The 72089-nt window shown below is 33.3% G+C and overlaps 1 protein-coding gene and 1 long non-coding RNA gene across 2 annotated transcripts; both read left to right on the forward strand.

Moving 5' to 3' along the window:
- Positions 1 to 25203: 25203 nt before the first annotated feature.
- On the forward strand, positions 25204 to 27689 carry LOC124451017. The gene is made up of 2 exons (XR_006950313.1): positions 25204 to 25393; positions 27429 to 27689. It is a non-coding gene; the product is annotated as an uncharacterized LOC124451017 (long non-coding RNA).
- Positions 27690 to 29575: 1886 nt separating this feature from the next.
- On the forward strand, positions 29576 to 31349 carry LOC124450905. Its single transcript, XM_047001558.1, has one exon. It carries the CDS (start codon positions 29576 to 29578, stop codon positions 31166 to 31168), a length of 1593 nt encoding a protein of 530 aa, XP_046857514.1. The 3' UTR covers positions 31169 to 31349.
- Positions 31350 to 72089: the final 40740 nt, after the last annotated feature.

The following is a 72089-nucleotide window of genomic DNA, read 5'->3' on the forward strand; positions in this document are numbered from 1 at the left end:
TCATTTGCCGAGCTGCAGAGGAAGTGTTGTCGATGCATTTGTCCCTTTTTATTAAACTGTGCAATGAGCAACTAATGGCAGAGGTGAATTAGGATTGAGTGGGAAGTTTAATATTCTCTAATTACAATTCATTAATTTGTCAGTTAGATGAATTATTTACTGAACTGCCTACGTTGATTTGCAATTTCTCACGCTCATTTTGAATTTCACTATATCTTCATGTAATGCTTTTTTCCTTTTCATAATCCCTGTGTATTATTAATAATGTCTTTGATATATTGGAACAACCATGTGTGTGTTGGTGTTGAATCGTTAGGGTTTTTTAAATCTGCAAAGAAACTGTACTTCATCGTATTGCTGATCTACGCTCAGTCGATTCATTCCTCATAATTTCCATGTAGTGGTTGGTTGAACATAGCAAAAATACTGGAGGAGATAGTCGGTATTTCCTTATCTATTTGTTCACTTTTTGCTGCAGATGTACCAAGAGTGAGATCTAACATCGAGACTTCACCCGAAAATACGAATTTCGAATTCAGAGATGCTCGTGTAACTTATATCAACAAAGAATACGACGACGACAATTATGAAATATCAAGCGAACATTATTTCTACGATAGCTCAAGGCCTTATCTAACAAGCTATGATAATAGTCGAAACAGAAGAGAACTTTGGAACTCGTTTTGGAAATGTTTGTGGATGAATTTAAATGTAATTTTGAGTATTATAATTCCAATTGCATTTTGCATAGCGATTTTTTACGTATCAATGAACACCACCTACAGCTGTCTGGAATGGCAGAATCACAACAACACATTACCGTTATCTGTAAAACGTGCTCATGTCTTTGGTGAATGCGTGCAGACGATAGTGATTTTTATAAGGTTTCCATTGACAATAATGATATTATTTGGATGGAAAGAGTTTAAATCAAAGTACTCATCAACGCTTTATATTGATGTCACATTTTGCCAGTTGGTCGTCGTTTATCACTTGATTATATTTCAATTCAATGTTTTTCGTCCTAATTATAACTTCTACCAATACCCACATATGGTCTTATTTTGTGTCTCGTTATTATGTTGCACTTTTGTGATACTTCACAACATTCGAACTAGGCAACCTTTCGTTTCTTATTCCAACTGTCACATTACAGCGCTAATACTTATGGAAATTACCTTTGGTACTTATTGGCATATTTATACACGTTTTTAATTATCCCTGGGTTCATTTGAGATCGACAAAATTGATTTAAATTCCTAATTTCAACCTCTTCACCACTAATAGCGCTTATTCCTACAGTGCTGTGTGGGCATATGGCGTTGGGAAGAAGTTCTGAGGTCGTTCATCCAGGTCGTAGTTTTATTATGGTCTCTATGATCCGAGGTAGCTTTTTATTCCTTTATAGAACGATGCAGACAAACTTAAAAAATATTTGGCTTTTCAATGGTCTGTCATTGTTTTCGTTGGTTTTTAATTTCTTGAAAAGAGCAACCAACAAATTCGCTCTCAAAATGTGGAAACGAATAATTTTGGCTTTAAACAATTTACGTTGTTTTCAAGGACTACAAGTTTTACCATGGAATACTGCACAGGGTTAAGAGCTGACTTAGAAATTCAAGATATACTTTTTGATTACAACACCCTTGTTTTTAGTCAGGCCTACTTCATTTCATATCAGATTCAAAGTTTTGACGTCGACAACATCATTTTGCAAATTTTGTTGTAATATGAAGATCTTCATCGGTGGTCACTGTAGTTAAAATTTGACCATTATTGTCATTTATATCCCTGTCGTGTCGTATTCTTTGTTAATATGTTATAGAAACTATTTGTTTTCAAGTTATTTGAAAGTAAAACTCATCTTTTTACGTCTTTGAGAGAAAGACTTAGTGTTATCTAAAATTATTACATGAACAAAGAATTAGTTCCGTGTGACAGTGTTGTAAATTGCTTGCTATGGAATAATTGTTGAGTCATGACTTATTAAATTACTTTTGTATTTAATCTAATGTTACGCAATGATATTAAAAATCGATGAGCAAGACTAGAATCGTTGTCTTTAAATGCATAGAAGTGAATGAATCTAGAAATATTTTATTTGATTCTTTCATTCATTCAAATGTTACACAATGATGTATCATATGTCTTAGTATCTGTCAGACTATTGTTTGTTTATTATATGTCAAACTTTTAACTCACATTATGTATTTTGTATTGTTCTGATATTCTACAATAGCTGGCGTTGATAATTTTAGAATAGCATGTTTGAAATGCATGAATAAATTTTTACTTACTGTCTACCTGAATTTTTTCGTTAAGTTAATAAATTGTGTTTTATATATTAGGTTTCATTTTCCATGATATCAAGCAGTGCTACAGAACTGAATTTACCCGAAGAAAGAATCCACGAAGGTAAAGAAATTAAATCGTAATTATCATGTGGGTTTTTACTGTATAAGTAGTCAAATTATTTGGAACAATGCCAGCGCCAAAATGTCAACTTTGGAAGTAGAAGAGCCTGAAGAGGGGCTCAAGTCCTACTCATCTCCTTTTATTTGAAGGAGATTTGTGAGAGCTTTGCCGCTTACCATGAAGTTTGAAACATAAAAAATTTCAGCCATGCCGATAACCCTTTCTATTTGCATTAATATAAATAATTGTCTTTATTAACACGATGATCATTCATGAGTACAAAGGGGAATATTTATTATTCGTCGTTTTCATTGTTCACCGGTTAAAATAAATAAAAATGCTGGAGGAGATAATCGGACTTGCCTTGTCGATTTGTTCGCTTTTTGCCGCGGACATACCCAAAGTGAGTTCTCGCAACGAAACTTTATCCGATTATACAAATTTCGAGCACAGAGAATCTGAGAATGACGCACAAGAAAATTATATAAACAAAGAGTTTGACGACGATAATTATAATGATGAATTATCAAGAGAAGATCTTGTCGTCAATTTTTCAAGCCAGAATACAACATGCTATGATGATAATTTGAAAGAAAGTGGAAAAGTTTGGAAGACATTATGGAAATGTTTGTGGACAAATTTAAATATCATTGTGGCCTCCATCATTCCTGTTGCATTTTGTATAACGCTTGTTTACGTGGCAATGAATACCGCCTATAGTTGTCTGGAATGGAAGAATCATAACAACAACAAGACATTACCGTTATCTGTAAAACGTGCTCACGTCTTTGGTGTCTGCGTGGAGGCGATCGTGATATATTTATGGTTTCCATTTATAATGATGATATTATTTGGATGGAAAGAATTTAAAGAAAAATTTTTATCCGCGGTTTATGTTGGTGTCATATTCGGAGAGTTGGTCATAATTTATCACTTGATTTCATTTCAATTCAATGTTTACTATTCACATAGTTTCTACAGATATCCTACAAGTGTGTTATTTTGTGTTTCGTCATTATGCTACACGTTCGTGATTCTTAACAACATCCGTATTGGTAAACCATTCATCCCTTATTCCAATTGTCACATTGCGGCGCTTGTTCTTGTGGAATTGACTTTTTGTACTTTATTTTCTTATCTCTACACCTATGCAATTATCCCTGGGTTTAATAGAGTTCGTCAAAATTTATATAAATTCCTGATTGCAACCTCCTCACCTCTGGTAGCGTTTATTCCTACTGCACTGTGTAGGCATATGGCGTTGAGAAGAAGTTCCGAAGTTGTTCATCCAGGTCGTAGTTTTATTATGGTCTCTCTGTTACGAGGTGGCGTTATATTCGTTTATAGAACAATGCAGACAGACTTTAAAAATATTTGGATTTTTATTGGTCTTTCATTGTTTTCATCGGTTTTAAACTTTTTAAAAAAGGCAACAAAACAAATTCGTTTCAAAATGTGGAAACGAATAGTTTCAGCTTTGAACAAATTACAATGTTGTCAAAGACTACAAATTTTACCTAGAGGTACACCCCATTCCAGACGATTAAGAGCTGACCTAGAAATTCAAGATATACTTTTTGAATACAACACTCTTGTTTTAAGTCAGGCGTACTTCATTTCATATCAGCTTCAAAGTTTTGACATCTCCACGGAACCATTGCTGTATGAGTTCCTGAAAAGAATTGCGATTGGGATTTTAATAGATTTCATCTTTAACTGTCTGACCAACTTTGTGCAAATGTATTATTACAACATTCCCATTAGCCGCGTGTGGAAGAAGTACTGGAAACGACATTTGTCTGCCAACATAGTTACAATTTTTGTATTAATTGCTTATTTTGGCCGAGGTTTAGAATCCGTGTTTCGCTCACGTTTTGAAGAAACTGGAGAGAGTTCTGTAAAATACGTGATTAGGAACTGTTCGTTGTTTTAGTTTAGATTATACCACGTCATACATGCGTCATTTAATACGTAATGTTTTGGTAATATTATACACCTGTTTTTTGTCGACTTGTACAAATTGGATTTGAGGTAAACATGATTCATGCTACTGTTGCGCTCTTATGATGAAATATTTGCTAGTCTTTTTATTTCCTAATGGTTTTGCCTTTCCCATCCTACACGTTTTGACACTGGCACATTTCATTGTTGTTGCGACTGTTTCCATTTCTGGAGCTATTGTTAATTTTTGTATTGCTCTATGCTCTGCAGTTAATTACAGGCTGCGCAAATTGCATCTCTTTATTCTTTATTAGTGAAAGCATGACTAAGGACTGTCTGCCTTGTTGGTTGATATTTTGTTTGTTTTTGATATCTTCTTTGATATGTTTGTTGTTTTACTTGTCTTTCGTCTTTCTTAAATTCCATGCTAAACCACCAACACCTCGTTCCAAACGTAATTTTTAGAATGTTTTTCCATCTTTCTCATCAGTCTCCATGCCCACTTTAATGAAAACTAAATAATCTACTTCTATTTATAATGAATAAATTATAAGACATGAAAGGATAACGTCATCTCCAAACGAGTAGGTGACATTTAAAACAGGGATAACATGAGTTATGACATCCTTATGAAAGGAGATCACCGTAACTCCAATAATGAGCGACATTTTGGCCCAATGATTTAGAACCCAGTCTTCAAGATGTGTAAATACCGCGTCAAGGTGAGGCAAGGAAGCAATCTTGAAAGGTGGCAAAAAGCAAAACGCAAGATGAAAAGTGAGTTAAAACAAAGTTCAAAAAACCTATACTATCAAACATTTTAATAATTAAACCTAGACTATCAACTTGCAATTCTGTATCAACTCAGCAAAAACAGATATTAGTCGTAAATATCATCAGTTTTGCCAACTTTCAAGATAGCGGCTTGCCTCACTCGTATTCATACAATATTGGTGGAGTCAGATATCTAGTAGATTGGGTTCTAGGTCATTGCTCAGGCATATAGCGTTGAGAAGAAGTTCCGAGGTCGTTCATCCCGGTCGTAGTTTTATTCTGGTGTGTATTATCCGAGGTGGCGTTATATTTGTTTACCGAACAATACAGACAAACTTCAAAAACATTGGCTTTTATTGGCCTTTCAAATTTGTTATCAGATTTAAATTTTTAAAAGGGCCACAAAAATTCTTTTCAAATTGTGGAAACAAATAATTTCAGCTTGAACAATTTACGTTGTATTCAAGGACTGCATGTCTTACCATGGAACACTGCACCTGCAAGACGGTTAAGAGCTGACCTTGAAATTCAAGATATACTTTTTGAATACAATACTCTTGTTTTAAGTCGAACCTACTTCATCTCTTATCAGCTACAAAGCTTTAACATCGCCATCAAACCTTTGTTGTATGAGTTCATGAAATGAACCGCTATTGGCGTTTTAATAGATTTCGTCTTCAACTGTATGTCCAACTTCGTGCAAATATATTTTTACAACATTCCCATTGGTCGCGTGTGGAGGAAGTATTGGAAACGTTATTTGTAAGCCAATGTAATGGCCATGTTGGTGATTATTGCTAATTTCAACCGAAGTTTCTAATCTGTGTTTCGATCGCATTTTGATGATTCTGGAGCGAGCTTTGCAAAGTTCTTTAGGAGAAGTTGTTTGTTGTTTTAGTTAAGGATTATACTGCAATTTTACTGTTTGATATGTGAATGAATCTAGAAAGGCAACCTCGCCGCCATCTTTTCTTAATATTGAAAGTAGTTTTGTAAGATTTTAAAATTCATTTTAACAACGATATACGTACAGTAGTGTAGCACAAATCGCCATGATAGGTTTTACAACTCAGTTCTTCTGGTTATAAGAACCAGGTAACCTGCGAGCACAAATCGCCATGATAGGTTTTACCACTCGGTTTTTCTGGTTATAAGAACAACGTAACCTGCGAAACTTCACGGGTTACTAGTCGTTTCTTGAATGTATGCCACTCTAGATTAAAGAAATGCCATTTTTCAGGCACAAAAATTATGGCAGCAACGAAAACAATCAAAACACGGCTGTTCATTTTATATCGGGATACTTGAAATTCACTTAAAATAGATTAATAGAGTAAAAAAAAACAGCTAATAATTCCTTTTGTCAAACACAACAAAACAAAAAAAAATCATCCCTTCGCCCAAGTGTTTAGCAAAATGATTACGGAGTCCGGACCACAGTCACTGAGGTGTCGTAAAATTCCACCCTCAGCTACAGAATTCACTGAAGAACTTCACTGAAGTTTACGTAACCACGTAAACTTCAAAAGACGACAACTTGGCAACAAACAACAGTAGACTGTTGAAATAATTTCGCCATTGTAGACATCTGTAAATAATGTTGATGTTTAAGATCAGAGCCATGTCCATAACAGTTAAAAGAATGACCTCTAGGAGGTTGTGAATCGTCATGCACGTTTTTTGGAAGAAATATGCAAATGTTTCTAGCATTTTGCAAGTTTGCTGTGTTCTGAAGTCCTTCATTCGTGATCTCCGAAGTTAAAATTTGATCATTGTATTCATTTATATCCATGTCATCGTCGTATTCTTTGTTAATATAGCTACGATGTAAATAATTTATTTGCGAGTTCTTTGAATTCAAAATCCGTCTATTCATGTCTTCAACTTTTGGGATTGACAAAGTCAATAATCTTTAGCAGGAGTTTCTAGAAGGACTTCTGACGTACTTTTGTTAATTGGTAAAAAGTTTTGGCTGCATGTACAAAATATTAACAAAACACAAAATAAAAAATTTCCGCGAAAAATATTATTCTAAATTATGAATCCCAGATAAAACAGCACAACAGTAATGAGACTTGCATAGTGATTAGTAACTTTACGATAAGAAGAATGAGGTCACTCTTACTTTAGACTGAATGGGCGCATCGTCTTTTGAACTTTTTTTTAAATACTAGTAAAGAGAAGTCTATATAGTCAATGCCTACGAACAAGTGCTAATTCAGATAGGCGAACCACGTTTAAATAGGAAATTTATAATTTTAATTAACTTATTGCAGCGTTGAATAGAATATAAACTGAACATTATATGTTTAATTGTACTTGTTCCCATGATTTCTGCCTTATCTGTCACAAATCAACGAGTCACATTAATTGTGCGTAAAACATAACAATTATTGAGAAAAATCTATTAGATATTGCTACAACCATGTACGAAGTGCTTAGTTCACCCTTCAAATAACCCTCAGGGAACGAGGAGGCCATATCTTTTTCTCCAGTGTTGCCAAACAAAGTACCTGAACTGGTGAACCGCATCAATAAACAATGGGTTAATTCATCTCAATTTCAATTTAGTCATCACTTGAACAAATTTAAAATGCTTGAGGAGATAATCGCGTTTTCCTTGTCGCTTTGCTCGCTTTTTACTGCAGATTCACCAAGAGTTAGTTCTAACCGTGAATCTGCACTCGAAAACGTGAATTTCGAATTTGAAAGAATTGAAAATGATACACCAAACACTTTCATCAACAAAGAATACGACGACGATATTCGTGATGAAATATTTACGCAAAATTTCGCTTGTCTCTCAAATCAACATGTGATAAGTTTTGAGGACTGTGGAAATAAAGGAAAAGTTTGGAAGACTTTATGGAAATGTTTGTGGACGTGCTTAAATATCATTGCAGCCTCCTTCATTCCTATTGTATTCTTCATAACGCTTGTATACGTGTCAATGAATACCGCCTACACTTGTTTGGAATGGCAAAGTCACAACAACAACACATTACCGTTATCTGTAAAACGTGCTCACGTTTTTGGTCGTTGCGTGGAGTCGTTTGTATTATATTTATGGTTTCCATTGACAATGATTATATTATTTGGATGGAAAGAATTCAAAACAAAGTTTTTATCAGCGGTTTATGTTGGTGTCATATTCGGAGTTGGTCGTGATTTATCACTTGATTTCATTTCAGTTCAATGTTTACGATGCACATAGTTACTACAGAATACCTCCAAGTGCAATATTTTGTCTCTCGATATTATGCTGCGCACTGGTAGTCATTTACCACATCCGAGTTAGAGCACCTTCCATTTCATATTCTAAAGGTCACGTTATTGCGCTTGTTCTGATTGAATTTATCTTTGGTACAATACTTACTTATCTTTACATTTTTTTAATCATCCCTGCATTCAATAAAGTTCGTCTAAACTTATATAAATTTTGATTGCCACCTCGTCACCATTCTTAGCGCTCATTCCTACAGTGTTGTGTGGGCATATGGCGTTGAGAAGAAGTTCAGAAGTCGTCAATCCTGGTCGTAGCTTTGTCCTGGTGTACATGATCCGAGGTGGTGTTATATTCCTTTATAGAACGATGCAGACAAACTTTAAAAGTATTTGGCTTTTTTTTGGTCTCTCATTGTTCTCAGCCGTTCTCAATTTCTTAAAAAGGGCAACCCAACAACTTCGTTATAAAATATGGAAACGAATAATTTCAGCTTTAAATAATTTACGTTGTTTTCAAAGACTGCAAGTTTTACCATGGAATACTGCACATGCGAGACGGTTAAGAGCTGACTTAGAAATTCAAGATATACTTTTTGAATACAACACCCTTGTTTTGAGTCAGGCCTACTTCATTTCATATCAGATTCAAAGTTTTGACGTCGCCTTTGAACCATTGTTGTATGAGTTTCTGAAAAGAATTGGAATTGGTGTTTTAATAGATTTCATTTTCAACTGTTTGTCGAATTTCGTGCAAATGTATTATTACAACATTCCAATTAGCCGCGTGTGGAAGAAGTACTGGAAACGACATTTATTGGCTAATATATTTGTTGTGTTCATCATTATTGCTGAATTTAGTAGAGAACTGGAGTCCGTGTTTCGATCACATATTAAACAGTCTGAGGAGAGTTCTGTAAAGTTTGTTGTCAAGAACTGTTCGTTCTTTTAGTCAAAGTTGAATATACCTGTTTATTGTGTCTATATTTTTAACTTTTTAATTTGTTGTCAGATGACCAATCATTAAAGATTGAAGCCTTTAAGTCCACGTTTCTTGTCAAAAAAATCGTGATCTGATATTTATCAATTCTGGCAGATATAGAAAACTATGGGTCCCCCCCTAATAGGGACACACATTTATCCAAGTGCCCTGCGCCGCTGCGCGAGTCCCTGAGTATTGTACATTCATTGGGTCGCACAGCCTAAACGTTCTGTTGTGCGGGATGCTGGATCACGATTCAAGACACGATGGAACTGTTTTTAATTTGAATATTGAGAAAGATGCTTCTCTTGTTTTTATTGTTTATCTTCTCATACACTATTTTATACTGACAATTTTTACATCCCCTATATTATTATTGACATCACACAAACACATATCACGAACAAACATTTCATTTCACAACAGATTGCGAATGACAACAAACTTTGCAGGTTGAATAAGTATACCTTTTTATTCAATACTTCCCGTTCTCAATTGCTCGTACAAAATTAAATTGATAAGGTTTCGAAAGACGCTAAATCAACAAAGAAATTCTTTCAAAAAAATTTACATCAAAATGGATCCTTGCATGATTAACACTTCAAAGACGATTTCCGTGAGAACATTTGCACAAGAGTACAGTACTAGAGGGACATTAAAGCACAAAGTAAAGCGTTGCTGCATTCCTGCATTAATTCGACTCGCTTTAAATAGTAAAGTTTTCTGATTTCATAATTCTTCTTATTCACGTTCGATCGTTATCGCTATGCTAGAGGAAATAATTGGGTTTAGTTTATCGATTTTTTCACTTTTCGTAACCGAAACGCCAAGAGTGTCTTTACCTGCCCAACATGAGCAAGAGAACGCGGGTACTGATGGTAATATACATTTTAGACTAATGGAAAATGATTCCAGAAGTAGATATATAAACAAAGAATATGACCAGTCAGATTTGAACGACGAAAGTGAAATCTTCATGGCTGATGGAAGTCAACTTGAAACATGCTGCAGTAACATGCAACATTCCAGAAACTTTACATCATCTTTGTGGAAAAGTTTATCAACAAGTATCAATCTCACGTTTGCTACCATCTTGCCAACTCTTTTTTGCTTTGACATTGGTGTATATTGACACGAATACCACCTACAGCTGCTTGGCATGGCGAAATCACAAAAAACAAGACATTATCATTATCTGTGAAACGTGTTCACGTCTTTGGTGATTGCGTGCAGTCGTTTGTGTTATATTTCTGGTTTCCATTATCAATGATGATGTTATTTGGATGGAAAGAATTTAAAGAAAAGTTCACATCTGCGCTTTATGTTTGTGTCATATTCGGAGAGCTGGTCGTTATTTATCACTTGATTTCATTTCAGTTTAATGTTTACGATGCACATAGCTACTACAGAATCCCTCCAAGTATTTTATTTTGTGTCTCTTTATTTTGTTCCGGCTTTGTGATCCTTTACAATATTCGTGCTTGTGATCGCCACGTCACTTACTCTAATTGTCATATTACAGCGCTTCTTCTGATGGAATATGTATTTTGTGCTTTTATTTCTTACGCTAACCGGTACAAACTTATTCCTGCATTTAATGGCTTTCGAAAAAAGCTGTATAAATTTCTCGTGGCGTTAACCTCTCCAGCACTCACTATTATTCCTGCGATTTTATGTAAGCATATGGCGTTGCGAAGAAGTGACGAAATCGTTCATCCAGGTCGTAGTTTCATTTTGGTATATGTTTTACGAGGAGCTGCCATATTTATCTTCAGAACAATGCAGTCCAACTTCAAAAGTATTTCGCTTTTTATTAGTCTTTCATTGTTTTCAGCGGTTTTGAATTTTTTGAAAAAAGCCACTCAGCAAATCCGCTACAACGTCTGGAAACGAATAATTCTAAAGTTGCAGGGTTTAGGCTGTTTTCAACGACTACAAGTTTTACCATGGAACACTGCACCTGAAAGACGGTTAAGAGCTGACCTTGAAATTCAAGATATACTTTTTGAATACAATACTATTGTTTTGAGCCAAGCCTATCTGATCTTTTACCAGCTTGAAAGTTTCGAAATCAATGTAAGACCTTTGTTATTGGAGTTTGTTAAAAGAATTGCAATTGGCCTTGGGATAGAATTCATCTTTAACTGTCTGTCTAACTTTGTGCAAATGCATTATTACAACATTCCTATTGGCCGCGTGTGGAAGAAATACTGGAAACGACATTTGTTTGCTAATGTAGTTGTTACTTTGACTATTATCGCATACTTCAGCCAAGATTTTAATTCCGTATTTGAAGCACGTTTTCACGAGATTAGAGAAGATTCTGTGAAATACCTAATCAGAAATTGTTCATTTTTTTAACAACTCAGCGAATAGTCATCGTCAAATACTATCAAGCAATAAAACTTTGGCATTTGTACGATTGCATCTTTGTAAATATGAACATATTTGCATGTTATTTATGTATCGAAAGTGTTGAAAGTTTCTTCTCATTGTTAATTCCTATAGTTGTGTTCTTAATTCATTGTACTCGACGCAACATGACGTCCATCAGCATTTACCCACGCAAATATAATTGATTTAATTTCACAGATCTTTATCAGATAGTCTTAAGCCTAGGCCACACTATCGTCCATATCGACGAAAATCAGAACGAAAACTGCCGCAACGAAAATCGTGAACGAAAACTCCACGAAAATTTCGTATACGTGCATATTAGAAGAGTTGAACTTTTGACCTTTTTCGTCAACGAAAAGGCATACTATTGGCTAATAATATTAGACTTTGTACTCAAACATGGCGGAGTGGCAAGAGGTTTTGATATATCAGGGCTAATAGACTTTCTAAGATGTGTGCCAACTTTAGTGATGTGAGGTCTAATTAAATCCAAAATGTAGTCAAAATTTGTCGTCGTCATTCGCAAGTATTTTATGTGTCTATTTTCATTGTTCAGCTCTCGTAATTCTTTAATCAAGTTGTTAAATAGTCCAAGACGATAACGTCGTTTATTAATTGGATGAATCCAGTATCGACGTTTGCTGTTGCTTGTTTTCAACTTTAAAAGCAGTAACTTTTCTTAAGAAGAAGTAATCTTTTCTTTTAGAGATCGCCATTTTTTCTAATCCGTGGAAAATGCCGCTTGCTTATTGGCCAAAAAAGTTTTGGCTTTGCAAACATGCTTGTAATTTCTCGTCGTGTCTGGCATGCATTTCGTGCACGAATTTTCGTTTCGTTTTTGTTTTCGTCAATATAGACGATAGTGTGGCTCATGCTTAACTCCTTTTAGTTTCTTATCAATACTCGAAATAATATTATAAACAAAGCCGTTTTAAAAATAAACAAAAATGTTATAGATTGAATATAAAAAACAAACTTTTTTATTACAGACATGTTTCGGCAAACTTATGCCATCATCAGTGCAAATGAATATGTCACAGAATGTGATACTTAAATATATAAATAGCGTTAAACGACTTACAGTTAATGGAGATGAGGACAGAATTACAAATATTAACAATATATTTACATATGGAAGTTAGACGGTGATAATGTACTTCCATACAATCTGTTTAATGTACTTCCATATGTTAATTAATTGTAAATATTTTTAATACTTAACCACGCTTCGAGCTAGCAACATCAATCAAATCAGGGCGAAACTAGCACCATTTTAATGGGGCTCAGGGCTCGGGATGAAATTGCCCTGCAAGGACATAAGATGCCCTGCAGATCATATGGAACAGTACTTACACTATATATTTTGTAATACATGTTGTATTTTTGTGGCAGAACGCACTTTAGCGTACTATTAAATCTTTAATGGCAGTTTTCGCATCTTTGCAGTTGCCCAATTTTTAAAATAATATTTAAGTCAACATTGTCCGTAAGATCTTTTTCACATGCAAGAACGATAAAGTCATTTAATCGCGTATCTTTCATTGTGGATCTCAGGCAGTTTTTGACAATCTTAATCTTGCTGAAACACCTTTCATCTTTTGCCACGGACACTGGAGCGGTCAGCAATAGTTGATACGCCTTGCACACCGTTGGAAAGACGTTTTTGTGTTTGAAAGCAAATAACGCAACGTCTTGAAGGGATTTACGTTCTGATTTAAGTTGTGATGACACAATATTATTGAAAATTTCCAACTCAGACAGCAGTATTTCTGCATGAAAATCTTTTAACGCCGGTGGAAAAAGACTACACATTTCATTAACTGTTTCAGCCATCGGCCTTTCTAGCGGCAGCTGTAAGCTCTCTCCAAGAGGTTTTATTTTGTCGATGCAATCTTTAATGTTATCGGTATACTCGGTAATAAGTGAGTCTAGAACCAAGTTCATTTCCTTTCGGTACAAATCTTTAAATGATGTTTCTGTTGTTATTTCGGAATGCTCGCCAATTCGTTTGGGTGGCTTTAATACCGATCACAATAAATACCAATCACATTTACACATTTGTTAGTTTCGGTTTTTTTGTTTAAATTTATCTTAGTGTTTGTGTTTACTGATGTAAAAATATAGTATGGTGTTTCCACTTAAGATACAAAAACTTCAATAATTTTACTTACGAACACTTCGATGATGATGCATATCTGCTTTTAAAATGTCCGCCAAAACAAGAGGAAATTTATAAGCGGAAAGTTTCCTTGATGCGTACCGTTTACCGTTTACCGTTTACCGTTTTATGTTCTTACCCATGAAGTGCAAATCCAGCTTAAATTAAAACTGAACTATATTTTCAAATTATGTGGATAACTGTTCGCACGTATCCTAGTGTTTAGTTTTGTAATTAGCCCTGCAAATTCAATCGTTGCCCTGCAACGTTAACATTTTTGGGGGGTTAGTCCCCCCCCCATACCCCCCCTTAAATTTCGCCCCTGAATCAAATAAGTGTTACGTGAAAATGACTTTGAATGAGCTTCAATATGTTAACCCCCCCCTTTTTTCCAGCTCTCGCCGCCACAACATCATATTCCCGTGACGTGTATTAAACTGCAAATTTCGGTTGTTAGATATTTGTTTATTTTTGTTCTCTTTCCTTTTTAGAATAATATTCTTTCGTTGGATAAACATGTTTGGTACTTCATGTGGACATAGTTCTATGAAAGTGTTCAGTAAATTGTAAAGATTGAAATCTTTGTCGTGACATGTCGTGACAAGGTAAGCACGTGCTATCCAAGGTTCATGTTTACATTAAGTTGAGTCACGTGTGTTATGAAGACCAATGAAATAGCGTTAGAATGCTGTCGTGATATGTTAAGAAGTTCGTGATTTTATTATCATGAGATTTGCATATGCTGACGGGCTTTTGTTGTTTTCATGCTAAGAACTACGGAAAGCTTCGCAAAACATTAAATTGCGTATGTCTACCTCAGTGCTGTATAACTAAATTTATCAGATTGGGGGCTCTCTTGACGAAGCTGAACCCATAACATTATGACAAATTACCCATTTCAAAGGTAGAAGGGGGGCTCCTCCATCAAGCGCTCCGCCCCCACTTCTACAGCACTGGACTCTACCTGGTTTATGTATCTACATGCTGTTTATTAATCGTCCTTTTTTATATGCGGAATATGTGAAAAAGGCTTTATTCGATCGTCATTTCAATGCTAGAAGAGATAGTTACATTTGTTTTATTTGTGTTTTCACTCTTCAAAACACCTCAAGTGTCTTTTGATGAAGAAACCGAAAATCTAAAAACCACTGATGTGGACTTTGAGTGTGATAATGCTCAAAATTGGTACATGAACAAAGAAAATACGTACCTCGGTGTTGAAGACAACTATAGTGAAACAAGTGTTCTATTGTCCAGTTTAAGATCTCATAATGCAACCGTCGTCGATATCATGCAAATGACTCGCAGAAAATTCTGTGATTCATTTCGGAATAGTATAATGACAACATTAAATATCACTTTGGCGAGCATCGTACAGACATCTGTTGCCATGGTATTTCTCTACGTCAACATGAATACAACCTACAGTTGTTGGGAATGGCAGAAACGCGGCAACAACAACAACACGCTACCATCATCTGTAAAGCGCGTCCGCGTTTTGAGAGATTGCGTAGAATCATTTGAAATTTATATATGGGTTCCACTTACTCTGATGATACTACTTGGTTTGAAGGAGTTTACGACAAAGTTTTTCTCCATTGTTTATATATATCTTATATCTGGAGAATTACTTGTTATATATCAACTGATTTGTTTTCAATTCAATGTTAAAGATGGTCCAAAACATTACTACAGAATCCCCACATACATCTTGTACTTTGCTTCGTTATTTTATGCGTGCTCAGTGTTGCTTAGAACTTTAGATCCAGTTTCTTCATGCCATGTTTGTTTGGGTGGTCTAAATAAACATACTCGTTATTCACCCTGGATATTTTCTGTGAAAAGCATCTTGGCAAGCAACATTGTTTTATGCGTGCTCAGTGTTGCTTAGAACTTTAGAACCAGTTTCATGCCATGTTTGTTTGGGTGGTCTAAATAAACATACTCGTTATTCACCCTGGATATTTTCTGTGAAAAGCATCTTGGCAAGCAACATTGTTTTATGCGTGCTCAGTGTTGCTTAGAACTTTAGAACCAGTTGCATGCCATGCTTCTTTGGGTGGTCTAAATAAACACACTCGTTATTCACCCTGGATATTTTCTGTGGACAAGCATCTTGGGCAAGCAACGCCAGACACTTTTTGACTGAAGCACTTCGTGGTAACACCCCCTGCTTTGTCAGTCGAAACTCGCTTGAGTTTTTCTACCCAGAAGAATTTGGCCAAATTTAGGCAGCGTGTCAACATCCTTCAGGCTTGCATTTTACCAATATGCTCCAATTTTAAATTTCATGAACTCATGTTGAATTGAATGTGATATTTTATTCAAATGACGTTTGTATTTAAATCGCTGTTTTAAATTGAGCTTGCCTTTGGCTGCCTGGAAGAATCCCTTAAAATTTCTGGAGAGCTGTTCCAAAGAAAAGCTCCACTATGACTAAAAGTTACACACAATGATAACAGGGATAAATAAATTAGCCAAACTCTCTCTGCCAAAATTGTGCCCAAACCTGCGCAATGGGAACGTTGAAGTAAATGAATACGGATATTGTATTGAAAACAAGCTCTACGGATAGTTCAATTGTGAGTCATTTGGTCAGTTGTTTTTGAATATTCCACTGAGATATTTGGAAACTGTTTATCGTGTATAGAATAAAGTATGCTTGACATTAAGGGAAGTCAGTTGACGCAAGTTTGCACTGCATCTTTTCCGCAATATATTAGTAACGAATGCTCAAAACTTGTTGCGCACATACTGCGTTGATACTCTGAATACGATAGCTGAAGATGAAAAGTAACCACAAATTGATAAAAATCAACTTGCATCTTGTTAACAAAAGAAGCAATTACTTTCTTCGACCCTTAGGTTATTTTACGGAAGCGAAACCACTTGATTATCCATATTTAGTTCACAGAACTAAGTCACAGTGTGCGAAGTGAAAGAGATATACGGCCACTCAATTACATATAGAAGAGAACCATGACGGGGGAAGTAGATTTGGCTTTATAGAGACGTTGTTTCGGGGAATAGTTGTGTCAATAAGTAATGTAAATGCGTCAAGTGCTTAACTAAAGTTACAGGTCAGTCTCAAGGTGAAGTCAAAAGAATAACATTTATGAACTTGAATTAGCTAACCAGTCGTAGAATAAAGGTGCCATAGACGTAAGTTTGTTAATGATAAAGTTTATTGTTTTGTTGTATTATGTGATCTAAATTGGTAATTGTATGAGATTTAGATCAAATAAATACGGATTATACAATACACCCAATTCTACGTCATTATTATTGATCACTCGCTGTCTCACAGTGCTCCGGACGTGTATATTTGCGTTGCATGTAAAGGATTCTCGGAAGGCAAGTTTGTGAAGTTAATAGGAAGTACTTTCACACAATTATATTTCACCTTTGAAACCTGTTTGAGGTAATTATTGCATTTCTTTCGTCACGGTTTTCAGCGTTTACTGCAGACATTCCTAGCGTTTTACGAGAATGACAATATTAATAAAAAAATTCGTATGTGGGTGATAAGACTTGAGCATCATAACAGAACTCAAGACGACTGAAAGCCGATATTGAAATACAAAATATTCTTTTGAGAACAAATCTTAATCATCAGTCAAGCATACTTGATTTTATACACGATGACAAGTTTCCAAGTATCTGAGTGGAATATTTTGGAAGAATCGATTAAAAGACTCGCCATTGGACTATCCATAGAGTTTGTTTTCAATACAATATCCCTATTTATTTTTCTACATTGGTTCAACGTTCCCATTGCGCAGATTTGAGCCCCAATGCTGGCGCAGGCACGTTCTAGGCAATTCATTTACCTTGCTTTCGTTGTGTGTTACTTCACTCAGGCACTTATTACTGTTTTTCTAGTTCGCCGTTTACAGGAAACATTCGTGGTGTACGTTCTAAGAATCTGTTCACTACTTTTTTAAACACGTCAGTTAATAATTGTTGCGGTAAGAGTAAATTGTATTTTGTTATGAATTGACAATGGGTGTCAAATGACTGTAAATCAACAGAACAGAAAATTTACATCTTAAAAGGATTTCCTTTCAGTGAAAGAGTTCATATCTCAAAGACGTTCATATTTTAAACAATAAAGTTTTCTGATTTTATGATTTTTCTTATTCACGTTCGATCTTTATCGCTATGCTAGAGGAGATAATTGGGTTTAGTTTATCGATTTTTTCACTTTTCGTAACCGAAACGCCGAGAGTGTCTTTACCTGCCCAACATGAGCAAGAGAACGCGAGTACTGATGGAAATATACATTTTAGACTAATGGAAAATGATTCCAGAAGTAGATATATAAACAAAGAATATGACCAGTCTGATTTGAACGACGAAAGTGAAATCTTCATGGCTGATGGAAATCAACTTGAAACATACTGCAATAACATGCAACATTCCTGGAACTTTAAATCATCTTTGTGCAAAGTTTATCGACAAGTATCAATCTCACGTTTGCTACCATCTTGCCAAATCTTTTGCTTTGACATTGGTGTATGTTGACACGAATACCACCTACAGCTGTTTGGCATGGCGGAATTACAAAACAAGACATTACCGTTATCTGTGAAACGTGTTCACGTCTTTGGTGATTGCGTGGAGTCGTTTGTGTTATATTTATGGTTTCCATTGTCAATGATGATGTTATTTGGATGGAAAGAGTTTAAAGAAAAGTTCACATCTGCGCTTTATGTTTGTGTCATATTCGGGGAAATGGTCGTTATTTATCACTTGATTTCATTTCAGTTCAACTTTTACGATATACATAGTTACTACAGAATTCCTCCAAGTATTTTTTTTTGTGTCTCTTTATTTTGTTCCGGCTTTGTGATCCTTTACAATATTCGTGCTTGTGATCAGCAGGTCACTTACTCTAATTGTCATATCATAGCGCTTCTTCTGATGGAATTTATATTTTGCGCTTTCATCTCTTACGCTAACCGGTACGAACTTATTCCTGCGTTTAATGGCTTTCGCAAAGAGCTATATAAATTTCTCGTGGCGATAACCTCTCCAGCACTCACTATTATTCCTGCGATTTTATGTAAGCATATGGCTTTGAGAAGAAGTGATGAAATCGTTCATCCAGGTCGTAGTTTCATTTTGGTATATGTTATACGAGGAGCTGCCATATTTATCTTCAGAACAATGCAGTCCGACTTCAAAAGTATTTCGCTTTTTATTGGTCTTTCATTGTTTTCAGCGGTTTTGAATTTTTTGAAAAAAGCCACTCAGCAAATCCGCTACAACGTTTGGAAACAAATAATTCTAAAATTGCAGGGTTTAGGCTGTTTTCAACGACTACAAGTTTTACCATGGAACACTGCACCTACAAGACGGTTAAGAGCTGACCTTGAAATTCAAGATATAATTTTTGAATACAACACTATTGTTTTAAGCCAAGCCTATCTGATCTTTTACCAGCTTCAAAGTTTCGAAATCAATGTAAGACCTTTGTTATTTGAGTTTGTTGAAAGAATTGCGATTGGCCTTGGGATAGAATTCATCTTTAACTGTCTGTCTAACTTTGTTCAAATGCATTATTACAACATTCCTATTGGCCGCGTGTGGAAGAAATACTGGAAACGACATTTGTTTGCTAATGTAGTTGTTACTTTGACTATTATCGCATACTTCAGCCAAGATTTTAATTCCGTATTTGAAGCACGTTTTCACGAGATTAGAGAAGATTCTGTGAAATACCTAATTAGAAATTGTTCATTTTTCTAACAACTCAGCGAATAGTCATCGTCAAATACTATCAAGCAATAAAACTTTGGCATTTGTACGATTGCATCTCTGTAAATATGAACATATTTGCATGTTATTTATGTATCGAAAGTTTTGAAAGTTTCTTCTCATTGTTAATTCCTATAGTTGTGTTCTTAATTCATTGTACTCGACGCAACATGACGTCCATCAGCATTTACCCACGCAAATATAATTGATTTAATTTCACAGATCTTTATCAGATAGTCTTACTCCTTTTAGTTTCTTATCAATACTCGAAATAATATTATAAACAAGGCCGTTTTACAAATAAACAAAAATGTTATAGATTGAACATATAAAACAAACTTTTTTATTACAGACATGTTTCGGCAAGCTCATGCCATCATCAGTGTAAATGAATATGTTACAGAATGTGATACTTAAATATATAAATAGGGATAAACGACTTACAGTTAATGGAGACGAGGACAGAATTACAAATATTTGCAATATATTTACATATGGAAGTTAGACGATGATAATGCACTTCCATACAATCTGTTAAATGTGTTTCCATATGTTATATAAATGTAAATATTTTTAATACTTAACCACGCTTGGAGCTAGCAGCATCAATCAAATAAGTGTTACGTGAAAATGACTTTGAATGAGCTTTAATATGTTAACCCCCCCTTTTTTTTCCAGCTCTCGCCGCCACAACATCATATTCCCGTGACGTATATTAAACTGCAAATTTCGATTGTTAGATATTTGTTTCTTTTTGTTCTCTTTCCTTTTTAGAGTAATATTCTTTCGCTGGATAAACATGTTTGGTACTTCATGTGGACATAGTTGTATGAAAGTGTTCAGTAAATTGTAAAGATTGAAATCTTTGTCGTGACATGTCGTGACAAGGTAAGCACGTGCTATCCAAGGTTCATGTTTACATTAAGTTGAGTCACGTGTGTTATGAAGACCAATGAAATAGCGTTAGAATGCTGTCGTGATATGTTAAGAAGTTCGTGATTTTATTATCATGAGATTTGCATATGCTGACGGGCTTTTGTTGTTTTCATGCTAAGAACTACGGGAAAGCTTCGCAAAACATTAAATTGCGTATGTCTACCTCAGTGCTGTATAACTAAATTTATCAGATTGGGGGCTCTCTTGACGAAGCTGAACCCATAACATTATGACAAATTACCCATTTCAAAGGTAGAAGGGGGGCTCCTCCATCAAGCGCTCCGCCCCCACTTCTACAGCACTGGACTCTACCTGGTTTATGTATCTACATGCTGTTTATTAATCGTCCTTTTTTATATGCGGAATATGTGAAAAAGGCTTTATTCGATCGTCATTTCAATGCTAGAAGAGATAGTTACATTTGTTTTATTTGTGTTTTCACTCTTCAAAACACCTCAAGTGTCTTTTGATGAAGAAACCGAAAATCTAAAAACCACTGATGTGGACTTTGAGTCTGATAATGCTCAAAATTGGTACATGAACAAAGAATATAGTACCTCGGTGTTGAAGACAACTATAGTGAAACAAGTGTTCTATTGTCCAGTTTAAGATCTCATAATGCAACCGTCGTCGATATCATGCAAATGACTCGCAGAAAATTCTGTGATTCATTTCGGAATAGTATAATGACAACATTAAATATCACTTTGGCGAGCATCGTACAGACATCTGTTGCCATGGTATTTCTCTACGTCAACATGAATACAACCTACAGTTGTTGGGAATGGCAGAAACGCGGCAACAACAACAACACGCTACCATCATCTGTAAAGCGCGTCCGCGTTTTGAGAGATTGCGTAGAATCATTTGAAATTTATATATGGGTTCCACTTACTCTGATGATACTACTTGGTTTGAAGGAGTTTACGACAAAGTTTTTCTCCATTGTTTATATATATCTTATATCTGGAGAATTACTTGTTATATATCAACTGATTTGTTTTCAATTCAATGTTAAAGATGGTCCAAAACATTACTACAGAATCCCCACATACATCTTGTACTTTGCTTCGTTATTTTATGCGTGCTCAGTGTTGCTTAGAACTTTAGATCCAGTTTCTTCATGCCATGTTTGTTTGGGTGGTCTAAATAAACATACTCGTTATTCACCCTGGATATTTTCTGTGAAAAGCATCTTGGCAAGCAACATTGTTTTATGCGTGCTCAGTGTTGCTTAGAACTTTAGAACCAGTTTCATGCCATGTTTGTTTGGGTGGTCTAAATAAACATACTCGTTATTCACCCTGGATATTTTCTGTGAAAAGCATCTTGGCAAGCAACATTGTTTTATGCGTGCTCAGTGTTGCTTAGAACTTTAGAACCAGTTGCATGCCATGCTTCTTTGGGTGGTCTAAATAAACACACTCGTTATTCACCCTGGATATTTTCTGTGGACAAGCATCTTGGGCAAGCAACGCCAGACACTTTTTGACTGAAGCACTTCGTGGTAACACCCCCTGCTTTGTCAGTCGAAACTCGCTTGAGTTTTTCTACCCAGAAGAATTTGGCCAAATTTAGGCAGCGTGTCAACATCCTTCAGGCTTGCATTTTACCAATATGCTCCAATTTTAAATTTCATGAACTCATTTTTATTCAAATGACGTTTGTATTTAAATCGCTGTTTTAAATTGAGCTTGCCTTTTGCTGCCTGGAAGAATCCCTTAAAAATTCTGGAGAGCTGTTCCAAAGAAAAGCTCCACTATGACTAAAAGTTACACACAATGATAACAGGGATAAATGAATTAGCCAAACTCTCTCTTCCAACATTTTGCCCAAACCTGCGCAATGGGAACGTTGAAGAAAATGAATACGGATATTGTATTGAAAACAAGCTCTATGGATAGTTCAATTGTGAGTCATTTGGTCAGTTGTTTCTGAATATTCCACTGAGATATTTGGAAACGCTTTATCGTGTATAGAATAAAGTATGCTTGACATTAAGGGAAGTCAGTTGACGTAAGTTTGCACTGCATCTTTTCCGCAATATATTAGTAACAAATGCTCAAAACTTGTCGTGGAAATACTGCGTTAATACTCTGAATACGATAGCTGAAGATGAAAAGTAACCACAAATTGATAAAAATCAACTTGCATCTTGTTAACAAAAGAAGCAATTACTTTCTTCGACCCTTCGGTTATTTTACGAAAGCGAAACCACTTGATTATCCATATTTAGTTCACAGAACTAAATCACAGTGTGCGAAGTGAAAGAGATATACGACCACTCAATTACATATAGAAGAGAACCATGACGGGGGAAGTAGATTTGGTTTTATAGAGACGTTGTTTCGGGGAATAGTTGTGTCAATAAGTAATGTAAATGCGTCAAGTGCTTAACTAAAGTTACAGGTCAGTCTCAAGGTGAAATCAAGGTCGTAGAATAAAGGTGCCATAGACGTAAGTTTGTTAATGTTAAAGTTTATTGTTTTTTTTATTATGTGATCTAAATTGGTAATTGTATGAGATTTAGATCAAATAAATACGGATTATACAATACACTCAATTCTACGTCATTATTATTGATCACTCGCTTTCTCACAGTGCTCCGGACGTGTATAATTGCGTTGCATGTAAAGGATTCTCGGAAGGCAAGTTTGTGAAGTTAATACGAAGTACTTTCACACAATTATATTTCACCTTTGAAAACTGTTTGAGGTAATTATTGCATTTCTTTCGTCACGGTTTTCAGCGTTTACTGCAGACATTCCTAGCGTTTTACGAGAATAACAATATTAATAAAAAAATTCGTATGTGGGTGATAAGACTTGAGTATCATAACAGAACTCAAGACGACTGAAAGCCGATATTGAAATACAAAATATTCTTTTTGAGAACAAATCCTTAATCATCAGTCAAGCATACTTGATTTTATACACGATGACAAGTTTCCAAGTATTAAAAGACTCGCCATTGGACTATCCATAGAGTTTGTTTTCAATACAATATCCCTATTTATTTTTCTACATTGGTTCAACGTTCCCATTGCGCAGATTTGAGCCCCAATGTTGACTCAGGCACGTTCTGGGCAATTCATTTACCTTGCTTTCGTTGTGTGTCGAAAAAATTTACATCTTAAAACGATTTCCTTTTAGTAAAAGAGTTCATATTTCAAAGACGTTTATATTTAAACAGTAAAGTTTTCTGATTTTATGAATTTTTCTCATTCACGTTCGATCGTTATCGCTATGCTAGAGGAAATAATTGGGTTTAGTTTATCGATTTTTTCACTTTTCGTAACCGAAACGCCGAGAGTGTCTTCATCTGCCCAACATGAGCAGGAGGACGCGATTACTGATGGAAATATACATTGTAGGCCAATGAAAAAATGATTCCAGAAGTAGATATATAAACAAAGAATATGACCAGTCTGATTTGAACGACGAGAGTGAAGTCTTCATGGCTGATGGAAATCAACTTGAAACAAACTGCAGAAACATGCAACATTCCAGAAACTTTAAATTATCTTTGTGGAGAAGTTTATCGACAAGTATCAATCTCACGTTTGCTACCATCTGGCCAACTCTTTTTGCTTTGACATTGGTGTATGTTGACACGAATACCACCTACAGTTGTCTGGAATGGCGGAATTACAAAAACAAGACATTACCATTATCTGTAAAATGTGTTCACGTCTTTGGTGATTGTGTGGAGTCGTTTGTGTTATATTTATGGTTTCCATTTGCAATAATTATATTATTTGGATGGAAAGAATGCGAAACAAAGTTTTTATCAACGGCTTATGTTGGTGTCATATTCGGAGAGTTGGTCGTGATTTATCACTTGATTTCATTGCAGTTCAATGTTTACGATGCACATAGCTACTACCGAATACCTCCAAGTGCAATATTCTGTGTCTCAATATTTTGCTCGACCTTTGTGATACTTGACAACATCCGTATTGGTAAGCCTTTCATCCCTTATTCCAATTGTCACGTTGCGTCGCTCGTTCTTGTGGAATTTATCTTTAGTGCTTTTTTGGCATATCTCAACGTGTCTCTAATTAATAGAGCTCGTCAAAATTTATATAAATTTTTGATCGCAACCTCTTCCCCACTAATAGCGCTCATTCCTAGTGTTTTGTGCGGGCATATGGCGTTGAGAAGGAGTTCCGAGGTCGTTCATCCCGGTCGTAGTTTTATCATGGTCTCTATGATCCGAGGTGGCGTTATATTCCTTTATAGAACGATGCAGACTAACTTCAAAAGTATTTGGCTTTTCATTGGCCTATCATTGTTTTCAGCGGTTATAAATTTTTTGAAAAAGGCAACTCAACAAATACGTTTCAAAATGTGGAAACGAATTGTTTCAGCTTTGAACAAGTTACAATGTTTTCAAAGACTAGAAGTTTTACCATGGAACACTGCTCATGCAAGACGGTTTAGAGCTGATCTAGAAATTCAAGATATACTTTTTGAATACAACACCCTTGTTTTGAGCCAAGCTTACTTCATTTCATATCAGCTTCAAAGTTTTAACATCGCCATTAAACCATTGTTCTTAGAGTTCCTCAAAAGAAGTGCGATTGGGATTTTAATAGATTTAATCTTCAATTGTTTGTCCAACTTTGTGCAAATGTATTATTACAACATTCCTATTAGCCGCGTGTGGAAAAAGTACTGGAAACGACATTTGTTGGCCAACATAGTTATCGTGTTGGTAGTCATCTCTTATTTTAGCCGAGGTTTTAAATCCGTGTTTCGCTCACATTTTAAAGAAACTGGAGAGAGTTCTGTAAAGTACGTGATTAGGTACTGTTCGTTGTTTTAAATTAGATTATACTTCATCATATACATGCGTCATTTAATGTGTCATGTTTTGGTAATATTATACACCTCTTTTTTGTCGACTAGAATGACTTGAATCTGACATCAACGTGCATTTCATTTATGCAGCTGTTGTAGTGAAATATTTGCTAGTAGATTTTGCCTTTGCCGTCGCACAGTTTTTATACAAGAACGTTTCATCGTCTGTGTTAATGTTCACATTTCGTGATGCTATTGCTAATTGTTATTTTAGTCACTGCTGTAGTGTTATGTAAAGGTTATATACATATTTGTATGTATTTATATATCTATATGAGTAACAGCATGAATGAGGACTGGGCTGACTTGTTGGGCTTGCTACGTTTGAACTTCTAGCGTTGTTAGTTGATAGTTCTTTTTATATCCATTTAATAGCAGCTTTACTATATCCGTTTTGTTGTAGCCATCTTTCGTCTTTTCTTTGTGTCCTGTCAAAATCATTTCTTAACGAAATCTTCAATGTTCGTTATCCTGTGCAAACGTAATAAGCCTGATAATAAGATTTTATTCGTAGAGAGTCATGTTGCAGTGTTTTCTTTTGTGGTTCTTGTATATTCAGGAAACTCTCCACCCTTGAATTATGTGCAAAGTTTTGCATTACAAATATTGACTATTCACTATAAGATCACTCACTTTTATAACACATGCACGTCAATAAACACCTCGATAATTCTCAGTCCAGTCTTCCAAATCAACAGGCCAACAAGGTTTTTCCATGGATGGTAAGCTTTACAGTGCTTCTAATCAACTGAGTGATCTAGAAATTTCCTTACATAGTCATTGAATAATTGAACCCTTGTTTGCTACATTATGAAAGGCTGGAACATGTGAGGGTCATGTCCATCTTACTTTTCAAAATCAATGATTTCATATAAAAAACTATTAAAGTAAATAGTTTTAACCTGGAGTATCGTTACATGTTTGTAAATGTAGATCGTCCAGGTTGGCATAGTCCTGAAGGACTATTTTGTTAGTTGACTGACGTTTCGACAACCTTAACGGTAGTCATCTTCAGAGTCAAATGAAGATGCATGGATGGGTCGATGCATTCACTCTGAATATGACTACCGCTAAGGTTGTCAAAACGTCAGTCAACAATAATCTAGTCCTTCTCTATACCCTGGACGATCTACATTTACAAACATGTAAAAAAACTATTATTACACCCTGAGATATCTAGCCCACCCACTTTTCCAAGCATATTTGCGCCTTTCCCTTCAACAACAAACCTCCCATCCGTTCCTTATTACTCAACTGGTAATTCAAATACTTTAAGAAAGATGCTATATTTATTGTATTTATCATCATTTGCCGAGCTGCAGAGGAAGTGTTGTCGATGCATTTGTCCCTTTTTATTAAACTGTGCATTGAGCAACTAATGGCAGAGGTGAATTAGGATTGAGTGGGAAGTTTAATATTCTCTAATTACAATTCATTAATTTGTCAGTTAGATGAATTATTTACTGAACTGCCTACGTTGATTTGCACTTTCTCACGAATTTCACTATATCTTCATGTAATGCTTTTTTCCTTTTCATAATCCCTGTGTATTATTAATAATGTCTTTGATATATTGGAACAACCATGTGTGTGTTGGTGTTGAATCGTTAGGGTTTTTTAAATCTGCAAAGAAACTGTACTTCATCGTATTGCTGATCTACGCTCAGTCGATTCATTCCTCATAATTTCCATGTAGTGATTGGTTGAACATAGCAAAAATGCTGGAGGAGATAGTCGGTATTTCCTTATCTATTTAAAATTGTAGCGAGAGACTTGCCGAGCGGAAATCGAATACGTGTGATAAAAATCAATGCCCAACATAAAGTTCTGATTAGAGCCATAGAAATAGACAAGAAAAAAACAAATTGTCACAATAAATTTAAATTTCACAATTTGTTTTTTTTTGGTCTATTTCTATGGCTCTAATCAGAACTTTATGTTGGGCATTGATTCTTATCTATTTGTTCACTTTTTGCTGCAGATGTACCAAGAGTGAGATCTAACATCGAGACTTCACCCGAAAATACGAATTTCGAATTCAGAGATGCTCGTGTAACTTATATCAACAAAGAATACGACGACGACAATTATGAAATATCAAGCGAACATTATTTCTACGATAGCTCAAGGCCTTATCTAACAAGCTATGATAATAGTCGAAACAGAAGAGAACTTTGGAACTCGTTTTGGAAATGTTTGTGGATGAATTTAAATGTAATTTTGAGTATTATAATTCCAATTGGATTTTGCATAGCGATTTTTTACGTATCAATGAACACCACCTACAGCTGTCTGGAATGGCAGAATCACAACAACACATTACCGTTATCTGTAAAACGTGCTCATGTCTTTGGTGAATGCGTGCAGACGATAGTGATTTTTATAAGGTTTCCATTGACAATAATGATATTATTTGGATGGAAAGAGTTTAAATCAAAGTTCTCGTCAACGCTTTATATTGGTGTCATATTTTGCCAGTTGGTCGTCGTTTGTCACTTGACTTCATTTCAATTCAATCTTTTTCGTCCTAATTATAACTTCTACCAATACCCACATCAGGTCTTATTCTGTGTCTCGTTATTATGCTGCACTTTTGTGATACTTCACAACATTCAAACTAAACAACCTTTCGTTTCAAGCTCAGGCTTACTTAATTTCATATCAGATTAAAAGTTTTGACGTCGCCTTTGAAACATTGTTGTATAAGTCCCTGAAACGAATTGTGATTGGTGTTTTAATAGATTTCATCTTTAACTGTATGTGCAACTTTGTGCAAAATGTATTACTACAACATTCCCATTGGCCGCGTTTGGAAAAAGTATGGGAAACAACATTTATTGATCAACATAGTCCTTGTGTTTACAATTATTGCTTATTTTATGCTATTTCGATCGCATTTTAAAAAGTCTGGAGAAAGTTCTGTAAAGTATACGATTAGGAACTGTTCTTTCTTTAGTCAAAGATTATACCACATGTATCCATCAATTAATACGTCATGTTTTGGTAATATTGTACATATCTTACAAACAATGGTGGACTGGCTTTGATCTTCATCCATGTAGTTTTCAGAAGAGATTCGCAAATGTTTCATCATTTTGGAAATGTTGTTGTAATCTTTATCGGTGGTCGCTGTAGTTAAAATTTGACCATTATTGTCATTTATATCCATGTCGTGTCGTATTCTTTGTTAATATGTTATAGAAACTATTTGTTTTCAAGTTATTTGAAAGTAAAACTCATCTTTTTACGTCTTTGAGAGAAAAACCTCGTGTTATCTAAAATTATTACATGAATAAAGAATTAGTTCCGTGTGACAGTGTTGTAAATTGCTTGCTATGGAATAATTGTTGAGTCATGACTTATTAAATTACATTTGTATTTAATCTAATGTTACGCAATGATATTTACAATCGATGAGCAAGACTGGAATCGTTGTCTTTAAATGCATAAAAGTGAACGAATCTAGAAATATTTTATTTGATTCTTTCATTCATTCAAATGTTACACAATGATGTATCATTTGTCTTAGTATCTGTCAGACTATTGTTTGTTTATTATATGTCAAACTTTTAACCCAGATTATGCATTTTGTATTGTTCCGATATTCTGCAATAGCTGGCGTTGATAATTTTAGAGTAGCATGTTTAAAATGCATGAATAAATTTTTACTTACTGTTCATCTGAATTTTTCGTTAGTTTAATATATTGTGTTTTATATATTAGGTTTCATTTTCCATGATATCAAGAAGTGCTACAGAACTGAATTTACCCGAAGAAAGAATCCACGAAGGTAAAGAAATTAAATCGTATATATCATGTGGGTTTTTACTGTATGAGTAGTCAAATTATTTGGAAAAACGCCAGCGCCAAAATGTCAACTTTGGAAGTAGAAGAGCCTGAAGAGGGGCTCAAGTCCTACTCATCTCCTTTTATTTGAAGGAGATTTGTGAGAGCTTTGCCGCTTACCATGAAGTTTGAAACATAACAAATTTGAGCCATGCCGATAACCCTTTCTATTTGCAATAATATATAATTGTCTTTATTAACACGATGATCATTCATGAGTACAAAGGCAGGGAATATTTATTATTCGTGGTTTTCATTGTTCACTGGTTAAAATAAATAAAAATGCTGGAGGAGGTAATCGGACTTACCTTGTCGATTTGTTCACTTTTTGCCGCGGACATACCCAAAGTGAGTTCTCGCAACGAAACTTTACCCGATTATACAAATTTCGAACACAGAGAACTTGAGAATGATGCACAAGAAAATTTTATAAACAAAGAGTTTGACGACGATAATTATAATGATGAATTATCAAGAGAAGATCTTGTCGTCAATTTTTCAAGCCAGAATACAACATGCTATGATGATAATTTGAAAGAAAGTGGAAAAGTTTGGAAGACATTATGGAAATGTTTGTGGACAAATTTAAATATCATTGTGGCCTCCATCATTCCTGTTGCATTTTGTATAACGCTTGTTTACGTGGCAATGAATACCGCCTACAGCTGTCTGGAATGGCAGAATCATAACAACAAGACATTACCGTTATCTGTAAAACGTGCTGAAGTCTTTGGTGTCTGCGTGGAGGCGATCGTGTTATATTTATGGTTTCCATTCACAATGATGATATTATTTGGATGGAGGGAATTCAAAGCAAAGTTTTTATCAACGGCTTATGTTGGTGTCATATTCGGAGAGTTGGCCGTCATGTATCACTTGATTTCATTTCAGTTCAATGTTTACTATTCACATAGTTTCTACAGATATCCTACAAGTGTCTTATTTTGTGTTTCGTCATTATGCTGCACGTTCGTGATTCTTAGCAACATCCGTATTGGTAAACCTTTCATCCCTTATTCCAATTGTCACATTGCAGCGCTTGTTCTTGTGGAATTTATCTTTTGTGCTTTACTGGCATATCTCAACATGTCTCTAATTATCCCTGGGTTTAATAGAGTTCGTCAAAATTTATATAAATTCCTGATTGCAACCTCCTCACCTCTGGTAGCGTTTATTCCTACTGCACTGTGTAGGCATATGGCGTTGAGAAGAAGTTCCGAAGTTGTTCATCCAGGGCGTAGTTTTATCATGGTTTCTATGATCCGAGGTGGCGTTATATTCGTTTATAGAACAATGCAGACAGACTTTAAAAATATTTGGATTTTTATTGGTCTTTCATTGTTTTCATCGGTTTTGAACTTTTTGAAAAAGGCAACAAAACAAATTCGTTTCAAAATGTGGAAACGAATTGTTTCAGCTTTGAACAAATTACAATGTTGTCAAAGACTACAAATTTTACCTAGAGGTACACCCCATTCCAGACGATTAAGAGCTGACCTAGAAATTCAAGATATACTTTTTGAATACAACACTCTTGTTTTGAGTCAGGCGTACATTGTTTCATATCAGCTTCAAAGTTTTGACATCTCCACAGAACCATTACTCTACGAGTTCCTGAAAAGAATTGCGATTGGGATTTTAATAGATTTCATCTTTAACTGTCTAACCAACTTTGTGCAAATGTGTTATTACAACATTCCCATTGGTCGCGTGTGGAAGAAGTACTGGAAACGACATTTGTTGGCAAATTTAATTATCGTGTTGGTAGTTATCGCTTATTTTGGTCGAGGTTTAGAATCCGTGTTTCGCTCACGTTTTGAAGAAACTGGAGAGAGTTCTGTAAAGTACGTGATTAGGAACTGTTCGTTGTTTTAGTTTTTGTCGACTTGTACTAATTGGATTTGAGGTAAACGTGATTCATGCTACTGTTGCGTTCTTATGATGAAATGTTTGCTAGTCTTTGTATTTCATAATGGTTTTTGCCGTTTCCATTTCTGGAGCTATTGTTAATTTTTGTATTGCTCTATGCTCTGCAGTTTGTTACAGGCTGCACAAATTGCGTCTCTTTATTCTTTATTAGTGACAGCATGAATGAGGACTGTCTGCGTTGTTGGTTGATATTTTGTTTGTTTTTGATATCGCTTTTGATATGTTTGTTGTTCTAGTTGTCTTTCGTCTTTTCTTAAATTCCAGGCTAAACCACAAAAAACTCTTCCCAAACGTAATTTTTAGAATGTTTTTCCATCCTTCTCATTAGGCTCCATGCCCACTTTAATGAAAACTAAATCTACTTCTATTTGTAATGAATAAATTATAAGACATGAAAGGATAACGTCATTTCCAAACGAGTAGGTGACATTTAAAACAGGGATAACATAAGTTATGACATCCTTATGAAAGCAGATCACCGTAACTGCAATAATGAGCGACATTTTGGCCCAATGATTTAGAACCCAATCTTCTAGATGTGTAACTATCGCGTCAAGGTGAGGCGAGGACGCAATCTTGAAAGGTGGCAAAAAGCAAAACGCACGATGAAAAGTGAGTTAAAACAAAGTTTAAAAAACCTATACTATCAAACATTTTAATAATTAAACCTAGACTATCAACTTTGCAATTCTGTATCAACTCAGCAAAAACAGATATTAGTCGTAAATATCATCAGTTTTGCCAACTTTCAAGATGGCGGCTTGCCTCACTCGTATTCATACAATATTGGTGGAGTCAGATATGTAGTAGATTGGGTTCTAGGTCATTGCTCAGGCATATGGCAGTGGAAGAAGTTCAGAGGTCGTTTATCCCGGTCGCAGTTTTATCCTGGTGTACATTATCCTAGGTGGCGTTATATTTGTTTACCGAACAATGCAGACAAACTTCAAAAACATTGGCTTTTTATTGGCCTTTCAAATTTGTTATCAGATTTAAATTTTTTAAGAAGGGCCACCCAAAAAATTCATTTCAAATTATGGAAACGAATAATTTCAGCTTTGAAAAGTTTACGTTGTTTTCAAGGACAACAAGTCTTACCATGTAACACAGCTCATGTAAGACGGTTAAGAGCTGACCTTGAAATTCAAGACATGCTTATTGAATACAATACTCTTGTTTTAAGTCAAACCTACTTCATCTCTTATCAGCTACAAAGCTTTAACATCGCCACTGAACCATTGTTGTATGAGTTTCTGAAAAGAACTGTGATTGGCGTTTTAATAGAGTTCATCTTTAACAATTTGTACAACTTCGTGCAAATATATTATTACAACATTCCCATTGGCAGCGTGTGGAAAAAATACTGGAAACGACATTTTTTAGCCAATGTAATGGCCATGTTGGTGATTATTGCTAATTTCAACCGAAGTTTCGAATCTGTGTTTCGATCGCATTTTGAAGTGTCTTGAGCGAGCTCTGCAAAGTTCTTAAGAAGAAATTGTTCGTTATTTTAGTTAAGGATTATACTGCAATTTTACTATTTGATAAGTGAATGGATCTTGAAAGGTAACCTCGCCGCCATCTTTTCTTCAAATTTAAAGTAGTTTTTGCAAGATTTTAAAAATTCCATTATGTTATTTTAACAACGATATACATACAGTAGTGTAGCACAAATCACCATGATAGGTTTTACCATTGGGTTTTTCTGGTTATAAGAACCACGTAACCTGCAAGATACTTGCGAGACTGAAGTCTTGTGCATTATAGAGTTATATCAACACGGTTTTTCGAGCATTGACCAACCAGCACCCGTGTTTTCAAAAGGTTATTTTATAATAGGTTAATTTATCATTTATCAACCATGCAGGCAGTGTTTACTTCACCGTTTATACATCCAAATTGATTGTTGTCATACAAAGCTTGCGAGAAGCCGTGCGGAAAACCAATTCATTTATCACACTTTCTTTTAATTCATCGTCGCTTGAACAGATTTAAAATGCTTGAGGAGAAAATAAATCGGGTTTGCCTTGTCGATTTGTTCACTTTTTGCTGGAGATACACCGAGAGTGAGTTCAAAGACAGAAAATTTAATCGAAAGTACAAATTTCGAATTTAGAGAAATTGAGAATAATACACCAAACACTTTTATCGGCAAAGAATACGGACGACGATCATCGTAGTGAAGTATTTAGCCAAAATTTCGCCAGTCGCTCAAATCAACATGTAGCAAGTTTTGAGGACTGTAAAAGTAATGGAAACGTTTTGAAGACATTGTGTAAATGTTTGTGGACGAGCTTAAATATCATTTTGGCCTCAATCATTCCTATTGTATTTTTTACAACGATTGCTTATGAGGTAAGGAATACCACCTACATCAAAACAGCAAGACATTACCATTATCTGTGATACGTAGTCACGTCTTTGGTGATTGTGTACAGACAATTATGACATATTTATGGTTTCCATTCACATTCATAATACTATTCGGTTGGAAAAGTTTTAAAGCAAAATTTTCATCCACCGTCTTTGTATGTGTAATATTCGTCGAGTTGATGTCTGTTTATTATTTGATTTTAGTTCAGTTTGATGTTTACGATGCGAATAGGTAATACAGTTTGTTGTCAGCGGTTTTATTCTGGGCTTCGCTGCTACGCTGTTTATTTGTATTATTCAACTTTGAAGGTTGAATAAGTATCCCTATTTATTCAATACTTTCCGTTCTAAATTGCTCATGCAAAATTAAATTGATAACGGAGTGTCGAAAGACGCTAAATCAACAAAGAAAGTCTTTCAGAAAAATTTACATCAAAATGGTCCTTCATTAACATTTCAAAGACGATTCGCGTGAGAACATTTGCACAAAAGTGCAGTACTAGAGGGACATTAAAGCACAAAGTAAAGCGTTGCTGCATCCTGTATTAATTCGAGTCGCTTTAAATAATAAAGTTTTCTGATTTCATAATTCTTCTTATTCACGTCGATCGTTATCGCCATGCTAGAGGAAATAATTGGGTTTAGTTTATCGATTTTTTCACTTTTCGTAAACGAAACACCGAGAGTGTCTTTACCTGCCCAACATGAGCAAGAGAACGCGAGTACTGGTGGAAATATACATTTTAGACGAATGGAAAATGATTCCAGAAGTAGATATATAAGCAAAGAATATGAGAAATCTGATTTGAACGACGAAAGTGAAATCTTCATGGCTGATGGAAGTCAACTTGAAACATACTGCAGTAACATGCAACATTCCAGAAACTTTAAATCATCTTTGTGGAAAAGTTTATCGAAAAGTATCAATCTCACGTTTGCTACCATCTTGCCAACTCTTTCTGCTTTGACATTGGTGTATATTGACACGAATACCACCTACAGTTGTTTGGCATGGCGGAATTACAAAAACAAGACATTATCATTATCTGTGAAACGTATTCACGTCTTTGGTGATTGCGTGGAGTCGTTTGTGTTATATTTATGGTTTCCATTGTCAATGATGATGTTATTTGGGTGGAAAGAGTTTAAAGAAAAGTTCACATCTGCGCTTTATGTTTGTGTCATATTCGGGGAAATGGTCGTTTCGTTCATCCAGGTCGTAGTTTCATTTTGGTATATGTTATACGAGGAGCTGCCATATTTATCTTTAGAACAATGCAGTCCAACTTCAAAAGTATTTCGCTTTTTATTGGTCTTTCAATGTTTTCAGCGGTTTTGAATTTTGTGAAAAAAGCCACTCAGCAAATCCGCTACAACGTTTGGAAAAAAATGATTCTAAAATTGCAGGGTTTAGGCTGTTTTCAACGACTACAAGTTTTACCATGGAACACTGCACCTACAAGACGGTTAAGAGCTGACCTTGAAATTCAAGATATACTTTTTGAATATAATACTATTGTTTTAAGCCAAGCCTATCTGATCTTTTACCAACTTGAAAATTTCGAAATCAATGTAAGACCTTTGTTATTGGAGTTTGTTAAAAGAATTGCGATTGGCCTTGGGATAGAATTCATCTTTAACTGTCTGTCTAACTTTGTGCAAATGCATTATTACAACATTCCTATTGGCCGCGTATGGAAGAAATACTGGAAGCGACATTTGTTTGCTAATGTAGTTGTTACTTTGACTATTATCGCATACTACAGCCAAGATTTTAATTCTGTATTTGAAGCACATTTTCACGAGATTAGAGAAGATTCTGTGAAATACCCAATCAGGAACTGTTCATTTTTCTAACAACTCAGCGAATAGTCATCGTCAAATACTATCAAGAAATAAAACTTTGGCATTTGTATAATTGCATCTCTGTAAATATGAACATATTTGCATGTTATTTATGTATCGAAAGTGTTGAAAGTTTCTTCTCATTGTTAATTCCTATAGTTGTGTTCTTAATTCATTGTACTCGACGCAACATGACGTCCATCAGCATTTACCCACGCAAATATAATTGATTTAATTTCACAGATCTTTATCAGATAGTCTTACTCCTTTTAGTTTCTTATCAATACTCGAAATAATATTATAAACATATGTTAATTAATTGTAAATACTTTTATTACTTAACCACGCTTGGAGCTAGCAACATCAATCAAATAAGTGTTACGTGAAAATGACTTTGAATGACCTTCAATATTTTAACCCCCCCCCTTTCCAGCTCTCGCCGCCACAAAATGATATTCCCGTGACGTATATTAAACTGCAAATTTCGGTTGTTAGATTTTTGTTTATTTTTGTTCTCTTTCCCTTTTAGAATAATATTCTTTCGTTGGATAAACATGGTTGGTACTTCATGTGGACATTGAGTTCAGTAAACTGTAAAGCTTGGATCATGTCGTGACATGTATTAAGGTAAGCACGTGCTATCCAAGGTTCGTGTTTACATTAAGTTGAGTCACGTGTGTAATTAAGACCGATGAAATAGCGTTAGAATGCTGTCGTGATATGTTAAAAAGTTCGTGATTTTATTATCATGAGATTTGCATATGCTGACGGGCTTTTGTTGTTTTTGTGCTAAGGACTACGGGAAAGCTTTGCAAAACATTAAATTGCGTATTTCTACCTCAGTGTTGTATAACTAAATTTATCAGATTGGGGCTCTCTTGACGAAGCTGAACCCATAAAATTATTAAAAATTACCCATTTCAAAGGTAGAAGGGGGGCTCCTCCATCAAGCGCTCCACGCCCACTTCTACAGCACTGGACTCTACCTGGTTTATCTATCTAAATGCTGTTTATTAATCGTCCTTTTTTATACGTCGAATTTGTGAAAAAGCTTTATTCGATACGTGAAATTTGTGAAAAAGCTTTATTCGATACGTGGAATTTGTGAAAAAGCTTTATTCGATCGATTTGTGAAAAAGCTTTATTCGATCGATTTGTGAAAAAGCTTTATTCGATTCGATAATTCTTTTTATATCCATTTAATAGCAGCTTTACTATATCCGTTTTTTTGTAGCCATCTTTCTTCTTTTCTTTATGTCCTGTCAAAATCATTTTTAAGCGAAATCTTCAATGTTCGTTATTCTGTGCAAACGTAATAAGCCTGATAATAAGATTTTATTCGTAGAGAGTTATGTTGCAGTGTTTTCTTTTGTGGTTCTTGTATATTCAGGAAACTCTCCACGCTTGAATTATGTGAAAAGTTTTGCATTAGAAATATTGACTATTCACTATAAGATCACTCACTGTTATAACACATGCACGTCAATAAACACCTCGATAATTCTCAATCCAGTCTTCCAAATCGACAGGCGAACAAGGTTTTTCCATGGATGGTAAGCTTCATAGTGCTTCTAATCACCTGAGTGATATAGAAATCTCCTTACATAGACTTTGAATAATGAACCCTTGTTTGCTACATTATGAAAGACCAGAACATGTGAGGGTCATGTCCCTTCTACTTTTTCAAAAATCAATGATTTCATATGAAAAAAACCATTATTACACCCTGAGATATTTAGCCCATCCACTTTTCCAAGCATATCTGCGCCTTTGCCTCCAACAACAAACCTCCCATCCGTTCCTTATTACTCAACTGGTAATTGAAATACTTTATTGTATTTATCATCATCTGCCTAGCTGCCGAGGAAGTGTTGTTGATGCATTTGTCCCTTTTTATTAAACTGTGCAATGAGCAACTAATGGCAGAGGTTAATTAGGATTGAGTGGGAAGTTTAATATTCTCTAATTACAATTCATTAATTTGTCAGTTAGATGAATTATTTACTGAACTTCCTACGTTTATTTGCACTTTCTCACGCTCATCTTGAATTTCACTATATCTTCATGTAATGCTTTATTTCCTTTTCATAATCCCTGTGTATTATTAATTATGTCTTTGATATATTGGAACAACCATGTGTGTGTTGGTGTTGAATTGTTAGGGTTTTTTAAATCTGCAAAGAAACTGTACGTCATCGTATTGCTGATCTACGCTCAGTCGATTCATTCCTCATAATTTCCATGTAGTGGTTGGTTTAACACAGCAAAAATGCTGAAGGAGATAGTCGGGATTTCCTTATCTATTTGTTCAATTTTTGCTGCAGATGTACCAAGAGTGAGATCTAACATCGAGACTTCACCCGAAAATACGAATTTCGAATTCAGAGATGCTCGTGTAACTTATATCAACAAAGAATACGACGACGACAATTATGAAATATCAAGCGAACATTATTTCTACGATAGTTCAAGGTCTTATCTAACAAGCTATGATAATTGTCGAAACAGAAGAGAACTTTGGAACTCGTTTTGGAAATGTTTGTGGATGAATTTAAATGTAATTTTGAGTATTATAAGTCACAAATGGTGGCATTTGCAAGTAACGATCTTATCGAACTATATCTTACAACAGGTGCGAACACTTCTTCATAATCTATACCTGGTGATTGAGTGTAGCCTTGTGCTACAAGTCTACCTTTAAATCTTTGGACTGTTCCATCGGATTTTCTTTTGATTTTAAACACCCACTTACTACCAATCACATTTTCTTTTCGGGTGGTGGTACAAGATCCCACGTATCATTCTCGATTAATGATTTATATTCCAACTCTGTAGCTTTCTTCCATTCGTTACTGTTCTTTCCATTCCATGCTTCAGCAATAGTACTTGGCTCATAAATATCTGCGGTTAAATCTTCTCTGCAATTATATAATTCGTCATCAAATCTTTGTGGTGGTCGCCTTTCATGTCGTGGATTGATATTTTCCACATCTCTTAGAAAGTTATCTTCATACGTGGCTCCCACTGGACGATTACATGGTATTGGAACATTATCTTCAGGATGATCCACTTCATTTGCAATTTCTCCAGTATGGTTTTCTGTATTGATAATTGCCTCGATTTCAGTAGTCTTATTAGTTGTGAGAGGAACATCTTTAACAAATTTATGATCACTTGACCCAGGTTGATTATTTCCAAACTTATGGAATACATCCTCACGAAAGACCACATCCCGAATTCGGATAAACTTTCGAGAACTTGGATCATACAGTTTGTATCCCTTTGTTCCTTCTGGATACCCAACAAAAATTGATCTTTTCGATTTTGCTTCCAACTTTGTACGTTGACCATCAGGAATGTGAACATATCCAATACAGCCAAACACTCGTAAGTTGCAGACATCTGGTTTCTTCTTGAATAAACCCTCAAATGGGGTAACACCAGACAAACCACTTGAAGGACTTCTGTTACGTAGATAAACTGATGTATTTACTGCTTCAGCCCAAAACTCACTTGGTAAACTAGAGTGAGACATCATAGCCCGAGCAGATTCCATTAGTGTCCGATTCATTCTTTCAGCCACGCTATTTTGTGCTGGATTGTGTGGCACAGTCAGCTGATGCGAAACTCCGTTTTCTTTCAAAAATGACTCAAACGCCTTTGAGCAATACTCACCTCCATTGTCAGTTCGAATGACTTTAACTGTTTTCCCAGAAAAATTCTTTGCATATTTGAGGAATTCCATAAATTTTTCCAAAACTTGACCTTTATTCTTCAGGAAATAAACATAGGTATATCTCGTAAAATCATCTATGAATGTAACATAAAAGCGAGATCCTCCAATTGAACTCTCAGACATAGGTCCACAAACATCACTATGGATAAGTTCAAATGGTTCAGTAGCACGATATGAAGAATCTCTTGGATATGGAAAACGATGTTGCTTACCCATCACACAGCCTTCACAAAACAGTTTACTTTCATCTGACAACTTTCCAATTCCTTTTACCATATTCGCATTGGCAAGCTTTATAACATTGTCCATGCCTAAATGCCCAAAACGACAATGCCACAAGTAGAGATCAGGTTTTAACTCTCCGCATGCCATGTTTACCTGCTCCTCCATGACTTTTAAAACATACAGCTTTCTTTGAATCTTACCTACAGCTAAAAGCTTTGAATTGAGAGTAATTCTGCACATATCATCTTGAAATGATACAACAGCGCCGAGTTTCACCATTGCACGAACTGATAACAAGTTCTTATACAATTCCGGTAAGAACAATACATCTCGCAATGCTATCTTCTGAAATCCACCATCAACAAGAGCTTTAACACGATAAATCCCTTTTCCGTAAGCAAAGATAGTACGGTTGTCTCGGAGGTTTACAACAGTTGGTTGCTTGAAATCAATATATTCCTCTAAATTATTTCTCTCGAATGTCATGTGTGGAGTGGCTCCGGAATCTATAATCCATTCAGACTTATCATTATCATTCATAGAACTTACAGTTAATGCTTCATCTTCAAACTGAGTTGAATCTTCTTGAGCACAACGAGCAGCACCATTTCCTGCTTGACTCGTCTTACTGCAATCATTGTTCCTAGCTTTCCTTGGACAGTTCTTGGCAAAATGTCCTTTTTCTTGGCATTGATAACATTTACCCTGAAATCCTTTATTTCTGTTTTCACCACTTCCACGCTTATTCTTAAATTTTCCCCTTTGTGCCGTGAACGCATCTTCCTTATGGTTTTTCACGTCATTCGCTCGATCTTCGTAGTTCAGAATCATGTTCTTGACCATTTCGTAAGATAAATCAGCTTCACCGACAGCGTCTAGAGCTGTAATCAACGGCTTATATTTCTCCGGTAGACTAGCTAGAAGTGTCATTGCCAACTCTTTATCATCAATCTTCACTCCCATTTCCTTTAATTGATCGTGGAGCGATTTCAAATTGCTTATGTGATCAAGCATGCTTTCGCCAACGCGGAATTTACACGCATAATATTGTTGACGCAATCGAACCTTTTGTAACAATGATTTTCGCGCAAATTGTCCTTGTAAGGCATCCCAAGCCTCCTTTGCCGTCGTTGTTTCTCTAACGTGTATTTGCTGTTCAGGCTCGACAGCCAAACAAATATACGTCCTTCTTTGCTCGTGAATTGAATTTTCTTCGAACGTCGTCATTGGCATCCTCCGCAGGAGATTCAGCAGTTCCATCTGCAAACTCGAACAGATCCAAGCTCTCCAAGTACAACCGTATGTTGAATGCCAATGTTCGATAATTTTTACCATTCAACTTAGCAAATTTTAACGCATTTGAAACCTCCGGCGAGGCCATAGCCGTGCTAAACTAATATTCGCACAATTGTAACATTCGATTTGTTTATGACCGTGTATAACAAGGACTTTTTTACGTCCTGGGCCCATAACCTATTGAAATGATCAGTCACATCATTGTGATTAATATGGATTTTATTTGTATAACTATAACTGTGTGTTCATCAACATAACAAAAGTGTGAAGAGACCATAAACGATATTACGTAACTGTAGTCACGTGGACTCATAATATACTAATGTGATTATTATAAATATGTTTCCCTTCTAACATACTGCCCATGCGAGTCGGTTAAGAGCTGACTTAGAAATTCAAAATATACTTTGATTACAACTCACATGTTTTGAGTCAAGCTTTCTTCATTTCATATCAGATTCAAAGTTTTGACGTCGCCTTTGAACCATTGTTGTATGAGTTTCTGAAAAGAATTGGAATTGGTGTTTTAATAGATTTCATCTTTAACTGTATGTGCAACTTTGTGCAAATGTATTATTACAACATTCTCATTGGCCGCGTTTGGAAAAAGTACTGGAAACAACATTTATTGATGAACACAGTCCTTGTGTTTACAATTATTGCTTATTTTAGCTGAAGCTTGGAATCCGTATTTCGATCGCATTTCAAAAAGTCTGGAGAAAGTTCTGTAAAGTATACGATTAGGAACTGTTCTTTGCTTTAGTCAAAGATTATACCACATGTATCCATCAATTAATACGTCATGTTTTGGTAATACTGTACATATCTTACAAACAATGGTGGACTGGCTTTGATCTTCATCCATGTACTTTTCAGAAGAGATTTGCAAATGTTTCATCATTTGCAAATTTTGTTGTAATCTGAAGATCTTTATCGGTGGTCGCTGTAGTTAAAATGTGACCATTATTGTCATTCATATCCATGTCGTGTCGTATTCTTTGTTAATATGTTAAAGAAACTATTTGTTTTCAAGTTATTTGAAAATAAGACTCATCTTTTTACGTCTTTGAGAGAAAAACCTAGTGTTATCTAAAATTATTAACAAAACAAGTAGATCGCAAGCAAACTTGAATCACAAGTTTACATGAATAAAGAATTAGTTCCGTGTGACAGTGTTGTAAATTGCTTGCTATTGAATAATTGTTGAGTCATGACTTATTAAATTACTTTTGTATTTAATTTAATGTTACGCAATGATATTTACAATCGATGAGCAAAACTGGAATCGTTGTCCTTAAATGCATAAAAGTGAACGAATCTAGAAATGTTTTATTTAATTCTTTCATTCATTCAAATGTTACACAATGATGTATCATTTGTCTTAGTATCTGTCAGACTATTGTTTGTTTATTATCTGTCAGACGTTTAACTCAGATTATGCATTTTGTATTGTTCTGATATTCTTCAATAGCTGGCGTTGATAATTTTAGAGTAGCATGTTTACAATGCATGAATAAATTTTTACTTACTATCCACCTGAATTTTTTCGTTAATTTAATATATTGTGTTTTATATATTAGGTTTCACTTTTCATGATATCAAGAAGTGCTACAGAACTTAATTTACCCGAAGAAAGAATCCACGAAGGTAAAGAAATTAAATCGTAAATATCATGTGGGTTTTTGCTGTATGAGTAGTCAAATTATTTGGAAAAATGCCAGCGCCAAAATGTCAACTTTGGAAGTAGAAGAGCCTGAAGAGGGGCTCAATTCTTACTCATCTCCTTTTGTTTGAAGGAGATTTGTGAGAGCCTTGCCGCTGACCATGAAGTTTGAAACATAACAAATTTGAGCCATGGCGATAACCCTTTCTATCTGCATTAATATATAATTGTCTTTATTAACACGATGATCATTCATGAGTGCAAAGGCAGGCAGTTTTAAGGGGAAAATTTATTATTCGTGCTTTTCATTGTTCACCGATTAAAATAAATAAAAATGCTGGAGGAGGTAATCGGACTTGCCTTGTCGATTTGTTCACTTTTTGCCGCGGACATACCCAAAGTGAGTTCTCGCAACGAAACTTTATCCGATTATACAAATTTCGAACACAGAGAACTTGAGAATGATGCACAGGCAAGTTTTATAAACAAAGAGTTTGACGACGATAATTATAATGATGAATTATCAAGAGAAGATCTTGTCGTCAATTTCTCAAGCCAGAATACAACATGCTATGATGATAATTTGACTGAAAGTGGAAAAGTTTGGAAGACATTATGGAAATGTTTGTGGACAAATTTAAATATCGTTGTGGCCTCCATCATTCCTGTAGCATTTTGTATAACGCTTGTTTACGTGGCAATGAATACCGCCTACAGTTGTCTGGAATGGCAGAATCATAACAACAAGACATTACCGTTATCTGTTAAACGTGCTGAAGTCTTTGGTGTCTGCGTGGAGGCGATCGTGTTATATTTATGGTTTCCATTTACAATGATGATATTATTTGGATGGAAAGAATTTAAAGCAAAGTTTCTATCAACGGCTTATGTTGGTGTCATATTCGGAGAGTTGGCCGTCATGTATCACTTGATTTCATTTCAGTTCAATGTTTACTATTCACATAGTTTCTACAGATATCCTACAAGTGTCTTATTTTGTGTTTCGTCATTATGCTGCACGTTCGTGATTCTTAGCAACATCCGTATTGGTAAACCTTCCATCCCTTATTCCAATTGTCACATTGCAGCGCTTGTTCTTGTGGAATTTATCTTTTGTGCTTTACTGGCATACCTCAACATGTCTCTAATTATCCCTGGGTTTAATAGAGTTCGTCAAAATTTATATAAATTTCTGATTGCAACCTCCTCACCTCTGGTAGCGTTTATTCCTACTGCACTGTGTAGGCATATGGCGTTGAGAAGAAGTTCCGAAGTTGTTCATCCAGGTCGTAGTTTTATAATGGTTTCTATGATCCGAGGTGGCGTTATATTCGTTTATAGAACAATGCAGACAGACTTTAAAAATATTTGGATTTTTATTGGTCTTTCATTGTTTTCATCGGTTTTAAACTTTTTAAAAAAGGCAACAAAACAAATTCGTTTCAAAATGTGGAAACGAATAGTTTCAACTTTGAACAAATTACAATGTTGTCAAAGACTACAAATTTTACCTAGAGGTACACCCCATTCCAGACGATTAAGGCTGACCTAGAAATTCAAGATATACTTTTTGAATACAACACTCTTGTTGTTTGATCAAGCTCGTACTTCATATCATATCAGCTTCAAAGTTTTGACATCTCCACGGAACCATTGCTGTAGAGTTCCTGAAAAAATTGCAGTTGAGTTTTAATAGATTTCATCTTTAACTGTCTGACCAACTTTATTGCAAATGTATTATTACAACATTCCTATTAGTCGCGTGTGGAAAGTACTGGAAACGACATTTGTTGGCCAATCTAATTATCGTGTTTGTAGTTATCGCTTATGGTCGAGGTTTAGAATCCGTGTTTCGCTCACGTTTTGAAGACACTGGAGAGTTCTGTAAAATACGTGATTAGGAACTGTTCGTTGTTTTAGTTGGAATTATACCACGTCATAATAGCGTCATTTAATACTTCATGTTTTGGTGATATTATACACCTGTTTTTGTCGACTTGTACGAATTGGATTTATGCAAACGATCATGTCACTGTTGTTTAGTAGTATAGTACATTAAATTTACAACAAAAGTGCGCTATAATCCCCTGGCCACTATATCACGTAATAATCTTGGTAAAAACCGTCTTTAATAATCAAGTGTTTAACAGTAATCCTGTCAGGGCGCGTGTCTTAGTGCATGTTTTCAACAATGGATGTTTACCGGTAATAGCAATATCATCAGCGCATGTATATCAATACAATGTTTACAAAATATGGAATCATATGTTTTGAAATAGTGCTTTAAATTTTACAAACGGTCTTACAAAACAAATGTTAAGAAAGCATTGGTTTTGAGGGGTTTCGGCAGCGCAGACGTTTAGCGGATTGAGCAGGGAATGGGTTCGATAATTTTAGGCGATTGTTGGGAAAATTTCAAAGTGAAAATTGGGCCGCTCCATGGATCTGAAGAATATTCAAAATATTCGAGAATAAACAGAGGCTATAAGAAATGCTCTTCAAAACCGTCTTTAATAACAAATGTTAAGAAAGCATTGGTTTTGAGGGGGCTCGGCAGCGCAGAGCACAAAGTGCTCGAGCAGGGGATGGAGCCCCCGATAATTCTTAGGCGACGTTGGGAAAATTTTTCACGAAGTGAAAAATTGGGGTCGCCTCCCATGGATTCGAAGAATATTCGAAGAATATTCGAGAATAACAGAGGCTAAGAAATGCTTCAAAACCGTCTTTAATAATCAAATGTTAGAAAGCATTGGTTTTGAGGGGCTCGGCAGCGCAGAGCACAAAGTGCTCGAGCAGGGATGGAGTTCTGATAACCTTAGGTTGATGTTAGGGTATTTTTCTAGTGAAATTGGGGTCGCCTCCCCATGATTCGAGAATATCGAAGAATATCGAGAATAACAGAGGCTTAGAAATGCTCTTCAAAAACCGTCTTTAATAATCATGTTAATAATCAAGTGTTATTAAATATCAGTAGCAGCGCGCGTGTCTTAGTGCATGTTTCTAACAATGGTTGTTTAATGTAATAGCACATTTCATCAGCGCATGTATAATAACAACAATGTTGTACAAAATATGGAATCTATATGTTTTTAATTTGTCTGTCAAGCGAGTGTCATATAATTTTTGTTAAAAGTGTTTTTAATAATTGTTTGGATTTTGAATTCTTTTGTATATCGTTTTGTATTAATTACTTATTACAAACAGTTATGTGATATGTAGTCAAACAAGGAGCAGGTATGTATGATTTTACTCTAACAGAGGCCCACGCTACATGCTTACTACACATTATAACTGTATATTAAAATAAGTTTTAATTATCATTTAAATAATGACCATAAGCTCTAGTAGTTATACCATCATCTAATATATACCGTTTATCATCAAAACAGCTAAGGATACTTTATTAATTTCATAACTACTAAGTTGATGGTTTACACTTCTAATAGTTTTCATTGTATGATGTATTTGTTTATTTTCAAATAGTGTTTGTTTATAGTCTTCATGTTTTATTTTGTTTTTATAATATTTTTCTTAATTCCTTTAGCTTTCTTATCTCCTTTATTAGTCTTTAATATAACTATACATCTTACTTCTTAAACCAACAAATTTTTAACTACTATTCCAGCAGCTTCATCTTTCATTTTACCAATAACTTTTTATTAGTTTTATCATGATATTTATGGTATTCTGGGTAATCACTAAATCAAATTTATCTTTATCAACCCAAAATCTTTATAGACATCTTCAGTTTCGATTTCATATGTTAGACTATCTGTATCTGTGAATAGAAGTTTAGCTTTATCACCATATTTATTCTTGATATAATTGTAATGAAAATCATACATTAATACTTTTAGATAAATCTAAGATACACATACCCACATATGCAGGCCATTAAGGGTTAGTGTTTCTTTGATCTATTACAGCCACAAGGTTCTCATTGAAGATTTTACTACTTACATAAGTAGGTTTTGAAGCTAATTTTAATAATTTATCTTTATTAGTTACTAGTCTAACATCTACTCTTTACGAATTTTCCATAGTTTTACCAAATACTGAATTATTCATTAATTTGAAGAAGTCTTTTTAAAGAATTTTGAGAGTCTATGTATTTTTCAACCATGGAGATTGATTAAATTCAAGTTCTATGTGTTTTTAATTTAACCCAAGATCTAAGTATAATTGAAGATTTCTATAATGCAGTACATACTTGTATTTATTTTGTAATGTAGGTATTAATTTTGAAACTAAACCCGTTGATATATTGTAATTAGAAGCAATTGTCTTACAATATTTTGAAAGCATGTCGCTAGTTACCTTAACTTTTTCTGGCGCTAAAGGATAATCATTATGCATTTGATGTAATGATTTATTGTATTCTAAATCAACTTCTAAAATTAAGCCTTTTTTACTATTTGCATTGTATTTAGCAATGTTTATTTTGTTAATCTGTTTCTCAGTTAACCATTTGAAACCACCAGTAGGCAGGTATTGTGACATAGCCCATCCATATAAATTGTTTGCATCAAGATACATTATATATTTTGAGGGTTTATTCTTATCAAATGTTTTCATATACTTGTTATTTGCCTTACCATATCGATTAGCAATATAACTAACACCTCCTCTCATACCCTTTTCAATAAATTGAAACATATCAATATCAGTCATTAGTTCTAATTTAATATCTGTCATTTTAAGCATAGCATCCCATGACAACCCGGGTGATGTGAAATAATGACATGGATCGAGTTTATAATATTGAAGGCATGTTTTTCGAAAGTTTTCAAATACATCAGATAATAACAATACATCAGATTTCAGATACAAATCGTGGTAATCACCCATATTTTTTAGATTGAATGTATTCCACACTTTTTGAGCATGATTATAAGAATCATCTGATATATTTTCATCAGTAAGAATACTATAAAAGTCTTTTTTTGAAGGTAACTTTTCATCAAACTTTCCAAACGAATCCATATAATCATATGGGTATATACCTTTTTTAGTCATTAAATTAAGTTTTTCACCTTGAAACTGATTAGAGGTATATTTAAATGATTCTTTAGGTAAATTACTAACAAGTTTTTCAAGACTAGAGCTCATAAATTGAAAACTATCAAGAAATGTTAAATGGTTTCCTAACATAAAAGCCATATATTTTTCCATATTATTAGGTATAGCATTTATATTCATCTGTGTTTCTTCACCTTTTTTGTTTTTGTATGTATGCTTATTAACAATAGCTCCGATTTCTTGCATAATAAAGTGGCTATCATACCCTCTAAGATTGTGAAATATTACTGGGATCTTTAATTTATCAGAGTCTATTCTAAGTTTTAAGTTACAATCTTGATGTGCAGAGCCTCTGTATTTGCCAGTGATATGACAATGGTCTCGAACTCGAATATCTTTCTTAGTATATTTTTTGTTACAGATATGACATTCATCAGCTTTTTTAAAGTCTTCTTCATCATCAGATGTCATTTTTAATGGTTTATTAAAGTGGGTTTTCATAATATTTTTACAATATTTAACTTCTTTTAACATAGCTTCCATAAATTTGTAAACAGCCTTTTCACCTCTATATAGTTGAATTTTTTTCGTGAATTTATCATCATAACAACAAACAACTTTATATCCATAACCACAGTCTGTGTGCTTCTGATAGGCTTCTGTATATGATTTTTTATCATTTTGATTACAACTAGATATCTTTTCTGTAATAGCCTCAAAATCAGCATATATGACAAATGGTACTGGTTGTTGCTTATGATAGTTGTTGAATTTCAGTATGTTATTATTTTTATCAGGCATTTTTATTGATTGTATACCATTTATTAATATACAGTTTTCTATATGGTTGTTTAATATTTTTTCAGAACTAAAACATTGAAGACAGCGCATAAAAGTGTTTTCTTTCCTTATGCTTTGTTTGATTGTACATAAATTTATTAAAATCTTTTATTAATACATAATGTTTGTTTTCATTATCAGTTATCAATAGTAGTTCTATATGGTCTTCAAATTGTTCTTTTGATATGAATAATGGATATGGTTGTTTATCTTCATAACCGAAGACATTAATGTTAATTTTGTTTTGCTTTTCGATTTTATTATAATGTTTAACAGTCACTGGAAAATCAACCCTTCATAATTAAGCTTTTCAATATATTCTTTATCAGATTTTTTATTCTTTGTGGGTCTTTATTTTGTGGGTTAATATGCCTAATATGGCACCACCTAAAACATTCATTATCATGGTTTTTGATATTTATCAAACCTTTATTAGGGTTTTTAAGTTCTTGAGGTAAATTAATGTATGAAGACCCTTGTAATGGCTTGTATTTAACAACATTAAGATAATGATTATCTATAGAGCGAATAACCCATCCAGAACCTTCTTGTTAAATTTATCAATCTTGTTTAATATATTTTGTTTTGAAATTTGTAGTGATTCAGTAATATTTTCATTATTTGTAATTGTTAAAGCTTGACTGTTAAAATAAGCAACTTTTGTTAAAACCAGATGTACCACCATCTTTTATTTCAAATTTTTCAAATGTTACTTAAGCGTTTCAACAAATTTTAATCCTTTCATTGTTGTTAATAATTCTTTAATATAATATGTAAGATACTTTCTTGTGCTTTGCATTTGTATTAATGGTGCTTTATTGTTAATAAATGCTTATTTCATATGATTTAGTGTATCCTTTTATAGCATTGTTTGTTTCTCTTATTTTAACTTGGTGTTGGTATTGGTTTTTTATTTTTATCTGATAGCATCTGTGTATTATTCTCATACTCTTTAACCACTTTTACACTTTTCTTGGTTTTGGGACTGGTGTTAATACTTTGATTAATTCGTTTTTCTAAGTTTATAATAACCTTTAACCTTTTTTAGCAATATTTTTAACTGTTGTACTATTTGTTTGATAACTGGTGTTATTACTTTGATTAATTCTGTTTTTCTAAGTTTATAATAACCTTTAACCTTTTTTCCTTAGCAATATTTTTAACTGTTGTACAGTCATTTGTTTGATATTAGATTGTGATAGTACTTTTGTACTGGTTTGGAAATTGAAGTATTATTAACTTCAACCCACGGCTTTTGATTTAATATTAAATTAATTAAATCGTCTTTAGTCAAATTTTGAAGTTCATCTCTATTCATATTAGGCATACTATATAAAATAGGTTTGTCTTTAAGTACCTTATGTTTTGTTTTATCTCTATTCATATTAGGCATACTATATAATATAGGTTTGTCTTAAGTAATTTCGATTTAAATAATTTCTATTCATATATAATACTATATATTTTATTTTATTTTTTTTAAACGCACTAATTTTAATTATAGAAATAAATCTATATTTAAAACTTTTTATAAATAATTAAATTAATCTATTTGTATTTTAGTTTATTTTTAAATATTCTTTAATTCAGATTTTTTATGGCTAAATTTCAAAACATATTTTATACATAAAACCATATTCATAATAAGGATTGAACCCTTTCATATGTAACCATATACACTTGATTTAATTGTTCACGAATAACAGGATCATCTAAACTTTCTGTACAGTAGTATCATAATAATAATATTCTTGTTTATGATTATCAGGTTTTAAATCTTAATAATTTTAATTTTATTATGTTCAACTAATTTAAAACTATATTCTATTAATTCAGATATAAAGTATGTTTAAATGTTTTTAAAATTCATTTTTTATAACCTTCTTGAATCAGAATCATAATGTTTTATTTTTGTTGGTAAACCATCAATTAATATATATACATCAAATTTTAGATACAATATTATTCAAAAACAAAAACCCACCTCAGGCCCAATGACATAATGATATTTTATTATTACTCATTTCAATGTTATTAATATCATCTTTTGTCTTTAAGTCTTTTAAGTTTTTCTATTTTCTATCATATATATATAATTACTATATATTTAATTTTTGTTAAACGCACCTAAATTTTTAAAACTGTATTATTTTTTAATTTTTTGAATTTCTAAAGTTTCTAGTTTTAAGATGAAGTTTTATATGCTAAACTATATGTTTTATTACATAAATCACAATGCCATGGTTTTGAGAGCATATATAATGTCCTATGTTGTTTGATTTGTTCTTTAGTATAAATTTTTGGTCTTCCTCGTATTGGTTTATCTGAACACATATATACTAATACTATATATTTTATTTTCTTTAAGGTGCGTTTAAATTATCTTTTGATTTATACAATTTTTTTTCAAAATCCTTCAAAACACCTTCTATATGAGAACTAGTTTTTTTACAACATAAAATAAAATCTCTGATACTTTTTAATAGATTTTTAAGATTCATATATAATTATAAAGGTTTTATTTCTTTGACTGGGCCCAGTTGTTATAATAAGTACAGTTAATGTCTTTATCCCATTCAAGAATTTTATATACTTCACCAAATAATCTATCATCAAAAATCAGTTTTGTTTTACTATTCTTCATATCTTTAACATGGTGTTTTAATGGTATACCCCTCCGGCTGGCTAAACGTATTATATAATAGTTATACATGCTAATATTCTTTTTCTGTATCAACTTATGTTTAATCATAGTACTAACAACCTTTATAAAATCATTTGTCAATTTCTCAACATATTCAAAAGTTACACACAATCTAATTTTATTATAAAACCATTTTTTCCTTGAATGAACTGATCGTTGACATTTCCAAATCTCTGGTATCCATTCATTAACAATCTTATATGAGTGAACAACACCACAGTGTATACAAACCATTTTATTGTTATCTGAAATAATTTCTTGATTTTCACAACATAAGTATACATTAGCAGACCTATTAATATAACTATCACATATCTTTTTATTACAAAAACAACAATTTACATAACCAAAAAACTCTTCTAACTCTTTATGAATCAATTCATTACACATATATACTAATACTATATATTTTATTTTTTAAGTAATTTTATATAATAAATATCCAGATATAATACCAATAAAAACCATTGTACCAGATTGATAATTTTTCATATTCTTAGATGGTTTGTAAAAGTCATTTAGTTGTGGTTCTCTATGAAATGTTAATCCATTGTAATGTATTGTTTTTACTTTCCTAAGCGCATCTAAAGCTTTGTTTGTAAGTTCTATATCATTATCAGCATATTGAAGTTCTTGTCTAAGCTGTTGAATTTTATCATGCTGCTTGACTTCATTTTCATAGAATGCCTCTTTAGCCTTAGATAGGTCTTCTAGAGCCTTATTGTGTCTTTTAATTTCATCAACATAACCGTTTTTATCAAGTTTATGAAATAACCAGCCTGCTAGACTGAAACCAAGACCATTAACAATAGCTCCGAAAGCTGTTCCAATTCCACTAGTAACAATACTTGTCATATATATATTTATACAGATTTAAATGGATTTTCAGGGACCCATTTTTTGTCTTGAGCATATTTAACTAGCATTGTTGATGCTGTAACAGCAATAGCTAATTTTGCAAAATCTTTGATACTGTTTGTGTCTGTTAATTTTTGACCTAGTAGTTTTCTAGACGCCATAGAAAGACCTACAGCAGTTGTTGTCACAAGCACTGCATCATAAGCTTCATTCATAAATTGTTTTTTATTCATAGTATTACTCATATATAATAGGAAATATTTTATTCAAATGAGTCTAAATTATATTGTTTATTTTTTTGTATCAAAACATGTTTTTCACTAGTTGTTTCTTCTTTTGCTTTATCGTTTGTTAATTTTTCCTGTCTTTTATCATTTTTTCTTGTATAATAGAGACTAGCAATAGCAGTTAATACTCCAATAGTTCCAAATAAAAATCCATAATTAATATTCCAGCTATTATTTTCAATTCTCTGTTTATGTTCTAATTCAATTTTATCTCGCATCTTTTTTTCTTTAGCAGATTTAGAAATAGCAGCAAGTCGTTTACCAGCTTCGACTCTAATAGGGTCTTTCTCTTTCTTAACTGTAGTTATCTTTAGGTTTTCTTCAGACATGTTATATAATACTGTAGATTTTATTCACAGATAACTAACAGATAACTCACAGATAATCTTATAGATCATTTATATTTTTTGTTATATTTACTCACCATACTATCTATAGTAGTGCAATTGTCTATTATAATATCATCAATAACTTTTATGTCTGATAGAAATATCACTTCATCATAAGGTAATCCTCTTAAATATGATCTTATATCCATAAGTATTTTTTCATATGATGTATATGCAAATTTACACATTTCTAAATTATTATTAATCTTACTCTTAACAATATAACCTTGAACTAAAGCACCTAGACCACTCAGGGTTCCTATAATTATCGGGTTAAGGGTTACACTACCAGCAATACCAGCAGTCGAGACTAGAAAAATACTTCCCATGTTTAATGATAGTCTAATTTTCTTTAATTTATTATACTTCCATTTATAACAGGTATACATCTTGTGATAGTATAAATACAATTTTTTCAGCTTTTCATATTCATATTGACTCAACTCACTCGAAATATGATTAAAATCTAAAACTTTTTTCATATTATATTATAAAACATATTTAACTAATATGAATGATGATAGCGTTGATATACCGAGTAAAGCAATCATATCTGTTTGATGGGATTATTATTTACTATCATTTTGTATGTTTATGTACTACTGGTTTTTATGAACTTCATCTAGAGTATCTAGGTGTTGTGATGGTGTATTATCTTGATGTACTTTTTAGGTTCTTCCTTTTAACTCCATAATAATTTATTTTAGAATTAATACCGAATTTCATAGTTTTATTAGCTAATGTTAAAATATTATTATACCCATCAATCTTTTATCTAATATATCATACGGCTGGGTATTAAAATCATACCAGGGCTGATTGCCATATTTAAAATAACATTCGTGTCTTTTATAGCTTTCCTCATGTTAGATATAAATACAGTCGTATCATTCTTGTACTATAGTATCCTTTAATAATTTTCTAAAACGTTTTGAGTTTGCAGGCTCTTAGCTCCATGATTAACTATTGACCATCTTGTATTTGCTTGAGCTCCAAGAATTGTATAAACAAAACTTTCAATAGACTCTTGCAAAAGAATTTTTCCGACTAATGTAATACCTTCAGAATGATATGCAATGAAGCTCCTATAATCAGTAGTCGAATATTGAAAATTAACGTAATACCCATCATTGTTTTTATCAAATTTTAAAATACCTTTATAAGGTATATGTTTTTTTAATTCCGTAAAGTCATATTTGTCTAATAACGATGGATGCTTCATAAATTTCCTGATCTGATAATATAAATGATATTTAACAAGGCTTTGTATAATTTTACTTTTATCATAATTTAAATGATTAAGCCCGATACCAGATAGAAACGAAGCCACATAAGCACCACAAATCATAGCGTAGTAAGCTTCTTGTTTATAATTTAAATGATTTTTAATATTGTATCTTATACCAGTAGACTGTTCTTTTTTACTTTTAATTTCACTTGTCCACGTGGCTGTTATAGTTGCTAAGTTAGACATAAAATAATCATTCTCTGTGACATACAATCTGAAGTTACAGATATCAACATTTACCGGCCTTTGAAATGTAGGTTTTACAATAAACTTTGAATCCCACCTATGGATTGATGATTGAAAAGTCCTGGTAATGACCTTCATCTCCATTAACAGCTGCTATTAGATTTGAAAAACAAGGCGTTTTAGTTGTTTCTAAATATATTTTGGCCATGTTGATACATTTTTGAATCATCATCACCTAATTTTATAGCATTTTCTTCTATTTGTTTGTCTGACATATAATATAAGCTATGTTATATATGAAGTTCACTATTTTATAGACGGAGATCAAAAAATTGACTTACAAGAAAGTAGTAACAACTAACTATTCATATTTATATATCAAAAGCTTATGTATTGGGAATATAAAAATATTAAAATAAATAATACTTTAGCTTTTACAATAGGACCTATTAAATATAATATAGATGCTGGTTACTGGACTTTTAAAATGCTTAAAACATTTCTTATGACATAAAGCTTGAGATGATAGAAAACAACGGAACTTGTAAAATAACTAATAATAATGATGAAATATTAGTATTGTCTGATACTCTTATTAAAATGTTAGGTTTTAATACCATAAAACTTTAAAAGAAATGATAAAAATGGTATTTCTAAAGTGGGTATAAACAGAGGATTAAAGTTTGTGCAAATTTCTTCTAATATTGTAAATTCAAGTTATAATTATAATACTGAAGAAAAAAAAAGTAATATAGCTTTAACTTTACCAGTAATAACAATTCAGTCGTTATTTGGTACTGTATACGAATACAACGATATTGAATCTAAAGTTACAATTATAAAAGGAGCCTTTAACGAGCTAATATTTAATATATTACATCAAGATGGTAACCCTGTTAATGTAAGTATTATTCTAATTGAATGTTATCTTGAGTAAGTTAAATGGATGAAGACATTAAAATTGAGCAAATTTTAAGAGATATTTATTATGATCCACAAACACGTTATCAATCAGCAGAACGGTTGTATCAGAAAGCATTAGAAGAAGGTATAGATGTTAGTAGAAAACAGGTTAAAGAATGGTTAATATCTCAAGATACATACACTAGATATAAACCTATTATTAGAAGACATAAATTTAGACAAACAAGGGTAAACTATCTTGGTGAACAAATACAAATGGATTTAGTTGATATGGGTTCTTATAAGTATAAAAACAATGGTTATTATTGGATATTAACAGCTATTGAAATATTAAGTAGATATGCATTTGCTATCCCTGTTTATAGGAAAGACACAAATAATATGACAAAAGCTGTTGCAGAACTATTAAGTCAATTTAAAGATAGATTTAATGATTACCCGAAACTAACTCAATTTGATGATGGTAAAGAATTTTATAATGTAGGTGTCAAATCATTATTAGAGAAACATGAAATTAAGTACTTCTCTACTAAAAATGATAAAAAGGCTGCGATTGTCGAACGATTCAACAGAACTCTTAAAACATCTATGTGGAAATATTTTTAGTAAAGGAACATATAAATGGATTGATATATTGATGATTTAGTATATAATTATAACAATACAAAACACAGTACAATCTTGATGAAGCCTAAAGATGTTAATAAAATAATGAAGATGAAGTATGGAATACATTATACGGTCATGAAGTTGCTTATTTACCATTACCTAAGATTAAAATTGGTGATATGGTTAGAATATCAAAGTATAAATCTATATTTACGAAAGGCTATGAAGCAAATTTTACAGAAGAGTTGTTTAAAGTGACTAAAGTTATTAGAGGAGATCCGAATTTATATGAGATAGAAGATTTAGAAGGAGAGCCTATAATTGGTAAATTTTATGAAGAGGAACTATCAGTTGTGAATAAGAAAGATGATGTTTATAGAGTTGAAAAGATATTAAAACGTAAAAAGGTTAAAGGTAAAAAGATGGTTTTAGTTAAATGGTTAGGTTATGATAATAAACATAACAGTTGGATTCCTGAAAGTGAAATACAAAATATAGAGTAATCTATATAATGGCTGAAGGAGGTTTTGATTATATTGAATTAGAAGATAAGAAGAAAGAAGATAATAATGAAGATAATGAAGATAATGAAAATATTGCTGAAACATTATTTACTGATGATAATGATGATAGATTATTTATTACTGATAATGATGGTATAACAATAAGAAAAAAGACAAATAAAACTAATACTCTTCCTGATGTTCCTACTTCAACTCCTATTTATACAAATATTAATAGACCTGAAAATGAAGTTTATTTTGCTGTTGAAGATTTTATTACAAAAAATTATAGACAAGATTTTAAATTTAATCAACTAAAAGGTATGGCAGCTTCTGAAGGTTTAAATTTTAGATTAAATTTAGATAAAACTGATATAAATAATATTACATACAAACCATTAAATAAAAACAATGAGCGAGGTGCTAGTATAATTGTTTTAAAACGTAATAGCAATGGTAAATTAGAATACAATAAAGCAGAAAGTGCTAAAAAAGCTGTTAAAAAATTTAAAAAAGAAATTAACAGAATTATTAATTTGCAAAAGGAATTTCTAAAAACTGAAGAGAGTATGCCTATGGTTGATTTAAATAATCAATATACAGATAATTTCAATCAAATAACTAATCAAGAACTTAGAGAACATATAGGGGTAATGACCCCCTCTGGAACTATTGATAAAAGAACACGCCCACAATTCAGAAGCACAAATAAATCACTTTGCTGAAGAGCTAAAACTCAATTTAGAATAAATGAAATAGAAGAAAATGAAAATGAAAATGGTATTGACAACAATATTAATGAATTAACTATTTTACATGAAAGAGCCGCGGAATTAGAAACTATAATTAGAGAAGAACAAGAGCAATTAGATAAAGAGGATGTACGAGAGGAACAAGAAGAAGACATTACTAGATTACAACGATTTAAAGAATGGGTTAAGGAAAATATTCCAGGATTATCAGCTTTAGCTATATCTGTGGCTGGATAATTACAACCATTGTCAGGGCTAGAAAAGCAATCCTGCAAGGTGCTCAAGCTACTAGTAAATTTTCTAAGGCTAGCAAATATAGTAAAAAATTATGGCCAGTGTTAGGACCATTATTGAATATTATCGCTCAGGCTATATCATGGGGGCTAAAGGTTTAGCATGGTTAGCTTCTAATCTATGGATTTTAGCTATTGCTGCTGCTTTGTTAATATATGATCAGTATAAACAGAAGAAAATAAAATATGTTTTAATATATATATGAACAGATTACAAGAAGAGCTTTTACCTAATTTTAAAAGAATTAATATGACAAAAATTAAAGGTAACCGTACTTTTTATAGTATTACCTTTAATCCTAATAGTATAAAGCCTAATGAACAAATATATGTTAATATACCCAAATTAAAACCAAATAGTTGTTTATTTCCTGGGTCCCTTAATCTATCGTTTGATCTTAAAATCAGTAATACAAAAAGTCACTTTCTAAATAATCTAAGTAAGATTTTACAACATAGACTACAAATTAAAGTGGCAGGAGAGACTCTTTACGATTGTTGTGAACATAATGTTATAAGTGTATACAAAGACTTATGGTTACCTAAAAGTGATAGACAAAGCCTTATTGAATATGGAATAGCTGAAGAAAATTTAAGAAAACTTATTTCCAAAGATGATAGTGCTGCAACAAGTGGAAGTTCAGAAAAAGTATCAGATAAATTAATGTATGATATTTATAGTACAAGGCAAAAAATTAATATTGACTATATTCTTAAAGACCATGGATTGTATTGCCCTTTCAATATGAATAATAACTTTCAATATAATAACATTACCACCAAGTGATCAAGTACTTATTCCTCAAAGTCAAAGTATCGGTGATTATGAATTAGAAAATATTCAGCTAGAATATGAAACTATTGAAAATCAAGAAATTGCAGATGATAACAAATCTATATTCTATAGGTGAAGCCTATTTTACCAGCATATAACCCCTTTAAAAAGGAAAAATGGGATAAGTCAGCACATTACAGAATTAATGTCAATGTGCCTCGTAAAAGTATGAAAGGTATTGTACTACTATTCACAGAAAATTCAGTTAGTGATAGTGAAAATTTATATCCCAATATCGATGAAGTTAAAATCACATTGAAGGTTTACCAAATTGTATTTTCGCTCAAGGCATGGATAAAAAAGTATTTTATGAAGAAGCAAAAAGATTTTTTGATAAAACTAACCCAATAGATTGCTTCATGACAATTGAAAAATTTTATAAGGATAAATTTGCATTAGTTATCGATCTACGCACCTTTCAAGAAAAAAATATTGCTGGTAACGGTAAAAAAATCATTAATACTCAAAATGGTGTTTTGCTTGAAATTAAAAAAAGAGCATATACAAAAGATTTAAACTGTTACATCTATGTTATCAGTGATGCTCTTGTTCAATTTGTTAATAATGATTTACAAAGTATTCAATATTAGAATAACCAGTAATATATAAATGAACACACCCTTTAATATGATTATTTTAGGTATGACGAATTGTGGTAAAACCTTCTATCTTTTAAAAATGTTAGAACAAAACTTTAATAGACATTTTGATTATATTATTTTATTAACGCTATCATATAATAAAACCTATCAAGAATGGAAATATATAAATGATTCTGATTTAATTAAAGTAGAATGTGACCAAGATCAAGTAGATATTGTTTTAAAATATGTTAGTGATGTATATAAAGGCTCTAATAGTCTTATTATACTTGATGACTGTGCGAGTTGCTTAGATGTTAAAAATAGGACATCTGAATTAGTTCGTTTAGCATTCAGTGCTCGTCATTATGGGCTTTCTACTATTGTGGTGACACAACAATTGACAAGTATTACCAAACCTTACCGTGAAAATATAAGTTATTTAGTTACGTTTTATAATACAAACCGCAATGATATGAAAACCATATTTGATGATTATCTTTATGGTGTTGAGAAAAATGATATAGAAGAAATAACCAAAAAATTGAAAAATAATAAATTTGCTCATCTATTTATTCAACTCGTATACCCATACCAATTTAAAATTGTTATTCCGCAATAAAATATGTGTTAATATATATATGCCAAAGCGTAAAGAGCCTGAAAAAATTGATGATATAATTAATGAGATTGATTCCGCAAATGATACTATCAAAGATGCTTTATGTGATGATAATATACAAGATAAACCGCAAGAAAGTTATAATAAAAGAGATCAACTACTTAAACTAGCTGAAGATGGTGATTTAGACAAGTCTGTTGCTTACATTAAAAAAGCTAGTCAAAAAATTATTGATAAATTATACATTGAATATGAGAAAAAACGATTACAAAAAGCCAATGAGTTTTTAACTGATTTAGTAATATCAAAATTTTCAGATATATTAAAAGGGTTTGATGCTATTGAAGATCCTAAAGAATTAACAAAACAGCTTAAATCAGACGACCTTTTAAAAAGAGATGTGTATAGTTTCGTAGAAAAAATATCACCAATCTTACCTTTTTTAGGAGTTTTATCTGGTATTTTAACGGTTAGTACACATATTTACGAACATAAAAATAATAAACCGGATATAAAATCTGAGGAATAATATAAATGAGCTTATTTTATGGGCATGATAAAACAGATATTAATGTAAATATACAAGGATCTGTAGATAAAACACATCTATCAGATAATTATTATACTAAAACTCAAGCTGATGGTAAATTTAATGACTACTATACTAAAACACAAGCTTAAAGTATGTTTTGATTTAATTTACTAAAATATTATACTAAAATACAAGCTGATAATAAATATGTTTTTGTTTCAAGATTAGCCAACTATTATACAAAGAATGAAACAAATGGTAAGTATGCTTTAAGTTCTAATTTAAATAAATATTATACAAAAGATTGAAACAGATGGTAAGTATGCTTTAAATTTAATTTAACTAACTATTATAATAAAACAAAGTGATAATAAATTTAATGACCACTATTATACTAAATCACAAGCTGATGGTAAATTTAATAACTACTATACTAAAACACAATCTGATGGTAAGTATGCTTTGACTCTAATTTAAATCAATATTATACTAAACAATGCTGATGGTAAATTTAATGACTACTATACTAAAACACAAGCTGATGGTAAGTATGCTTTGACTTCTAATTTCACTAACTATTATACTAAACCACAAGCTGATGGTAAATTTAATGACTACTATACTAAAACACAAGCTGATGGTAAGTATGCTTTGACTTCTAATTTAACTAGCTATTATACTAAGACTGAAATAGATGATATAGTAAAAAGTAAATTAGTATACCATAGTAATCAATTAAATTACAACTCAAATGTTAGTGGCATACAAGATATTATAAATATTCTTTTTAACAATATTAAATTTATTGAATTTACACTTTTATTTATAAATCCATCTGATAAATCTAAAACAATTCAATTAGATATTATGGTAGATAAGATTAACAAAAAATTTATTATTAAAATAATAAATGATAACGAAAAAAAGATAGCTGATACACTACTAGATTTATATTACGTATACTGTGCTGATGATGATTTAAACAATATTTCTATTATTATTGCACCAAAAGTATCTACAGCTTCAATTAATTATAATGAATGGGTAAGAAAATGGAATAACGCATTTAATGGATTATCCAAAATACAAGTTTATTCACAACATACATCTACATTGTCTATGTATATAATGGTTATTCATCAAATTTTATGGATAATATACAACTAAAATGCATAAAAAAAAACGAAAAATTCGAAAGAAAATCGCTTTACCAAGCCAGTGAAGAAATAACTGTTAATCAATACGTTTATATGCAAATTCCAAAATCCCAAAAACAACCGCTGACACAAATCAAAACAATAATTCCATTGTCATTGTATTAACATGCGTTGATGAAATGTGCTATTACATTAAACCATTGTTAAAAACATGCACTAAGACACGCGCGCTGCTACTGATATTTTAATAACACTTGATTATTAACACTTGATTATTAAAGACGGTGAAGAGCATTTCTAAGCCTTCTGTTATTCTCGAATATTCTTCAATATTCTTCGAATCCATGGAGAGTGACTCCCAATTTTCACTTCGTGAAAATTTTCCCAAACGTTTAAGAATTATCGGGGTTTCCATCCCCTGCTCGAGCACTTTGTGCTCTGCGCTGCCGAGCCCCCTCAAAACCAATGCTTTCTTAACATTTGATTAAAGACGGTTTTTGAAGAGCATTTCTTAAGTTCTGTTATTCTCGAATATTCTTCGAATATTCTTCGAACTACGGGAGGCGACCCCAATTTTTCACTTCGTGAAAAATTTTCCCAACGTCGCCTAAGAATTATCAGTTTCCACTGCTCGAGCACTTTGTGCTCTGCGCTGCCGAGCCCCCTCAAAACCAATGCTTTCTTAACATTTGATTATTAAAGACGGTTTTTGAAGAGCATTTAAGTTTCTGTTATTCTCGAATATTCTTCGAATATTCTTCGAATCCATGGAGAGACCCCAATTTCACTTCGTGAAAAATTTCCAACGTCGCCTAGAATTATCGGGTTTATCCTGCTCGATCACTTCGTGATCTGCGCTGCTGAGCCCCCTCAAACCAATGCTTTCTTAACATTTGTTTGTAAAGACCGTTTGTAAATTTAAACGCACCTATATATTTCAAAAACATATAGATTCCTATTTTGTAAAACATTGTATTATTATACATGCATTAGAAATGTGCTATTACATACATCCATTGTTGAAAAACATGCACTAAGACACGCACACTTGACAGGGTCCTGTTAACACTTGATTATTATTAAAGACGGTTTTTACCAGAAACATACAGTATAGTACATGGGATTATAGCGCACTTTTCGTGCATGAACCCCATGTACTATATCATTTCAGCCTTATGATGAAATATTGCCAGTCTTGTATTTCCTAATGCTTTTGCTTTTGCCATCCCACACGTTTTAACACTGGCATATTTCATTTTTGGTGCGACTGTTTCATTTCTGGAGCTATTGTTAATTATTGTATTGCTCTATGCCTGCAATTTATTACAGCTGGACAAATTGCATCTCTTTGTTCTTTATTAGTGACAGCATGAAGAGGACTGTCTGCCTGTTGGTTGATATTTTTGTTTTTGATATCAGTTCTGATATGTTTGTTGTTCTAGTTGTTCTTCGTCTTTCTTAAATTCCAGGCTAAACCACCAACACCTCTTTCCAAACGTAATTTTTTATACGTTTTTCCAACCTTCTCATCAGGCTCCATGCCCACTTTAAGAAACTAAATAATCTGTTCTATTTTGTAATGAATAAATTATAAGACATGAAAGGATAACGTCGTTTCAAACGAGTAGGTGAAATTTAAAACAGGATAACGTGAGTTAGACATCCTTATGAAAGCAGATCACCGTAACTGCAATAATGAGCTTATTGTTTTGGCCCAATGATTTTAGAACCCAGTCTTCTAGATTTTGTAAATACTGAGTCAAGTTGAGTAAGAAGGACGCAATCTGAAAGGTGGCAAAAGCAAGATGAAAAGTGAGTTAAAACAGTTTAAAACCCATTACATCAAACATTTAAATAATTAAACCTAGACTATCAATTTGCAATCCTATATTAACCAGCAGAACAGATATTAGTCAAATATCATCGGTTTTACTAACTTTCAAGATGGCGGCTTGCCTCACCTGTAAATACAACTGATATTTGCGACTACTACAATATTGTTGAGTCAGTAGATTGGTTCTAGGTCATTGCTCAGGCATATGGCGTTGAGAAGAAGTTCAGAGGTCGTTCATCCCGGTCGCAGTTTTATCCTGGTGTACATTATCCGAGGTGGCGTTATATTTGTTTACCGAACAATGGAGACAAACTTCTTTAAAAACATTGGCTTTTATTGGCCTTTCAAATTTGTTATCAGATTTAAATTTTTTAAAAGTGGCCACAAAAAAAATTCTTTCAAATTGTGGAAACGAATGATTTCAGCTTTGAACAATTTACGTTGTATTCAAGGACTACAAGTCTACCATGTAACACAGCTCAAGATTTGTTAAGAGCTGACCTTGAAATTCAAGACATGCTTTTTGAATACAATACTTTTGTTTTAAGTCAAACCTACTTCATCTCTTAACAGCTACAAAACTTTAACATCGCTACTGAACCATTGTTATGAGTTTTGAAAAGAACTGTGATTGGGATTTTAATAGAGTTCATCTTTAACTGTTTGTCCAACTTCGTGCAAAATATATTATTACAACATTCCATTGGCCGCGTGTGGAGCGTCTGCTAAAGTCCAAGGGCAGAAATCACATGATAAATTTTAACACTCGGTTTTTATAAGAACCACGTAACCTGCGAGCACAAATCGCTATAGGTTTTTACCACTGTTTTTGGTTATAAGAACCACGTAACCTGCTAGCAGAAATCGCCATGATAAGTTTCCACCTATTTGGTTTTTGTAAGAACCACGTAACCTGGGAGCCAAATCGCCATGATAGGTTTTACCACTCGGTTTTTCTGGTTATAAGAACCGCGTAGCCTGCTAGCAGAAATCGCCATGATAAGTTTTACCACTCGGTTTTTCTGTTTATAAGAACCACGTAACCTGCGAGCACAAATCGCCATGATAGGTTTTACCACTCGGTTTTTCTGGTTATAAGAACCACGTAACCTGCCAGCACAAATCGCCATGATAAGTTTTACCACTCGGTTTTTCTGGTTACAAGAACCACGTAGCCTGCGAGCACAAATCGCCATGATATGTTTTACCACTCGGTTTTCTGGTTATAAGAACAACGTAACCTGCCAGCACAAATCGCCATGATAAGTTTTACCACTCGGTTTTTCTGGTTATAAGAACACGTAGCTTGCGAGCACAAATCGCCATGATATGTTTTACCACTCGGTTTTTCTGATTAGATGAACCACGTAACCTGTGATACACTTGCGAGACTGAAGTCTCGTGCATTATAGAGTTACATCAACATGGTTTTATCGAGCATTGACCAATCACCACCCGTGTTTTCAAAAGGTTAATTTATAATAGATTAATTTATTATTTATCAGCCATGCAGGCAGTGTTTACTTCACCGTTTATACATCCAAATTGATTGCTGTCATACAAAGCTAGCGAGAAGCCGCGCGGAAAATCAATTCATTTATCCCAATTATGAAATATCAAGGAACATTATTTCGACGATAGCTCAAGGCCTTATCTAACAAGCTATGATAATTGTCGAAACAGAAAAAAAACTTTGGAACTCGTTTTGGAGATGTTTGTGGATGAATTTAAATGTAATTTTTGTAATATTATAATTCCAATTGCATTTTGAATAGCGATTGTTTACGTATCAATGAACACCACCTACAGTTGTCTGGAATGGCAGAATCACAACAACACATTACCGTTATCTGTAAACGTGCTCATGTCTTTGGTGAATGCATGCAGACGATAGTGATTTTATAAGGTTTCCATTGACAATGATGATATTATTTGATGGAAAGAGTTTAAATCGAAGTTCTCATCAACGCTTTATATTGATGTCATATTTTGCCAGTTGGTCGTCGTTTATCCCTTGATTATATTTCAATTCAATGTTTTTCGTCCTAATTATAACTTCTACCAATACCCACATATGGTCTTATTCTGTGTCTCGTTATTATGTTGCACTTTGTGATACTTCACAACATTCGAACTAGGCAACCTTTCGTTTCTTATTCCAACTGTCACATTACAGCGCTAATACTTATGGAAATTACCTTTGGTACTTTATTGGCATATTTATACACGTTTGTAATTATCCCTGGGTTCATTTGAGCTCAACAAAATTGATATAAATTCCTAATTTTAACCTCTTCACCACTTTTAGCGCTCATTCCTACACTGTGTGTGGGCATATGGTTGGAAAAGTTGTGAGGTCGTTCATCCAGGTCGTAGTTTTATGCTGGTCTCTATGATTCGAGGTAGCTTTGTATTCCTTTATGAAACGATGCAGACAAACTTAAAATATATGGCTTTTCAATCATCTTTCATTGTTTTCGTCGATTTTTAATTTCTTGAAAAGAGCAACCCAACAAATTCGCTTCAAAATGTGGAAACGAATAATTTCAACTTTGAACAATTTACGTTGTTTTCAAGGACTACAAGTTTTACCATGGAACACAGCTCATGCAAGACGGTTAAGAGCTGACTTAGAAATTCAAGATATACTTTGATTACAACACCCTTATTTTGAGTCAAGCTTACTTCATTTCATATCAGATTCAAAGTTTTGACGTCGCCTTTGAACCATTGTTGTATAAGTCTCTGAAACGAATTGTGATTGGTGTTTTAATAGATTTCATCTTTAACTGTATGTGCAACTTTTTGCGAATGTATTACTACAACATTCCCATTGGCCGCGTTTGGAAAAAGCACTGGAAACGACATTTATTGATCAACATATTCGTTGTTTGGAAACATATTTAATTATTGCTTATTTTAGCCGAAGCTTGAAATCCGTATTTCGATCGCATTTTAAAAAGTCTGGAAAGAATTCTGTAAAGTAAACGATTAGGAACTGTTCTTTGCTTTAGTCAATGATTATACCACATGTTTCCATCAATTAATACGTCATGTTTTGATATAATTGTACATATCTTCCAAACAATGGTGGACTGGCTTTGATCTTCATCCATGTACTTTTCAGAAGAGATTTTCAAATGTTTCATCATTTTGCAAATTTTATTGTAATATTTATCGGTGGTCGCTGTAGTTAAAATTTGACCATTATTGTCATTTATATCCATGTCGTGTCGTATTCTTTGTTAATATGTTATAGAAACTATTTGTTTTCAAGTTATTTGAAAGTAAAACTCATCTTTTTACGTCTTTGAGAGAAAAACCTCGTGTTATCTAAAATTATTACATGAATAAAGAATTAGTTCCGTGTGACGGTGTTGTAAATTGCTTGCTATTGAATAATTTTTGAGTCATGACTTATTAAATTACTTTTGTATTTAATCTAATGTTACGCAATGAAATTAAAAATCGATGAGCAAGACTGGAATTGTTGTCTTTAAATGCATGGAAGTGAATGAATCTAGAAATATTTTATTTGATTCTTTCATTCATTCAAATGTTACACAATGATGTATCATTTGTCTTAGTATCTGTCAGACTATTATTTGTTTATTATATGTCAAACTTTTAACTCAGATTATGCATTTTTGTATTGTTCTGATATTCTGCAATAGCTGGCGTTGATAATTTTAGAATAGCATAATTAAAATGCAGGAATAAATTTTTACTTATATCTACCTGAATTTTTTCGTTAAGTTAATATATTGTGTTTATATATTAGAATTCATTTTCCATGATATCAAGCAGTGCTACAGAACTGAATTTACCCGAAGAAAGAAACCACGAAGGTAAAGAAATTGAATCGTATTTTTTATGTGGGTTTTTACTGTATGAGTAGTCAAGTTATTTAGAAAAATGCCAACGCCAAAATGCCAACTTTGGAAGTAGAAGAGCCTGAAGAGGGGCTCAATTCCTACTCATCTCCTTTTGTTTGAAGGAGATTTGTGAGAGCTTTGCCGCTGACCATGAAGTTTGAAACATAACAAATTTGAGCCATGCCGTTAACCCTTTCTATTTGCATTAATATATAATCGACTTTATTAACACGATGATCATTCATGAGTACAAAGAGGAAAATTTATTATTCGTGCTTTTCATTGTTCACCGGTTAAAATAATTTAAAAAATGCTGGAGGAGGTAATCGGACTTGCCTTGTCGATTTGTTCACTTTTTGCCGCGGACATACCCAAAGTGAGTTCTCGCAACGAAACTTTATCCGATTATACAAATTTCGATAACAGAGAATCTGAGAATGATGCACAGGCAACTTTTATAAACAAAGAGTTTGACGACGATAATTATAATGATGAATTATCAAGAGAAGATCTTGTCGTCAATTTCTCAAGCCAGAATACAACATGCTATGATGATAGTTTGAAAGAAAGTGGAAAAGTTTGGAAGATATTATGGAAATGTTTGTGGACAAATTTAAATATCGTTGTGGCGTCCATCATTCCTATTGCATTTTGTATAACGCTTGTTTACGTGGCAATGAATACCGCCTACAGCTGTCTGGAATGGCAGAATCATAACAACAAGACATTACCGTTATCTGTAAAACGTGCTGAAGTCTTTGGTGTCTGCGTGGAGGCGATCGTGTTATATTTATGGTATCCATTTACAATGATGATATTATTTGGATGGAGAGAGTTCAAAGCAAAGTTTTTATCAACGGTTTATGTTGGTGTCTTATTCGGAGAGCTGGCCGTCATGTATCACTTGATTTCATTTCAGTTCAATGTTTACTATTCACATAGTTTCTACAGATATCCTACAAGTGTCTTATTTTGTGTTTCGTCATTATGCTGTACGTTCGTGATTCTTAGCAACATCCGTATTGGTAAACCATTCATCCCTTATTCTAATTGTCACATTGCAGTGCTTGTTCTTGTGGAATTTATCTTTTGTGTGCTTTACTGGCATACCTCAACATGTCTCTAATTATCCCTGGGTTTAATAGAGTTCGTCAAAATTTATATAAATTTCTGATTGCAACCTCCTCACCTCTGGTAGCGTTTATTCCTACTGCACTGTGTAGGCATATGGCGTTGAGAAGAAGTTCCGAAGTTGTTCATCCAGGTCGTAGTTATATCATGGTTTCTATGATCCGAGGTGGCGTTATATTCGTTTATAGAACAATGCAGACAGACTTTAAAAATATTTGGATTTTTATTGGTCTTTCATTGTTTTCATCGGTTTTAAACTTTTTAAAAAAGGCAACAAAACAAATTCGTTTCAAAATGTGGAAACGAATAGTTTCAGCTTTGAACAAATTACAATGTTGTCAAAGATTACAAATTTTATCTAGAGGTACACCCCATTTCAGACGATTAAGAGCTGACCTAGAAATTCAAGATATACTTTTTGAATACAACACTCTTGTTTTGAGTCAGGCGTACTTCATTTCATATCAGCTTCAAAGTTTTGACATCGCCACAGAACCATTACTCTATGAGTTCCTGAAAAGAATTGCGATTGGGTTTTTAATAGATTTCATCTTTAACTGTCTGACCAACTTTGTGCAAATGTATTATTACAACATTCCCATTAGCCGCGTGTGGAAGAAGTACTGGAAACGACATTTGTTGGCCAATCTAATTATCGTGTTTGTAGTTATCGCTTATTTTGGTCGAGGTTTAGAATCCGTGTTTCGCTCACGTTTTGAAGGAACTGGAGAGAGTTCTGTAAAATACGTGATTAGGAACTGTTCGTTGTTTTAGTTTAGATTATACCACGTCGTAATTAAGGCATTTAATACTTCGTGTTTTGGAGATATTATACACCTGTTTTTTATCGACTTATAAGAATTGGATCTGAGGTAAACGTGATTCATGCTACTGTTGCGTTCTTATGATGAAATATTTGCTAGTCTTTGTATTTCCATAATTTTTGCTTTTGCCATCCTACACGTTTTGACACTGGCACATTGCATTGTTGGTGCGACTATTTCCATTTCTGGAGCTATTGTTAATTTTTGTATTGCTCTATGCTCTGCAGTTTATTACAGGCTGGACAAATTGCCTCTCTTTATTCATTATTAGTGACAGCATGAATGAGGACTACCTGGCTTGTTGGTTGATATTTTGTTTGTTTTTGATATCGCCTTTGATATGTTTGTTGTTCTAGTTGTCTTCGTCTTTTCTTAAATTCCATAAAACCACCAACACCTCTTTCCAAACGTAATTTTTAGAATGTTTTTCCAACCTTCTCATCAGGCTCCATGCCAACTTTAATGAAAACTAAATAATCTACTTCTATTTGTAATGAATAAATTATAAGACATGAAAGGAAAGCGTCATTTCCAAACGAGTAGGTGACATTTAAAACAGGGATAACATTAGGTATGACATCTTTATGAAAGCAGATCACCGTAACTGCAAATGAGCGACATTTTGCCCAATGATTTAGAACCTAATCTTCTAGATGTGTAACTATCACGTCAAGGTGAGGCAAGGCGGACGCAATCTTGAAAGGTGGCAAAAGCAAAACGCAAGATGAAAAGTGAGTTAAAACAAAGTTTAAAAACCTATACTATCAAACATTTTAATAATTAAACCTAGACTATCAACTTTGTAACTCGTATCAACTAAGCAAAACAGATATTAGTCAAATACATCAGTTTTGCCAACTTTCAAGATGGCGGCTTACTCACCGTAATACAATATTGGTGGAGCTCAGATATCTAGTAGATTAGTTCTAGGCCATTGCTGCTACATATGGCGGTGGAAGAAGTTCAGAGGTCGTTCATTTCCTGGTCGCAGTTTTATCCTGGTGTACATTATCCGAGGTGGCGTTATATTTTGCCACCAACAATGCAGACAAACTTCAGAACATACAGCTCATGTAAGACGGTTAAGAGCTGACCTTGAAATTTAAGACATGCTTTTTGAATACAATACTCTTGTTTTGAGTCAAACCTACTTCATCTCTTATCAGCTACAAAGCTTTAACATTGCCACTGAACCATTGCTGTATGAGTTTCTGAAAAGAACTGTGATTGGCGTTTTAATGGAGTTCATCTTTAACTGTTTGTTCAACTTCGTGCAAATGTAATATTACAGCATTCCCATTGGCCGCGTGTGGAAAAAATACTGAAAAGATATGTTGCCAATGTAATGGCCATGTTGGTGATTATGCTAATTTTACCGAAGCTCGAATCTGTGTTTCGACGTATTTTAAAGTGTGTGGAGCGAGCTCTGCAAAGTTCTTTAGAAGAATCGTTGTTTTAGTTAAAGATTATACTGAAATTTTACTATTTGATAAGTGGAATGGGTCTTGTAATCCTGCGCCATCTTTCTTCAAATTTAAAGTAGTTTTAGTAAGATTTTAAAATTCCATCATGTTAACTTTTACGCCAATGTTGAAGTTTCACGCCAACCCAATATAAGCCTGAATTAAGAAATAATATAAACTCAAGTATTCATGTTTAGTTTAACCATTACAACAAATGTGAATAATCAATAGTAATAACTAACTCGCCCTTATGCCAAGACGATAATTTCTGTGCTTCGCTGTTATGCTGCTTATTTGTAATTTGCAGAATTGAGCAAGCGATCCTTTCATTTCTAATTCAAATTGTCACATAACAGCGATTGTTCTAATCGAATTTATCTTTGGTACTGTATTCTGCATAAGTATGCAAGTTTACAATTATTCCTGGGCTCATTAAAGTTCGTCAAACCTTTTATAAGTTCTTGATTGTCACTGTCATGCCCACTCGTGTTTGGCTTATGTATCCTATTACAATATGTTGTCATATTGCTGTGAGAAAAGCTCCGAGTTCGTCTCATCCTATCGGTTTTGTTCTGTACATTATCTGAGGTGGCGTTATATTCTTATACGGAAATAATGCAGTCAGACTTTATTTTGCTCTTCCATTGGCCTTCATTTTTTCGTCCATTGTTTTCGTCCGAAGGGCAACCCAGCAACTTCTGTTTCAACTTGTCGAAACGTACAATTTTGTCGCTTTAAACAATTTACAATGTTTTCAAAGACTACAAATTTTACTGTGGAACACTGCTTATGTAATACTGTTAAGGGCCGACCTAGAAATTCAAGATATACTTTTGAATATAACACCTTTATTTTGAGTCAAACCAATTTCATTTCATATCAGCTTCACAAACTTTAACTTCGCCATTGAACCATTGTTGTATAAGCCCCTGAAACGAATTGTGATTGGTGTTTCAATAGATTTCATCTTTAACTGTCTGTCTAACTTTATGCAAATGTATTATTACAACATTCTGTTGGCCGCGGGGAAGAAGTACTGATACAACAATTATTGACCAATACAGTTACAAACGAACAAGTACCAATTCAGATAGGCGAACCACGTTTAAATAGGAAATTTATAGTTTTCATTAACTTATTGCAGCGTTGAATAGAATATAAACTGAACATTATATGTTTAATTGTACTTGTTCCCATGATTTCTGCCTTATCTGTCACTAATCAACGAGTCACATTAATTGTGCGTAAAACATAACAATTATTGAGAAAAATCTATAGATATTGCTACAACCATGTACGAAGTAAGTTTAGTTCACCCTTCAAATAACCCTCTCAGGGAACAAAGAGGCCATATCTTTCTCTCCAGTGTTGCCATACAACATACCTGAACTGGTGAACTGATCAAAACAATGTGTTAATTCACTCAATTTCAATTTAGTCATCACTTGAACAAATTTAAAATGCTTGAGGAGATAATTCGCGTTTTCCTTGTCGCTTTGTTCGCTTTTTACTGCAGATACACTGCGAGAGTTAGTTTCAACCCAGAATCTGCACTCGAAAACGTGAATTTCGGAATTTGAAAGAATTGAAAATGATACACCAAACACTTTCATCAACAAAGAATACGACGACGATATTTGTGATGAAATATTTAATAAAAATTTCGCTTGTCTCAAATCCAACATAATAAGTTTTGAGGACTGTGGAAATAAAGGAAAAGTTTGGAAGACTTTATGGAAATGTTTGTGGACGAGCTTAAACATCATTGCAGCCCATTATCTCATTGCATTTTCTCATAACGCTTGTATACGTGTCAATGAATACCGCCCACAGTTGTCTGGAGTGGCAGAATCACAACAACATTAATATCAATTATCTGTGAAACATGCCTGTCACTTTTACCGTTGTGTGGAGTCAAAACAATAGTATATTTTATGGTTGCCATTGACATTGATAATATTATTTGGATGGAAAGAATTTAGCAAAAGTTTTATCCACGATATATGTTGGTGTCATATTCGAGAGTTGGTCTCTATTTATCTATTGATTTCATTTCAGTTCAATGTTTATGATAAATATACCTTACTACAAATACGCTGCAAGTGCAATATTTTGTCTCTCAATATTATGCTGCGCACTGGTAGTCATTTACAACATCCGAGCTAAGCACCTTCTATTTCGTATTCTAAAGGTCACGTTATAGCGCTTGTTCTGGATTGAATT

Source organism: Xenia sp. Carnegie-2017, unplaced genomic scaffold (assembly GCF_021976095.1).
Source record: "Xenia sp. Carnegie-2017 unplaced genomic scaffold, XeniaSp_v1 HiC_scaffold_24, whole genome shotgun sequence".
Classification (NCBI taxonomy): Eukaryota; Metazoa; Cnidaria; class Anthozoa; order Malacalcyonacea; family Xeniidae; genus Xenia; species Xenia sp. Carnegie-2017.

Bases quoted from the DNA above. Each gene is read 5' to 3' on its own strand.
- LOC124450905 (XM_047001558.1), top strand. From the start codon at position 29,576: ATGCTGGAGGAGGTAATCGGACTTACCTTGTCGATTTGTTCACTTTTT.